Source organism: Mustela lutreola, chromosome 8 (assembly GCF_030435805.1).
Source record: "Mustela lutreola isolate mMusLut2 chromosome 8, mMusLut2.pri, whole genome shotgun sequence".
In the NCBI taxonomy this organism is placed as follows: domain Eukaryota; kingdom Metazoa; phylum Chordata; class Mammalia; order Carnivora; family Mustelidae; genus Mustela; species Mustela lutreola.
Genome location: NC_081297.1, coordinates 62,268,869 through 62,337,180, shown reverse-complemented (window position 1 = coordinate 62,337,180; position 68,312 = coordinate 62,268,869). Strand labels below are relative to the sequence as shown.

Here is a 68,312-nt window from a genome sequence, read left to right as displayed (position 1 = left end):
CCAGCTATAATACAGGCATAAGGAGATTACTAAAATGAACTGATTCTGGAATGGATAGTTGATTTTTATTGAAAACTAAAAACTTGACTTGTAGAATGAGGCAAAAGTCAGGGATGCAAGAACTACCCTGAACTCAGGTTCATTTTTGTTTGTTTTTTGGGTTTTTTTGAGGGTTAAATTCATATTATTCAAATGGGAAAGTTTCAGTGGCTTAACAGTGAAGTCTGTCTTCTGTCCCTTTGCACCAGTTTTCCTGGAGACAACCAGGTTCTTGTGGTTTGTTTTTTGTTTTAAGTAGGCTCTAGGCCCAGTGTGGAGCATGTTGTGGGACGTAAACTCACTACTCTGAGATTAAGAGTCAAGCGCTTAATGGACTCAGCCATCCAGACGTCCCAGTTCTTTCGTGTTCAGAGAAATTCACTGCATATGCAGTGGTTGGGGGGGGGGGGGCGGGGAGACCGATGAACAGGATCACTCAATTGGGAAATATGTTTCTTTACTCCTTCAGATCAGTGCAGTGCGTTTACCTCGTGAACCCAGCAATCCAGAGAGGTTGAAAGGTTTTGGTTACGCTGAGTTTGAGGACCTGGATTCTTTGCTCAGTGCCCTGAGCCTCAACGAAGAGGTAAAGAAAAGAAAAGAAGGTGGGGAGTTAGAGGGGTGGGAGCTAACCAGTCTTAACATTTATCAATATATTTTTGGTTGGGTTGCTAACTATTTCAAAGATTGTCATAATATGTACAAAGAAAAGCACAGTGTAACAGCTGACATTCAAAAATCTAGCAGGTCTCATTTTGCTTTAGCAAATTCAGTAGGCTCCAATAACTCAGGGAGGTACTCTGGTGGAAAATAATGGAAGAAACCCACCATAACCAAGTCTTTATTAAGCTCTCGTTCATTTGTTCACAGCTTTGTCTCAACTCTCATGGCTTTGGCTTTTTAAAATAATCTGACCAGGTCAAAGCAAATAGAAAAATGATATTAATCAGTTTAGTGTTAAAGGCATTATCTGGTTTTCAGAGAAGTTAATAGTGTTTTTGATAATTTTAAGAGAGTTTGGAAACATTTCTCAGTTGAATGTCATTTGTAATACATTTTCCTAGGAATCTTCCTGCAGGAAAATGATGATCAACATTTAGTACTTCTGCTTTTTAACATTGCCCATAGATGTTTTTCTGTCCAGACACACAAGAGATTAGTAGGAAGAGGATATTGAGCTATTAATACATGAGGGGGATACAGGGATTAAATCTGACTAATTAAAGTTATTTGAGTAATTTGTGCCATGCAGTGATCCTTAAGCTAGCCCAAGCAGGATATTTTAAAAAGATTTAATTACCTGTTAGTTACGGAAGTTTCTAGTGTAAGACCTGCTTTTGTGTTTTGTTTTGTTTTTTAACCTCTAGTGACTAAAAATCAAACTAATTGTATCTGGGAAGGAAAGGGGCTTTTTTTTTTTCCTCTTTTAATTCCAGAAACCCCTTAACTTTCTTGAGAAGGCAATTTCCAGGGCCATTTGTGCCAAAACTCTATGGTCAAATCTGACATTTGACGAGATTGAAATCAGTATTCCTCCTTTCTCATAATTGAGTACAACCATATAATCTGAAGTAAATTACAAAAATGAAATACATGAAAAGCTTAAAGTTGTCCCAAAGTTTTTTCTTCTCAGATCATTTTCAGGTTTTATTAACCTTACTAATTTTTAATATCAGTCTGGATAAAGGGAAGACTACCATACAGTTTTATTATTTGAAGTTTGCTGAATTGTCTATTAGGTAAATGCTGTCACGGTCCAGACTTAGGAGTTACTTTGTTTCTAGAGATTGCATCATAGTGGCATTTAATATAATTCCGGGTGTTTTCAACTAAAACTGGCTGTTATCCTTCTTCAGCTGTAGATTCTACTGTGAAATGAGGAAAAATCAGCAGTAGAATTAATTGGGTTCAAAATGTATAAATAATGATGTGGGAAGGGGAAGTCAGAGGGTGTTCTGGAGGAACTGATTTATCCAAAGGTAATAGTGAGTGGAAGAACTTGAGATAATAGAGACCATGCTTGTTGCACCTTTGCTGTGCATAGTAGGAGCTCCACAAATGTCTGTATGAATCATTGTTCTGGACCCAAATATGCCTTTTATTAGCTAGTTGCCCGGGAATTATTTTTAGTTTATTACACTTGATAAATTGCTTTTGATAGTTAGAAGGCATATTTTGTGAAATATAGCTTTATAAAAACAGTAAGATAATTGATGTGATGTTGATATAAGCCCAATTTAAATTTGTTAATTCTAAGGGATTATTTCAGTTTTCAAGTCTTTATAAAGGATTCTTTAGCCAACAAATTGGAGTGTTGGCTAGATTACAGTGTTTTTCCTTTATCTTCCTTCCCCCAGTGCTTCTGCTATGCCCAGACGTTCAAGGTCACTCATGGGATTTGTGCATAATGGGGCAAAAGGTTGGTTAATGTGGTCCTATGCTCTCAGTCTCTAGGTAACAGGAGAATTCGAGTGGACGTTGCTGATCAAGCACAGGATAAAGGTAAGAAAGCTGATAGAAATCTTACTCTTTTGTTTTGGTCCTGAGATGACAAAGCAGAGGCACTCCTTCCCAGAAAATTTTCATAGCATTGGAGAGCGGTAGGCCCTCCTGAAACAAGAGCACTAGTTCTCAACTAAGGGTGATTTTGCCCCACAGGGGGTGTTTATCAGTGTGTGGAGACATCTAGTGTTATCAGAACTGGGGAGTGCGGCTGACCCCTTCTGGGTAGAATCCTGCGGTCGATCGTAGGACATGCATAGGACAACTCCCCACAGCGAAGAATGATCTGCCCAGAATATTGATAGTATTGAAGAGGGGAAACCCTGATTGATCTGGGTGAGCATGAATACGTAATAAATAGATGAGGTGAACCTAGCAGAAGAAGAAGGGCCTGATTCATTTATCCAGTCTGTCGGGGATGGGGTCTGGGTGTGTGAGAAATACTAGGCAGAAGTTTTTGTGCGCTAACTTGTGGTTTTTAAATTTATACCTATAGACAGGGATGATCGTTCTTTTGGCCGAGATAGAAATCGGGATTCTGACAAAACGGATACAGACTGGAGGGCGCGTCCTGCCACAGACAGCTTCGATGACTACCCGCCGAGGAGAGGTGATGATAGCTTTGGAGACAGTAAGTTCATTTTTATCAAGTGAGTTTCTTCTGTGTTCTGAGGACTTTGTAATAGGATATTACTTTTATACGCACTTTTATCAAGTGAGTTTCTTCTCTGTTCTGGGGACTTTGTAATAGGATAAGTATATGAATGTAAATGACCAGATAAGTATAAAGGGAGGGAGCAGTATACCCCCCCCCAAGTTTTTTTTTTTAAGGATTTTATTTATTTATTTGACAGAGATAAGTAGGCAGAGAGGGAGGGAGGAAGCAGGCTCCCTGCTGAGCAGAGAGCCCGATGTGGGGCTTGATCCCAGGACCCTGAGACCATGACCTGAGCTGAAGGCAGAGGCTTTAATCCACTGAGCCACCCAGGCACACACACCCCCCACGCAAAATCTTATAATACCCAGAGGAATTGATAGAGGCAAAAGAATTTATTTTTAATTTATTTTTTATTGTCAGCATAACAGTATTCATTATTTTTGCACCACACCCAGTGCTCCATGCAAGGCAAAAGAATTTGATAAATTTATAATTGTTTTTTTTTTTAAGTACTCTTAAGTTTGTGGGGTTTTTTTTGGTTGTTTTTTTTTTTTAAGATTTTGTTTATTTATTTGACAGACAGAGATCACAAGCAGGCAGAGAGAAAGGAAGCAGGCTCCCTGCTGAGCAGAGAGCCCCATGTGGGGCTCTATTGCAGGACCCTGAGATCATGACCTGAGCCAAAGGCAGAGGCTTTAACTCACTGAGCCATCCAGGCACCCCAGATTTATAATTTAAAAAAAAAAAAAAAACTTGCCAGATAAAGAATAAATCAAGATTTCTCTCTCTTTTGAGAAACATTTGTTTAGGGACACCATCGTGGCTCAATCAGTTAACCTTCAACTCTTGGTTTTAGCTCAGGTCATGATCTCAGGGTCATGAGATCCAGCATCTTGCTAGGGTCCATGCTGGGCATGGAGCCTGCTTAAGATTGTCTCTCTACCTCTGTGCTCCTCCAAAAAATAATAATAAAATAAATAAAAATAGGAACAGTTGTTCACAAACCCAACTGACCTTATAAAGAAAGGAACAAAAGTTCAGCAAGATTGCTGGGTTAAGGGGCACTTGGGTGGCTCAGTGGGTTAAGCCTCTGCCTTTGGCTCAGGTCATGATCTCAGAGTCCTGGGATCAAGCCCCCATCGGGCTCTCTGCTCAGCAGGGAGCCTGCTTCCCCCTTTTGCTGCCTACCTCTCTGGCTACTTGTGATATCTCTCTCTCTCTCTCTCTCTCTGTCAAATAAATAAAAACTTTTAAAAAAAAAGAAGAAAGAAAAGGAAAAAAAAAGATTTCTGGGTCAGTGGGGCGCCTGGGTGGCTCAGTCGTTAAGCATCTGCCTTTGGCTCAGGTCATGATCCCAGGGTCCTGGGTCAAGCCCTGCATTGGGGTCCCTGCTCGGCAGGAAGCCTGCTTTTCCCTCTCCCACCCCCACTGCTTGTGTTCCCTCTCTCACTGTATATCTTTCTGTCAAATAAATAAATAAAATCTTTAAAAAAAAAAAAAAGATTGCTGGGTTAAGAGCATTGTACAAAAAGATGGGTTGCATTATTAGCCAGCCAACAGTTAAAATGGAATTTTTAAATATACCTTTTAAAATAATAGAAAATTCATTCACCTCAAAAATAATAAATGTCAGGCACCTGGGTGGTTCAGTCATTAAGCATCTGCCTTTGGCCAGAGTCCTGGGATCAAGCCACAAGTCAGGTTCCTTGCTCAGCGGGGAGCCTGCTTCTCCCTCTCTGCTCCCCCTGCTTGTGCTCTCCTGTGTTGTCTCTATTAAATAAATAAGTAATCAATCAGTCAATCAAAAAGAAGAAGAAGAATGTCTACCATGTGCCAGATAGTGTTCTAAGCTCAGGCTCAGCGGGGAGCCTGCTTCTCCCTCTCTGCTCCCCCTGCTTGTGCTCTCCTGTGTTGTCTCTGTCAAATAAATAAATAAATAAATAAATCGAGCCTGCTTCTCCCTCTCTGCTCCCCCTGCTTGTGCTCTCCTGTGTTGTCTCTGTCAAATAAATAAATAAATAAATAGATAGATAGATAGATAGATAAATAAAATCTTCAAAAAGAAGAATAATAATAAATGTCTACCATGTGCCAGATAGTGTTCTAAGCTCAGGATATAGCAGTGAACAAAACAGACAAAATTTGTACCCTCATTGGACATTGTTTATACTGGGGGAAAGAAATGGTACTCAAATAAATCAACTATAATTTAGAGAAAGGAGAAGGGAAATAGAGAATGTCCTTAGGTAAGTGTTGGGGTGAATCCACAACTTCTACATATACCACCTAAATCCAACAAAAGATAGACAAAACTTTCATGGGGAAAATCGGCAACTCTATTGAAATATGTGAAGAAAGACCACTAATGCAGTAAATAAACTTTTCCGTATAATAAAATATAGTATACACATAATGATCTGGATGAAATTCAAAACCTATAATGTTGAGGGGAAATGGCAAAATTGTGTAAAAATTTGAGAACTGTTATACAGTGTTAATATGTAAATTGTAAGAACATATGCGTAGTAATGTAACTAACCACCACCATCAGTTTGGGTGAGGGTAAAGGGAGCCCTTTATCTATATTTGTAACCTGCTACTTTTAAATTTAAAAACTGAAGTAAACATGGCAAGCTGTTGGCATCTCCCAAACCTAATAAGTACAGGTACAAAAGTCTGTTACAGTTGATTCTGTTCTTCCTTGTGTGTTAGAAATATTTTTATAAGTAAAAAGAAAAAGAACAACCTCAGTTCATAAGTATTTTAATTTTGTGAGACATTTTGTGAGGTGTGTACCAGATAAAATTGAGGAAGCAACAAGAGATAGAATTCTGTTTTTGAAGAGTCCTCCCTAACCTAAGAAGATGTCAGAGAAGGAAGAAGGAATCAAGTTTATATCTGGTTTTTCAGTCAAGATTTTGTGACCAGGCAAAGTCTTGGGGAGAACTACCTTTCATGTCAACATTTATGCAAGAGGTTCTGTTGTTAACAGGAAGAAATGACTTTTTTTTTTTTTTTTTTTTAAGATTTTATTTATTTATTTGTCAGAGAGAGAGCGAGCATAGGCAGACAGAGTGGAAGGCAGAGTCAGAGGGAGAAGCAGACTCCCTGCGGAGCAAGGAGCCCAATGTGGGACTCGATCCCAGGACGCCGGGATCATGACCTGAGCCGAAGGCAGCTGCTTAACCAACTGAGCCACCCAGGCGTCCCAAGAAGAAATGACTCTTGAAAGAGAAAGCAGTCAGACCAAGGGTCCTGTTTTGAATTAAAGAACAGGACTATTTTCTCAACCTTGAGCTTGGGTAGGGAGTCTGGGTGGCTCAGTTGCATTGGGAGTCTGCCTTCCACTCCGGTCATGATCCCAGGGTTCTAGGATCAACCCCCATGTGAGGCTTCCTGCTCAGTGGGGAGCTTGCTTCTCCCTCTCCTCCCTCTGTTGCTCTCCCTGCTTGTGCTCACACTGTCTCTCTGTCAAATAAATAAATAAAATTAAAAACAACATAAAAAGAAACCTTGAACTTGGAGCAAGCAGGATGGATAACAAAGAGTGAATGTGAATTACAAAGCTGCCAAGTTTGTAAGGCTAGGTGATGGCCCCTACGTCAGCTCTGCCAAGTTTTCAGAGACTCCTGTTCTAGGCATTAGGCCCATAAAAGATTCGGGGGGTGGGGGTAGTTAACTAAATGTTACTGTAAAAATCTCAGCAAACATTCGTATGTTTCCTGGCCAACTCTTTCAGTGAGAGCAAGCTTATTATCTAAGTAAGTGTATAGTTCATCTGCCTCTAGAAATCAGATTCGGATTTCAAAATAAACACAAGGCTGATTCTTGGTTTTTGAATTCTGTTTTAGATTCTCTCCTTTGTATAATTGTTTTGCCAACATTAGCATGTCCTTTAACTTAAAATTTAAGCTAACAGGGAATGTAGACAAAATGATAATCATTTCCGAAATTAAGTCATTGTTTTAAAGGAAGTAGTAGTAAAATTAAAATCCTTGTTTGGTCTGCATGCATAAATTATTAAACTCAAAATATTGTTAAGGTTTTTCTGTTTGTTTTAATTGATTCATGTTTGGGAATTGAGATTTTTTTTTTCATGTAAAAATAGGGATTACAGCTTTCTCAGAAAACTGGAAGATCTAGCACGTTAGCCAAAGCTAATTAGCCCCCACCTCCTTTTATAAATGCCTTACATTGTGTAGTTTGCCACCTGAGCTCTACAACAGTCTTAAACAAATTTCTGGTATTTGGGCACCTGTGATACTGTTACTCATGTATGTGTTAAAATACAGTTTTCAAGTGTCATGAACACGTACAGTCAGTCCTTTTCTTGTTCCATTTTTAATGGTTGCTTTGTACGGATGCCCCCTGATTTATTTAATCCATAGGTTGTGCACTCAACACCTTCAGTATCACAAACAACATTGCAGGGGCACCTGGATGGCTCTGTCTGTTAAGCGTCTGCTTTCGGCTTAGGTCATGATCTCAGGGTCCCGGATCAAACCCACATCGGGCTCCCTGCTCACTGGGAAGTCTGCTTCTCACTCTTCCTTTACCCTCCACTCGTGTATATGCATGTGCTCTCTCTCCCTCTCTCTCAAATAAATAAATAAAATTTTTTTAAAGAAATATTGCAGTGAGCCTCCTTATACATGTGTCTTCATAATATTCCCAGTTGTTTTCTCAGGATAAATCCCTAGAAATTGAATTGTTGGCCCAGAGAATATACGTGATTTTAAAGCTGTTAGTGTATATTTCTGGAATAATTTTCAGAGTGGTTGTGCTATTTTAGACTCCACAGCAGCAAAGGAATCGACTTATTCCCCTAAACTTTGCCAACATCAGAGGTACCTCTTATTTTTAGTCTTCACCATTTTGGTGGTGGGAAACAGCCTGTTAATAAGTTTCTCTTCCTTAGGTGATAGCCAATTAATCTGCTGTCCTGTGTCGTACATATTTTTCCCATTTTGTTTGCCTCTCAGCTTTGGGGTTTGTGTGTTTTCTTATGCTAACTTTTTAAGTGGTCTTTGATTCTTTAGAACCAACCAGAAAAGATAGATTCCACCTATCTTCTAGTGTATTTAAGTCTTTAATGCTGGAAATCCATTATGAGATATATAGAGATTTTTCTCTTTCTTAATTCCTAAAATTATTAGCTTGGCAATGTTTATTGAATGATCAGAGAATATTTTTTAAATCAAATACTAAAAAAACTTATTTCAGTTTACATTTTCCCACTTTGGATTTAAGGTTTAAAAAAAAAAATTTTTTTTTAACATTTTACATATTTATGTGTGCAGAGGGGGAGTGGCAGGCTGTGGTGGGGAAGCAGACTCCCCACTGAGCCAGGAATCTGTTGCAGGACTGGATCCCAGGACCCTGGGATCATGACCTGAGCCAAAAGCAAACACTTAATCAACTGAGCCACCCAGGCATCCCATAAAGTGATTTACTTTCATGAAAATAAGCATAGTAGTGACTGAACTCATGAAATCAAATTGACTTCATGGGCTCTCAAGCTTCTTCCTATTAATGGTGTCAAAGAAAAGGGAATGACATTACCTTGTCTTTTTTCTCTCTAGAGTATCGAGATCGTTATGATTCAGATCGATACCGCGATGGGTATCGGGATGGGTATCGTGATGGCCCACGCCGAGATATGGATCGATACGGGGGCCGGGATCGCTATGATGACCGAGGCAGCAGAGACTACGACAGAGGTCATTACAAAACACAGCCAAGTGAAATTGCTGTCTTTCAAGAACCCCTTTCTTGCCTTTGTTCCCTCCAGTGTGATGATCATAATTTGGAATATATTTACAGGCTACGATTCCAGGATAGGCAGTGGCAGAAGAGCATTTGGTAGTGGGTACCGTAGGGATGACGACTACAGAGGAGGCGGGGACCGCTATGAAGACAGATACGACAGACGAGACGATCGGTCATGGAGCTCCAGAGATGATTACTCTCGGGATGACTATAGGCGTGATGATAGAGGTAATCATTTCTTTTGCTTACTAATAGAGCAGACTACCGGAGAAACTGATTAGAAAATTATCAGTTATGTCTCAAACCCCTTAAGTGGGTTTTAGAAACAGGATGGGATTTATATGTTATAAAAGGTGTGGCAGAGCACAGCAAAAAGACCACAGGACAAAGGTGACCTAATGGAAATAGAGCAAAGTCGAGTTCTTCTAAGTTGCCTTAGCATAGAGATTTTTCAGTTAAAATTGATGGAATATACAGACGAGAAAAGGAGAACATTTGCCACATGGTCTCCTAGGCAGTGATTGGCACAGCAGGATTAAAAACTGAATGTTGGTGATTTCGGTGCCATTACTCCACAGTCCTTGTTAATTAACGGTGAGGTGTCAGCATACCTCTTCTTAAATTAAGTCCCTCGTGTTTTAACATTTATAGAAAACTATTGTGTTACAAACCTCCAAAAGTATCAATAAATGGCTGATACTTGCATCTGACTTCATTAGTATCATCCAAAAACTAAGATGTCTGACCCAGTTTTTCTCTTCAATTATTTTTAGCAGCGTGCCTAGCCTTAACATCTCAATGTTAGCCCTATGCACCAAGTATTTTTTTTTTTTTTTAATAAAACTTCAATTTATTTTTAAAGCATTGCTGTCATTGCTGTTAGCAGTTTCTCTCTTCCCATGCTGCATCCTAGAAATACTAACACTGAGCATTTACTCTGCACCAGCAGTGAGCTAAGTGCTCTCACGGGTATCACAGTCTTTTTTTAGATTTTATTTATTTATTTGAGAGGGAGAGGGAGCACAAGCAGGGGAAGGGGCAGAGGAAGAAGAAGAAACATGTTCCCCACTGAGCAGGGAGCCCTATTTGGGGCTCCATCCCAGGACCCCAGGATCATGACCCAAGCTGAAGGCGGACACTTGACTGACTGAGCCACCAAGGTGCCCCACAGATACTATACAGTCTTGAGAATTCTATCTGGTATAGATAATGTTTTTCCTTCCCACTTTACTAGAGAGAAAAGTGGAGTTCTGGGTGTGGACTTTGAGTCTCCTTGACTCGTGACCTTTTCCTCTCTCACATCATTCTTTCCTCCCTCAGTAACTGCACACCTCATCTCTCTTTTCCAGTGATCCTGCCCTGCGCCTCCTCTGTGATCTGCCCCCTCAGCTCCAGAGTCACTGCCACTGTTTTATTCAGACCTCATTGCTATACCCACATTACTGGCAAATTTCCCTGACTCATTCTGTCTTCACACTAGCACAGATTGTCTTTTGAGAACAAGAGCTAATTAGATTATTTTGCTCCTATTCTCCACGGCCTGAAAGATAGCCATTTGTCTGTGCCCCCGACATACAGGGGTCTTCACTCTTCTGCCTACAGTTTACGTCTTTAGTGCTACCTACCATTAGGTGCTTGCTAAGTTTTCTAGACTTTAAGGAGTTCCCATTTTGAAGCCTTCACAAGCTTCTCCAAACAGCCCCAGTCTAAGAACTTCCAGGGGGCATAAATCTGTTCTGTAGAGCTTAGCATACTGTGTTCTTTTTTTTTTTATTCTGATCCTCCCATTAAATTGTGCTCCTTGCAGGCAGGAACTAAAAACTACCCAACTGTCATATATCTGGCCTTAGCGCAGTATTTGTAATGTAGGTGCTCGTCATTTTTTGAGTAGCTAAAACAAACAGAAATTATCTGAGGAAGAAAAAAAGACGTTATGTGTACTATAGTGGGAGGAACATAGAGTTGGTTTGACAATACAGATTTCATCCTTTGGTCTTCCAAATATTAGGTGTATGGCTTAAATGAGTTACTCTTTCTTTTTTTTTTTTTTTTTTTTTTTTTATTATTTATTTATTTATTTATTTGACAGAGAGAAATCACAAGTAGATGGAGAGGCAGGCAGAGAAAGAGGGAAGCAGGCTCCCTGCTGAGCAGAGAGCCCGATACGGGACTCGATCCCAGGACCCTGAGATCATGACCTGAGCCGAAGGCAGCGGCTTAACCCACTGAGCCACCCAGGCGCCCCTGAGTTACTCTTTCTGATCCCCAGTTTTACCCTACAAAAGCGGAGTTAATGGGCCCTTCGCAAACTTACACATATTAAAAGTGGATCTCCGGGGTGGGGGTGGGTCCTGATTGGCTCAGTTGACAGAGCATGCAGCTCTTGATCTCAGGGTTCTGGGTTCGAGCCCCTCATAGGATATAGAGATTACTTAAATCCTTTTTTTAAAAAAGCTGTATCGGGACGCCTGGGTGGCTCAGTTGGTTAAGCAGCTGCCTTTGGCTCAGGTCATGATCCCAGCGTCCTGGGATCGAGTCCCACATCAGGCTGCTTGCTCAGCAGGGAGCCTGCTTCTCCCTCTGCCTCTGCCTGCCATTCCGTCTACCTGTGCTCGCTCTCCCCCCTCCCCGATAAATAAATAAAATATTTAAAAAAAAATAAAAAATAAAAAAGCTGTATCTCAGAAGTTTTATATAAATTGCCAGCTTAAAACCCTTACTGAGGGGCACCTGGCTGGCTCGGTGGTTTAAGCCTCTGCCTTTGGCTTAGGTCATGATCTCAGGATGGTGGGATCAAGCCCCCACATCGGACTCTGCTCAGCAGGGAGCCTTCTTCCCCCACCTCCTCTATCTGCCTCTCTGCCTGCTTGTGATCTCTGTCTGTCAAATAAATAAATACAATCTTTAAAAAAAAAAAAAAAAAAAAAAAAACCTTACCGAAATTTAAATTTTGGGGTGCATGGGTGGCTCAGTTAAGGATCTGTCTTTGGTTCAGATCATGATCCTGGGGTCCTGGGATTGAACCCCTTTGCAGGCTCCCTGCTTGGTGGGGAGCCCACTTCTCCCTCTCTGTCTGTTAATCCCCCTGCTTTTGCTCTCTGGCTCTCTCTCCCTGTCAAGTCAATGAATAAAATCTTTAACATACCTGTATTTTAAAAATATAAATCTTACGGTGCTTGGGTGGCTCAGTGGGTTAAGCCTCTGCCTTCAGCTCAGGTCATGATCTCAGGATCCTGGGTTCGAACCCCACATCGGGCTCTCTGCTCAGCAGGAAGCCCGTTTCCCCCTCTCCCTCTGCCTACCTCTCTGCCTACTTCTGCTTGCCCTGTATGTCAAATAAATAAAATGTTTTTTTAAATAAATAAAAAAATAAAAATTGTAAATCTTGCTAAAAGATCCTCTTTTTGCAGATACATGTATGTGTTCCATAGTACAAGTATAAAGACCTGCATGGAAGTGATAAGCCCCAGATTTGAGCATAGTGGTTATGAAAGGATAGAACACAGCTAGGCATGTCATGAGGGGAAAGATCCTCAGGAGCCTTCTGTGTGGATTTTAGGATGTTTTATTACTTAAGCCAGGTGGATGGTTGGGACATGTAGGTTTTATCTTGTTTATCTTTTGTATGTCTGAATTATTTAGGATAAACACTGATTTTGAGAAATACGATTCCGTTGAAACACTAAGGTTTATCTTGATTCTGACAGCTTGGATCCAAGAGGAAATCAGATTCCTTTAGCGTTTACATCAGCTGTTCAGTGCTTTGTGAATCACTGTCAGATTCACATTCTACACAGAGACAAGTGTGTAGGAACTAGTCTTCCCCATGATACTGTCATGAGCCCTTCTTAGCCTCCAGAAGTAGTCCATCTTCCAGACCACATTTTGACCAAGATACTTTCAGAAGCTTATCATAATTGGACATTCTTGCAGGTAGTACTAGTTGTGGTGACTCACCGTGTGTGTAATACAAGTGTTTACCTTTCCCAGTCTCCCCTTCAGTGTCGTGCTGCCTCATGGGTATGGTAGTGGAGAGACTGACTGTTCTTGGCTGTGTTGGCTAGGCCAGTACTGCGAATCCCATGCGGCATTTTCTTAGACCCGTGTCTGGGCATCTGGCTTTGAGCCATCAACTTCTGGTGATTTTGAAAAACTGTTACTTAGAGTTTTATTTAACTTAGGTCCCCCTCAAAGACCCAAACTGAATCTAAAGCCTCGGAGTACACCTAAGGAAGATGATTCCTCTGCTAGCACCTCCCAGTCCAGTCGAGCGGCCTCTATCTTTGGAGGGGCAAAGCCTGTTGACACAGCTGCTAGAGAGCGAGAAGTAGAAGAGCGGCTGCAGAAGGAGCAGGAGAAGCTGCAGCGCCAGCTGGATGAGCCAAAACTAGACCGTCGGCCCCGGGAGAGGTGAGGTTCTCCTCGATTATGGCTTTCCTGCCTGGGGGTGGAGTGGCTCCTCCTGGTGGGCCGGGCAGCGCATCCTTAGGGCACCCTTGGGAAATTCATGCAGGTGTTGCTGGTTGTCACTTACTAGCAGTTAGTGTACATGGGCTGGGCCGCTAGGGGCGCTGCAGTATATGGACAGTCACACCTGATGAGTTCGTTGCCTGGCCTTAGCAGTTTTTAAAAGGGCTTAAACGGCCTTAACTTATGGCAGGTAAAAATTGGTAGTGATTTAATATAGGAGTGTGAAAATTATGGCTTGTTCCTTTTTTATAAATATAGTTTATCTGACTCAGTAAGAAAAAAATTGCCAAATCTGGCTTTAGTGTATGGAGTAAAATCCCACCATGGTGAGGTTAGTGGATGTGCCTCCTGCCCAGGTTACTGGGGTAGAGTAGAGAGAAAATGTTTTCACTCGTGTTACACATCAACTGTAAGATATTTTTCATTTAATTTTACTTGGGTGTATGTTAAAGGAGTCATTACTGAAGTGTTTGTTATTAAAAGGTGGAATTGGATCCAGTAGGGTAGAAACCTCTTGTAATAATACTCTGAAAAGTGGCCTAGTTTTGAGTGGCTTGTAGAGTTGGGTTACCAGTCAGGGTAAGGCTGTAGGTTATATAGGAGAATATTCTTTTTTTTTTTTTTTTTTTTTAAAGATTTTATTTATTTATTTGATAGAGAGAAATCACAAGTAGATGGAGAGGCAGGCAGAGAGAGAGAGAGGGAAGCAGGCTCCCTGCTGAGCAGAGAGCCCGATGCGGGCCTCGATCCCAGGACCCTGAGATCATGACCCGAGCCGAAGGCAGCGGCCTAACCCACCGAGCCACCCAGGCGCCCTAGGAGAATATTCTTAACCGTGGTTGGTCCTTGAAGTGTTTAGAGCCAAAGTATCTTAATGTCGGCAGCTTTCAGATGGTTTGAGAAAGAGAGACAGGATGTGCACACCAACCCCACCCATAAACACAGCGTGGTAGAACATTAGTTATAGTTATTGAGGAGTCAGCATGGGTCCAGGGTGGCGTTGATTGAGCTGGACATAAGTTGTTTTCTATTTTTTAAATCTTTGTACAGACACCCAAGCTGGCGAAGTGAAGAGACTCAGGAACGAGAACGGTCCAGGACAGGAAGTGAGTCATCGCAGACTGGGACCTCGGCCACATCTGGCAGAAGTAAGTCAGACCAGGGTGGGTATCGTGTTATTGTCCCTTTCCATAAACGAGCCGTAACCAAATTACGCAGAGACTTTAGGGTTTTAAATTGAGTCATGGAAGCTTTATTTGGATTAGCATAGATTGATCAGAATGTCACGTGTCCTGGTCTGAAAAATCTGACATGAGCACCAGAAGAGACTTAGGTGATCTGTTTAATAATCTTCCACTGAAGAGTATACTTGACTATTAGGTTTGTCCCTTTCTTTTATGTCATGATGTTCCAGAGTTTTCTTTAGAACGGTCACCGTCACATAGCACTCTCACCAGCCCTTTTGGATGTCAACATATGACCAGAGCAATGTCTCAAGCGATGATCTTCTGCTCTTGATCCTTCCTTCCTTCCTTCCTTGAATTTATCATTTGTCACAAACATGTTTAGTGTTTTTGGGAACCAAGTGATTAAATCATAACACCTCCCTTCCCTTATTGTGAACCAGTGTTTTTTAAGTTCTTAATTCCCACCTCTAAATTGATTTGTACTTAAGCATTTCACTTTTTTTTTTTTTTTTTAAGATTTTACTTATTTATTTGACAGAGATCACAAGTAGGCAGACAGGCCGCAGAGAGAGAGAGGGAAGTAAGCAGGCTCCCTGCTGAGCAGGGACCCCGATGCAGGGATCGATCCCAGGACCCTGAGATCATGACCTGAGCCGAAGGCAGAGGCTTAACCCACTGAGCCACCCAGGCGCCCCTGTACTTGAACATTTCAAAGCATGACTCTGGGCTGAGAGGATTTAAAAATTCATCCAGGTGTTTTAGAAGGTTTCTGGAAATTATTCATACTGGGGTAGCCTTTTAGTAACAGGATGGTGATGCCTCTGTTTGTAGCCAGGTGAGAGTGTGATGGTTGGGTTGATTATGTACTTGAGGAGGCTGCACAAAGAACTGGGCAAGTTTTGAGGAGACACTTGGTGCCCTTAAAAAAGAAGTATGTTCTGGGTTTTTTTGTAAATGTGTATCTGTGTGCATGTGTTTGTGTTGAGCCTCCAAATTGAAGTTTGATCAGTGGTTCCTGGTTGGAGGTTCATCAGAGGTCCTCTTCCACAGAGGATACATACTCTCCAAGTACAGACATTTTAATGGTGCGCTGAAAACGTGGAAAGACTGTAATCCTAAAATAGAGTACTCATTCCTAGGAGAGGTCAGGTGGCTCTCCTTGGAGAGCCATGATTTTTCCTCTTTTTCTTGAATCAGTAAAAAATGTTACTTTTCTCAACGTGACATTTAGTAACCACCGATTTGGGGATAATTTCATCTGTTGGGCCCCAGATACAGGTCTGTATTTAAGAATAATGGTGAAAAGAGGTCAGCTTAGGTGTGAACCATTTTCCATTCTCTTGAGATCCTGAATAGATGTTGTTTAATAGCTTTTCCTAATAAGGCAGCCTTCCTATTCTGACTTCACAGATGCACGAAGGAGAGAGAGTGAAAAGTCTCTAGAAAATGAAGCACCCAGTAAAGAGGAAGACTGTCACTCTCCAACTTCCAAGCCTCCCAAATCTGAACAGCCTCTGAAGGTAATGCCAGCCCCTCCGCCAAAGGAGAATGCTTGGGTGAAGCGAAGTTCCAACCCTCCTGCTCGATCGCAGAGCTCAGACACAGAGCAGCCATCCCCTACCAGGTGAGTCAGTTTGGGAGCAGAACAGTTGCTTAGCTGTAGAATCTTAAACATGGTGATGTCATAATGGAAAGGGCCCTAGCTGTTGGCCTTACAGCATCTTTTTAAGTTATGCTATCTTTGCTCTTAGTTCAGAATCATTGGTGTGCTGGAGGAGGCTCATTGAAGCCATTATTCAGTTTTCTAGAGTTCTGATAACTGGTTGACATCTACTCGAAATCTGCAGATCAGTAATCAGGAGTTGCTGCTGCCACAGTTCGCAGCATGGCTTTGGGGGTCCATTTACTTCCCTAAGTATTAGGATTCTTCTTTGTAAAATAGTAATACTCCCCTTGCATGCATGGTGATCCTACAGGACATCATCGTACTTCGTGAGTGTTCACATAATTGCTTTCATTGTTGTCTTTCCTGTATTTTAATGTTCCACAATGTTAAGTATGTATTTTGGGTTCTCTGTAAAGTTTACTATTTGGAGAATGATTATACATTTCTTTTCTGTTCCTTCCCTAAGACTGACGAATATAATTACATGTTTTCCTTCTAGTGGTGGGGGGAAAGTAGTTCCAGCTCAACCACCTGAGGAAGGACCAGCAAGGAGAGGTAAGACCAACAGGAAGTCAGTGTTTCACGTAGCTAGAGGCCTCAAAAAAGGCCTGTAGGGGTCTCATGAAATGCAGAACTCTAGTGTAATTTTGCACCTGTTTTTGGGTTTAAGATTCTTAGACTATCTGCTCTTTCTTACCAGTAGAGGGCAGGAGTGGTCTCTTTGGAGAAGGGCATGGTGCCCTGCCCTTTCCTGGTAGAACATTTCTTTGAAAGGGGAAAAAAAGAATCGGAAGGAAATTAACATGCTCCGTCCAGATTAGAAATGTCACCATCTCTAAGGCCAAGGTCACTACACAGCATCACAGTTCTTCATTTCCACTTTGCTGTTAATGATGGCATAACCCTACTGTGGAACTTTTTAGTGGGTCTTATTTGGGGGCGGGGGAACGTGGGAAGAAGGTTTTGGGAAGAAAGTCTGGGTTGGGGTGAGGCTGAATTTCCCTCGGTACAAACGGGCATGCTTTTCTGCAGCTGAAGGGATACCTAGGGCAAAGAGAGTGGTTACTTGTTTTTCATTTATTTTTGTGTCTCCACTTAAGCAGATGAAAACAAAGTAGATGGGGTGAGTGTCCCAAAAGGCCAAAGTGGGAACTCCAGCCGTGGCCCAGGAGACGGAGGGAACAAGGACCACTGGAAGGAGTCAGATAGGTATGAGTGTTCTCTCATCATTTGTAATCTTTCATCTAATGCTAGGTACATGTGTCTTTGTAGTTAAGTTATTCTTGGTCCTCCAAGTGTTGCCAGATCTCCTGCTATAAACAAAGGAAAGTCAACCAATATGGACAGTTAAAGTTCTAAGAATCTAGAAACGAAAGTCCAGATAACAAGGACTGCTGACTGGAGGTACCTATTCAGTGCCTCCCGGCTACCTGTGGGAGTTGGGACAGTCCTCTCCTAAAGTTGTGGTTTTACCCTTACGCCTCTGCAGGAAAGATGGCAAAAAGGATCAAGACTCCCGATCTGCACCTGAGCCAAAGAAACCTGAAGAAAATCCAGCTTCCGTAAGTGTTGGGTGCTTGCTCATGTCTGCCCTTGAACTCTATGTTCGGGGCTCCCAGGGAGTGGTGAGGAGTCAGGCACTGCTGTTTGTTCAAGATAGCAAATGCACCTGACTGTTACCGTTTTCTCCCTTTCGTGCCTCTCATCCCCTCTCAGAGATGAAAGGTAGTGGAGGGACTTCAGTAAGAGTACATGGGCCTCTGAGCCACTCACCCTAGCTACTCTACAGTGGGAGATGCTGAGTGAGTGAGTGAATGAGTGAGTGTGGCCTGGGCTGTCCCCTCCATTTTGCCCAAGTAGCTGTATGCTCTTTCTTGGGTTTTGATGTGAGAATTCAAGGCCTTGGTGATTTTTTTCCCTCTTATCTATTCCAGAAGTTCAGTTCTGCAAGCAAGTATGCTGCTCTCTCTGTTGATGGCGAAGATGAGAACGAGGGAGACGATTACACCGAATAGACCTCTGCATCCTGTGCTTTCTCCTAGTCTCTCCACCCTGGAACATTCGAGAGCAAATCAAACCTCTATCCAGACAAGACAATAAAACTCACCATCTCCTGGAGACCTTTCTTAACTTTTTTTTAAAAAAACAAAAAACAAAATGAAATGAAATTCTTTTGCATGCTGCTGCAGCCTTTAAAGTATTGAACTAACTGGAGAATCGCCAATGTAGCCAGAGAGAAAGAGACGTACAGCTTTTCATGGGAAGGTTGTGCGTTTTTGCGACACATGCAGTTGCCTGTGTGATTAGTACCTGGGGGCTTCCATTTAGCAGAATGGCAGTGACAGCGATGCAGTTTCTGGAACCTGGTTGAGCAGTAGGGCAGGCTTAAGGAAGAGTGTGAGATTTCTACCTTTTCATTCTTATGATCCTGTTGTGGCATATATGAATTCTCAAACATTATCTGAATAAATTTTCCATCCTTGGAAAGGTAGGTTTAGTCTCTGAAGTTCTAGTCTCTAGGAGGCTGCCTGCCCCTCCTCTTTCTTAATTCGGAGTTCCTGGGGCTACCTGGGGGGATTCCTTCATTTTTACCCCCCAGGGGGGTAGTTGGGAGTGAGTCTCTGGACCACTAAAGAACAGGACTGCTTGGTGACCAAAATACGCAGGAAAGTGGTAGTTTGAAAAGAGGCTATGGGAAAGGGACTAATTATTTTGCACCAATGATTGGGGGGAAATGGCATGACCTCCAGTGAACACTGGAGCAGGAAGCATTTCAGGATCATGGGAATTCCCAAGTCTTTACTGTGTCCTGGTTTTGCCCTTTCTGGAAGTTCACATATATCCACAGTCTGTTGAAATCTTGAAGCTTTGAAAATGTAGGCTCTCCTCCTGGTCTCCTATCCTCATGCTACTCTTCGCTGTTAGCTCCCCCAAAGCAGCTTCTGCTTGAACCACACACCTGACCTGGGCTTTCTCTGTCCACCCCAGGGAGCAGAAGCAAATAAGGAATCACAGGCTCTTCTCCAGCAAATCTTGGCTCTTTCGTGTCTTTTGGACTCTCACTCCTTTTCCTCCATTCCTGCTTCGATTTCTTTGACTCCTGTTACACCTCAGAAAACTGGAATTAATGGTCTTGGGTGGTGAGTGAGGGTGGAAAATAGGGACACTGTGAGCTGTTCTTACAACCTTGATGGGGGGCTTTTGGTTTTCTTAAGTTTTCCTTCTCCACTGAAATTCCATACCAGTGTTTGGATTTATAATGTGGCCTCAACCAATGTGTGGTTTTTGGTGGTTTTGAGGGGGTTTTTTGTTTTCTTTTCTTAAGCTTCCCTTGAAAGAACTAATAATGGGAGAGAACTGTTTAACAAGGTCCTGGTTTCTGTTGTACCACAAGAGCTTAACTTCCCTCCTTTTATGCGCACCTTTGTACTGTCAGCCCAGGGGACGGTGTCCTTACGGGTAATACTGAGACCGGCAGAGAAATGACACCTTGGTCTCCTATTCGCGAGCCCTTCTCCCATCAGTCCTAGGTTAGACCCTGCCCTTCCCAGCAGACGTGTCAGTGGAGTGCTGCAGCAGTGAGCTAATGAGTCCTTTACCCCGTGGACATAAAAAGACTGACCAAGTGAAGTAACTTTAAATAATTGGCTTGGATTGGCCAGTAGCCAGGAAGTGGATTTTAGAGAAATACCCAAGGCTGAAAGGGGTTGGTGTTCTGTTGTTGTTGTTGGGTTTTTTGTTTCAATACCATTGAAAAGGTAGGTTTTGCCCTCTTTGGGTCTACTCCTTCCAAATGGTTGTATCCAAAAAAGCTGTTTTTTCCCACTCCCCTCCTGCCCCCGTTTCCATAGAAACGGGTTCTGTCCCGCTCCTTAATACATGTAAAATTTGTACAAAATATCTTCTATGAAAATGATTTGTAATCTGTAGACTTAATACCTGGGAGATCTCTTGAGATGTAAAATCCCATCCTTTGGGTTGTGGGCTTTTTTTTTTGTTTTGTTTTCTCCAAATAAATCTGATCTTTAAAGTTCACCTTAATGCTGAAATTCTTTTAACCATATACCTGTGCCTTTCTGTTGCCTCCCCACCCCCATCTCTCTGGTCCTGTCTGCATGAGTCTGTTCTGTGCAAGAACAGAGGGCGGGGTTACCAAGGGAAGCTAGGTTTATTGAGGCCCAAGAACTGGGAATTTGCACCCACTCCCCTCCAGCTTTTTTGTCTGGTGTTAACATTTAATACTTGATATCTGCTCCGCCCTTCAGCAGCCTGGAGAGGTTCTGCCTCTGCTTTCCAGGCTACTCAGCACGGGAATGGAATGACCTTGACAAGCTGTGCTGGGTTATAACTGAGACCCCTTTTCTCTTAATTTCTTTTATTTTTCTTTAATCAGGTTTTTTACTGTTCACAGCAAGTTGCCTGTTTGGGGGCGTGGGTTACCTATTTTTTGCGGGTTTTTTGTTTTTGTGTTTTTTTGTTTTTTTCTTAGAAGTGAGGGAAGGGACAGAGTTGGAAAAGAAAATCTTAAGCAGACTGTATGCCCAGTGCAGAGCCTGATGTGGGGCTTGATCTCACAACCCTAAGGTTCCTGACCTGAGCTGAAATCAAGAGTCAGGCGTTTAAATTTGACTGAGCCACCCAGGCACCCCTTTTCTCTGTCATAGACTTCGTGGGAATTTTCCAAATGGCTAGAGACAGATTGTTGGATTGCAAGGCAGGAACAAGGACGGTGGCTGAGAATCCTTAAGGTCAAAGGGGGTGGAACAAAACCCTGGAAACCTCCGGAAACAATTTGGAGGAAGATGGGGAGGCTGTGCAGACAGGAGCCCAGCTACCCAAGTGGCTTTTGCAGTAGCTGCTCTTGGGGTTCCTGCCGGTACACTGAACTCTTCAAACGTGGAGGACTAGGGGCCCTGTGCTGACTGCAAGTCTTCCACGTGGGTTTAGGTGAGAACAATATTCCCAGGCCACCTCGGAACCCACCTCCACCACTGGCATCAGTCTGCCGCTTTCTCCAAGCTTTCATTTCAAGCTCCTCTCCACAGTGCCAGGAAAATGATGGAAAGAATAAAAATGGAAAAAGCTAACTTAGAGCTTCACACTGGTTGGGCACATGAAGGGTAGAGAAGGCACACCCTGTACTGTGTCCCAAGAGGGCACTCGAAATCCAAGGGAAAGGTAGGTGCTGGGATGGCCCCGTCCCCAGGATGTGCGGACACTCTCAGAAGCCCAGCAGCAGAAACGGATCCCAGAACTGGTGTGTCCTGTTATCCTGCTATGAACCTTGAGTGACCAGAAGGGATCAGGAATGGCATCCTGTTTTATAAGGGTCACTTCCAAGCAGCTTGGATCCTCTGTAAGTACACATAGCGGAGATTCTCCCAAACAATCACACACTAGGCTCTGGGACCCTGGCAGTGAGGTCCCAGCCAGGCCCGAAGGCATCACCTCAGGCACAAAGCAAGCTCACAGCATCTGGTTTCTCAGAAAGTGGGAGAGGAGCTACACATCTGCTCCTGGGAAGCATTATTTCTCAAATAAAACCTCGTTTCTTGGCAACCATTATAGCCCCCAGGGCCACGAGTGAAGGGGGGACTGATTTCCCTCACCCTCCCGCCTCACCAAAGAGGAGTTTGGAAGAGGCGAGCTGTGCTGCTCCACGCCCAGCTTCAGCAACATCCCGGTTGGACAATACGCCCTCTGTCCTCTGCCAGCAGATCCGCCTCTGGTCTCAGCTCTGCCCCTTCCCCTGCTCTTCCTGGTTCCCAGCACCCAAACCCTCCACCAAAGGACAGCCCATGCCCCTCAAGGCCCTCCGATGTTCCCCCACCCAGAGGATCTGAGCACACACTATCACAGGCATGGGACCTCCCCAGAGCTCGGAAGAGGGGGTTCAGCCTTCAGTCCCCAGATGGGCTGCCCTCTGCATAGTCAAGGTAAGAAAACCTGCATGGAGGAAAGGGTCAGGGGGTGTTCCTGAAACTCTGTTCCACCTTTACTAACACCATCCTTTCTGCTCCCTTTCCCCTCCCTTCAGAGGCTCCCACCACTCGCCACTCTGGAGTGGTAGTCAGGATGTCTGGCTGGCTCCATATGCCACCCACGTTAATTTCACTCCCACCAAGCCACCTCCTATATATACTTTTTCACTTTCAACCTTCCTCATCATCTTCCCTCTGGCAGGCCCCTAACCACCTGTTTCCCGGGTCCCTCAAGTCTGAGCTGGAAGTTCAGCTACCCATCTTGTAACTCCCAATTCCTTGGAACCTTAGAAGTTCCTCTCAGGGGCAACACCACCAGCAGGATCGTGAGGCTCAGCCCTGCCCCCAGCTCGGGGATCCAATCAAGGGCCTATTTTCTAAGTCCCAGTCTCTCCCTTGGTAACTTTAAAGATTAGAACCTGGGGTGCCCGGCTGGCTCAGTCAGAAGAGCGTGGGACTCTTGATCTACAGGTCTTGAGTTCAAGACCCACACTGGGAGTAAAGTTAACTTAAATAAAGAAGCTTAAAAAATAAATAAAGCTTAGAACCTACCCCTTCAGCAGGCATCCCAGTCACCTAGCCAATGTCCCCTACTGAACTCTGGGAGGGACAAGATTTTAAAAGAGATGGCTATAAAGGGGCCCCTGGGTGGCTCAGTCGGTTGTGTCTGACTCTTGATCTCAGCTCAGGTCTTTTTTTTTTTTTTTAAAGATTTTATTTATTTATTTGACAGAGAGAGATTACAAGTAGACAGAGAGGCAGGCAGAGAGAGAGGAGGAAGCAGGCTCCCTGCTGAGCAGAGAGCCCGATGCGGGACTCGATCCCAGGACCCTGAGATCATGACCTGAGCCGAAGGCAGTGGCTTAACCCACTGAGCCACCCAGGCGCCCCTCAGCTCAGGTCTTGATCTCAGGGTCATGAGTCCAAGCCCCTCACTGGGCTCCACACTAGACATGGAGTCTACTTTAAAAAAAAAAATTTTTTTAAGATTTTATTTATTTATTTGACAGAGATCACAAGTAGGCACGGAGGCAGGCAGAGAGTGAGGAAGGGAAGCAGGCTCCCCGCTGAGCCGAGAGCCCAAAGCAGGGCTCAATCCCAAAACCCTGGGATCATGACCCAAGCCAAAGGCAGAGGCTTTAACCCACTGAGCCACTCAGGTGCCCCTAAAAATTTTTTTTAATTTAAAAACAAAAGAGTTAGCTATAGACTCCAAAGAAATGAGCAAATTTTCCTGTGTTATCTTGATTACATAATCAAATCTTCCCAAAATACACAGAATGACCCTTACCCCTGCCCCCTCTTCACTAGCCTCTGATAACTGTTGCTCTCTTTGGGGGTTCCCCAAACTCTGGCCTCCCCCCTCCTCCCAGTGCCTCCCCCTCTTCCCCTCCCACACAATTCCAAACCCTCTGCCCCTCACCCCGCCCTCCCTCCAGTGGTTCCTGCTGCTCTAACCTCTTAGCAGACTGCCTACTAGACATGAAACCAGCCACAAGCAGTAAGATCCAGGCTCCCCAGTCCCAGCCACACCCACCCCTTCCAAATGCCAGTCTCTGAGGGACCCACTTTGTCACCATGTCTCTCCCAAGCTGCCAGACTGGAATCAGAACCAGACTTCTCAGCCTTTGCCAAAGGCAAGAGGAGCACAGAGATGACCCAGTTGAGAGCTGAGACAGGGAGGGACAAAGGGCCTTGGAGCTGGTGGTACTGGCTGCCTTCAGCGGGCATTGGACATTGAGCCCTGGGCACTGGCTTCTCAGAATCCACCCCCCCCACCACCACCACCACACACACACACCAGTTTGCATCATGGAAAATCCAGTGGGAGGGTGAGGAAGGGCAGGAGGGAGGGTGAGGAAGTGCTCAATACTAGAAAACACTGATGAATCTGAGAATGCGAATCTATTCGGAGTTTCTAGAAAAACATCCCTTCCCTCTACCTTCCCCCCAAGGCTGACACAACTCAAATCACCCCAGGGCCCATTCGTTTCTATCCAGTACCAGATCCAGACACTGCATAAGGGAATGGCAGACCACAGACTGAACTTCTATTTCCACTGGAACACCTGGGACTTAAGTTAAATAGGAGGAAGACTTTCTTGTTCTAGGCTCAGAGAGTGGGCATCACCATCCAGGTCCAGCTCCAAGGCAGAGTGATGGATGAGCCGACTGGAGCTGCTTAGGGGGTGGGAGCTTGAACTTGACGTGGAGGTCCTCGGCTGTGAATCCTTAGGGGAGAAGAGGTGGCCAGGATGTCTCCCCGGTGGCAGAGGACTAGGGAAGGGTGTCCAGCGTCTTGGGACACCAGGAACAGCAGGCATCTTGATCTGAGTCTGGCTCCCCGTGGCACGGGCCCCACCAGACCAGGCCGAGGGTGGGTCCTGACTTAGGGGTCAGGCTCAATCCCAAATACTCTCCTGTGGAGGGGACGACTGAGAGAGGCCGCGACAGCTCTCTGTAGCGTTTCTAATGCCTTCTGGACCTATGGCCACTTTTTCTTCTGTGTCTGTCTGGCTCCTGCGTTCTGTTTTGATTTTTGCTGTGTCCTGCCGGGGTCGTCTGTCTCGGGCTCGGAGCCTTCCCCGTCCGTGTGTCCTCCGTGTCCGCCTCCTCCCGCTCTCCCCATCCCGGTCTCTTCCTGTCTCCGTGCGCCCCTGTGCCAGCCTCCGCGTCCCTCCTCGCCCTGCGCCCTGGGAGCGCGGGCCCGCAGAAGGCGGGGAGGACGAGAGGGAGCAGGAGACGGCCGAGGGGCGGGGAGCGGGGGAACGTGGGGATTGGAGCCGGCAGGAGGGAGGAGAGCAGCGCGGGAGGGAGCGAGGGCGGGCGCGGGGCGCGGCGGGAGCGGGAGGGAGCCCGGGCGAGCGCGGCGCCCGCTCCCGCCTCCTCCGCCTCCTCGGCGTCCGCTCCGCGCGGGCCGGGCGGGATGGGCTGGCCCGGGGGCTCCCCCTGCTGCTGCCCCGCCCCGGCGCGCCCCCGCCCCGCCGGGCGCCCCCCGCAGGTGAGTGGCCGCACGGCGCGGGGCGGGAGGGCGGCGGCCGGTGCGTCACGGCGGCCGGGCGGGGCCGGTCGCCAGGGGACGCGGGACGGGGCGGGCCGGGGGCTCGGGGACCCGGGGGCCCGGGGAGGCCGCGCCGGAGGTTGGGGCTGGGGGCCGGGGGCCGGGGGCCGGGGGCCAGGGGCCGGGGAGCGGGCGGGCGGGCGGGCCGCGGCGCGCCCAGCGGCGGGAAGCCCAGCAGGGGACCAGGGGGCGGGGCGCGGCCCCCGGTCGCACTGCTGTCCCGCCCTCGCGCGTCCTGGGCGCCCCGACCGCCACGGGGCGCACGTTGCCCCCACATGCGGGCCGGGGACCTGGGCGGGAACGGGAGGCTGCGCGCCGGCCTGGCCCGAGAGAATGTATGCGAGGCTTTTCCTTTTCTAGTTCACTTCTGGGGAGACTGAGGCTGGTTCGATTTTTCAGCCCCACTCCTCAGCCCCCCTTTCTGCTTCTCCCCTCAATTCTACAGATCCCTCCGGGCGCACTCATATATCCCGCCTCTCCTTCCCGGGGCCTCACCCCTCCTCCGCGGCTGGGCTCCCAGCCTCTCATCCAACCACAGCTATTTCCAGGAAGGGGGAGTGTGGGTGGAGGGGTTTCTCCAAACAAACCCAAGGCTTCGAGTGAGAGGGGGCCAGGCTGGGGGAGAGACTAACAGGCTCCGAATGTTCCAGGCAGGAGGAGGAGGGCGAGGGTCCTAGGGGGTCTGGCCATGTCTTCCAGCCCTGCCCCTGTGAGCTCCTTTTCTCTCAACTCTGGCATTCCCCATTTCCATCTCACTTCGGAGGCGCCCCATGGAGTGGGGAGAGACTCAAAGCCATGCTTCCCTGGCCAACCCACACAGGGGTTAGTGAGTCCCCCAGAGGGAACTACCGTGTGAGGGGACCTTACAGCTCCTCTGGGGACAGCAGGTACATAAGGAAGAATGCTGAAGGGGTATCCTGGTCAAGGTACGTGCAACAAGAGCAGAGAAAGGCCACCCCAACCTACCCACCCACCACAATGCTCCTCCTCTCCTGCAGCTTGGCTGCCAACTGGACCGGGCCAGACCCAGTTGCCAACACTGGCCAGGGGCCTGGAATGTCCTGGGACCCAGCCAGGGTTGATGGGATGGGAGTGGGTCGCAGAGCCAGTGCCCCTCTCCAGTTACAAGCTAGGGGCCCAAGCCTGACCAGAGATATCTCCCTGCCCAAGGTACTCTGGGGACAGACTTCCTGACCTGAAAGGAGAATTAGGGCTTCAAAGGCGAAGCTTCAGCCCAGGCCCATGCCAGGCAGGTCCAAAGTGTCCCGAGTGGGCTCTCATAGGGGAGCTCATCTCAGAGATGGCAGGATTAGACCAGTCCCTCCGGCATGAAGGAGGGAGAGGCAAGTCTGAGGACCTGGTGGGAGAAGCCTGAGCTCTGGTACATTCAGTAAATACCATGCAAATGAGGAGAGGCATATTTGCACATTCTTTCAAGTGACAGCTCCAACCAGTCAAAGGGCTGCTGTCCAAGACTTGGGGCTGAGGACCCCCTGGCCCTTAACCCCATATATTTTTGGAAGATTCTATCCCTCCCGTCCCCCCCACACACACACTTCCAAGGCCCCAGTCCACCTCCTTCCCTTGACTCCTGGGACAGGAAGTTGGCCATACTCCCAGGAGGGAGGCAGGAGGCCCTCAGAGGGAGGTGGAGTATGTGTTGGGAGGGGGAAGCCTCCTGTCAGTCCTTAGGCCCTGGGACAGCTGCTGAGGAAGGAGAGCAGAGCTAGGAGAGCCATGAAGGTAATACTCAGCCTGGGGTGTTGGAGGGGTGCAGTGCAGATAGGGCCCAGCCCTAGGACCTGGGTGGAGGGCCTACATAGCAGGACTGGGAAGAGGGGCTAGGGATCTGGGAAGTCTGGCAGGAAGAAGCTAAGTAATGGGGGTTCGAGGAAGTGGGGTGGGGTGCGGGGGAGGGAGGGAGGACTGTCAGGAGCAGAGCTGCTGCGGTGCTCTCAGGAGAGAGCCTCCAGCACCTTGGGCTGGAGCAGGAAAATGGAGCACTCCTGTGGGTAGAACACTCTTTTGGCTGGAATTAGGCCTTCCAGTGTGTATGGAAGGGATGGAGGAGGTAGTATGTGTTCTCCTTTTCCTATTTCACAACCAGTGAAACTGAGGCGGGAAGCTGGCCCTCAGTTTATTTTCCCTGCCCCTCAAGATGCACTCCTGATTCTGGCCTAGCTGGAGTAGTGATTCCTAGCTCCCTCTTCCTCCCCACCAGAGGTCCCCTGAGAGCCTGAGAGCTCAGGCTGGGAGGCTGGCCTGGTCAGGGACACAGTGTTCCCCACTGGCCCTTGAGCCCTGCCCTAAGACCTAAATCCTCACACACAGCCCCCCCCCAACCCCGCCCCATCGGGGACTGGATCTCGGGATCCTTGCTGATCCCTGGATAGGGTGGATCCCAGGACAGGGGCAGCTCCAGAGCCAGGGGACTGGGGGCAAAAGATCCTGGACTGACACTCCCAGCAGGGTAGATCCTGGGAATCTGATCTCCTGGCCTCCCCCACATCCTCCCCCCCCCCCCACTTCCTGGAGCAGCGACCTGCCCCTTTCCCGCCTGCACTCCCCTCCACTTCCAGGGCCGGGCTTCTCCTCACACCAGCCAGACAGCCTACCCTCCACCCAGGGGAAGCAGCTGCCTCCGCCAGGCCACTTCCAGGAAGCCCCGGGCCGGGCCCCAGCATTGTTCAGGTCCGCAGTCAGCACCCCAGCCAGCCGGACATCATGAAGTCCAGCGGCCCCGTGGAGAGGCTGCTCAGAGCCCTGGGGAGGAGGGACAGCAGCCGGGCCAGCAACAGGGTAGGAGTGCCCGCTGGCTGGGCAGAGGAGGGGCAGGGGAGGAGGTATGGGCAGTGGGGGAGGGGACCAGGACTCAGGCCGGACCCCCCACCACCACCACCCTGCATGCCCTCACCACACTGCCTCTTTGGAGCCGACCAGGCTGTGGTGTGAGCAGCAGAAGTCTGGATTAGGGCAGAATCTGGTGTCTGCTTTGGCTCCTTCAGCTTCCCTGCCCTAATTGATGGCGACCCTGGGGATCCTCACCTCTATACCTGCACTCGGGTATACAGACTTCATGGTAGCACTTTTCCAGGTCCCACCCAGAGCCCCAGAGCAAGGCTAAGAGATCAGGCCCCTTCCCTGAGCTAAGAAGTTTGGGGGAAATGGAGGGGCAGTGGCAAACAGAGGGTGGTGGCAGCTTTAGACACTGGGGCTTTGCTTTCCCCTGATATCGTCTGTGTGCACTGTTAGTGCCAGAATGCACCCAGCTTTCCTAATGGGTCTGACTAGGTTGGTCCAGACAGTTCAGTTGGGGTTTAATCCAGCTGCTTTGGAACAGCCAAGAGACCAAAAGTGCTGCCTGGGTCCCCAGGATGGGGAACCTGGAGGCCTGTCATTCCATTTCCCCATATTTTCTCAGCCTTACCTCCAAAAGCAGCAGCTCAGGGCAACATGAGACTATTATGGGGGTGGGGGGGACTTGAACTCCTTATGGAGGAGAAACATGGGTAAAAGGGAGAAGACACGTACAGTCCCCAGACAGAGGGTGAGTGAGGTGAACCCACAGTGGGAGAGATGGGACTTCAGGGCCATGAGAGGGCATCCCTGCCTCACTGCACTCCAGGTAGGGAGGGGGTCTAACAGGGCATCTAGTCCATCCCTTCTTATATTCCATGCTGGAATCCCACTTGAACCTCCACAAATGACGGGGTGCTCCCTACATCCAAAAGTAGCAAGGCAGCTAAATGTCTCCCTCAGTGTGCCGCCTCTGTCTGCCTGTCCCTCCAGCATCACCACCCCCTCCTTACACAATTGCTGCCTGCCGCCTCAATGCACACTGAGTAAACATGTTGTTCTGACAGTAGGGGGAGGAGGGCATGTCAGCTGTCTGGAGTGTGGGGACAGCGGGAGCCAGGGGAGTAGGACTGGCTGAGGCCACTCCTGCCAGGTCAGTCTGGGTGTCACGTGACTGACATCCTACATTCGTGTCGGACTCCCCTCCTGCTCACTCTCCACGGGGACCATCATCTGGGGAGGGTATATGGGAGGAGAAACAGGGAACCTTTGTACAGCAAAGTTAGCACCCCCAACCAGGAGAAAAGCTCCAGCACTTCGGGAGGCAGTGACCACAAGGGTCTCACACACCAGGGCCACATGAGGGGCCTGAGTGATCAGGAGGTGACCCGGCTGGGCTGATGCAAGGGGCTAGATCCCACACACCATCAAAGACAGGCCCCACAGTGGCCTGGAAACAGGTGTGGCCAAGTGCGTCTTAGGAGTGTGGGAGCTTTATCAGGACGGAGAGAGCAAGAAACCAGTGCCATGCTAAGACCCTGGTTCAGTCTCAGAGGTGGGGCCACTGAGAACTGATCTGATACCTCTGCCCATGTGTCCCTCCACTCCCAGCCCAGGAAAGCTGAGCCACACAGCTTCCGAGAGAAGGTCTTCCGGAAGAAGCCACCAGTCTGTGCAGTGTGTAAGGTGACCATCGATGGGACTGGCGTCTCCTGCAGAGGTGAGGTGCCCTGTCCTGTGACTGAGACCCTCCACCCAGCACCACTTTGGGCACAACCGCAGCAGGCAAACTCACGGAAATCATAATGAGCCTGCTGCCCCTGGACCGGGCAACACAGGAGCCAGGAGGCAGTTGCCTCCCCTCCAAACAGGACTTGCTCCCCATGACAGACAACCAACTACCCCAGAACCCAGGAGACCCACTGCTCCCCACCACTTCCCCACTGTGACCTGTTATGTGGACTTCCCTCCCTCCCTGGCCTGGGTAGTACTACCCACTGCCGTATGCCTCCCTTGAACTGCCCCTGCCCCTACCCCCACTCCATCTCAACACATTTGTGGAAGTCCCAAGATCTGGTCCTAGGGCCTGGGGAGATGGGGGGAGGGGTGCCCCCAAAAGGCCCTTGCTAACCTCTCTCTTCTCTGCACCATCCCTCTCTAGTTTGCAAGGTGGCAACACATAGAAAATGTGAAGCAAAGGTGGGTGCTTGACTGGGAAAGGGGGACTGGAATCCCTCGCTCTGAAACAGGCTTCTCTGGCCACACTGACATCAACCCTCCACCCAGCTCATCACTGGGGAACCTCTGCTGGGGTGGGAGAGGGTGTTGTACTGGGCCCTTTAAGAACCACCCTACTCCACCCCCTGGAGGGCTGGCCCAGGCCGGTGGACAGGAGACAGCGTTTGTCTTGGTGCTGTGCCCAGGCTGCAGCTGGCGAGAGGATGGGGGTGGGGAAGAGGAGGAGAATGAGGAGGAGGAAGGGTGGGGTGGGTGGGTGGGTGAGCAGGATTTCAAAGACTTGAGCAGCCGGATGGGCTGTGCCTTCCCTCTGGGGAAGGGTCCTCAGGATGCCTGGGTGGGTCTCGTCCTAGGCCCTGGAAAAGGCTGAGCAGAAAGTACAAGATAGCACCACTGTCCACTGGGGACCTGAGACAGCCCCATCTCTGCAGAAGTTCCCTGGTCCTCGTCCTGCAGTGTGGGGGGTCCCAGGGCTTGGAGTTGGTCTGGGGGAGCTGTGTGCCCAGGGGCGGGGTCTCCCGGTGAAAGAGGCCAGTGTCCGCTCCTAGCCATGGCCTGCCTCCACGGCTCTATATATAACCCTTGCCCGCAGCTGGATGAATGGGGGTCTGTGTGGGAAGGGGGCTGGGAGCCAAGAGCAACAAATGGGGGGCCCAGGGGTGGGAGACCAAGAGGCCAGAGGGGAGGCTCTCTTAAACAGAGGAACCTCAGCTGGAGTGTGCGCCCATCTGTGGAAAGCCCCTCCACCTTGCTGAGGCCGAGGGTAGCCCCGTCCTCGAGCCCAGGAGAGCCCACCGCACCAGGAGCTCAGTGCCTCACTCGGTCCCCTTCCAGGTGACTTCGTCCTGTCAGGCCCTGCCCCCTGCGGAGCTGGTGAGTGCGCTCTGAGATGAAGTGAGGGAGGCATGGAACCTGGCTGAGGTGTCCCAAGGTCTGGTGGCCACAGACCGGGGGCCCCCAGGGGGTTAACTCGAATGGACTACTGTGGGTGGAGAGGGAAAAAATGAGACCTCTGCTCTTCTTGCTGGGCCTGCTGGGGGTTAGGACTCCTGTCCCCTCGCCCAGTAGAGCCTCCACAGGGACGCAGGCGGGCCCTCTCCGCCAGCCCCAGGCTGGTCCCTGCCCCCGCCCTAACCCCTCCCTTCGCTTTCTCCATCTCCCTCCAGCGGAGAAACACGGCCCCTGTGAGGCGCATAGAGCACCTGGTGAGTGATGCTGGAGGAGGGGACGGAAGCAGGTAGCTCTGGGAGTACGGACCTAAGTTTCGTCTGGGGACTCTGGAGCGGGGAGCCTAGACCGGGGAAGGGGGGGGACACCCGAACTTGTGCACCGTCTCCTCTCATCCACCAGGGATCCACCAAGTCTCTGAACCACTCAAAGCAGCGCAGCACTCTGCCCAGGTAAGTGAGGGTGCCGGGGTGGTCCCCCATCTCCGCCCTGCGCAGCGTCCCCCAGAGAAGCTCTCCGGGGCAGCCCCCGCCCGCAAGCGGCCCCACCGACCCTGGGAACCCCCGAGGCCTCGCCCTCCGCTCCCATCGGGAGCCCCACCCCCGAGCCTGACGCAGCCTTCGCCCCCTCCTAGGAGCTTCAGCCTGGACCCGCTTATGGAGCGCCGCTGGGACTTGGACCTCACTTACGTGACGGAGCGGATCCTGGCCGCCGCCTTCCCCGCGCGGCCCGACGAACAGCGACACCGGGGCCACTTGCGCGAGCTGGCTCACGTGCTGCAATCCAAGCACCGCGACAAGTACCTGGTGAGGGGCGGGGCCTTCCACAGTCGGCCAGTGATAGGGCTGGGAGATCCAGAAGGGCGGAGCTGCACCGGACGCCAATCTCGCAGAGGCGCGGCCCCAGGGGGGCGAGGCACCGGGGCGAGGCCGCGGGAGCCGATCGGGAACACCCCCTCTGGGCTGTCAAGGCTAAACCGGGCTCTAGGGACCGCGATCTCCTCGTTTAGAAGAAAGACTTTGCTTTAGGGTTACGGCAGGGGACTGTGCCTCGCTCCTTGAGGTCACCTCTGTCTAAAGCTCCCCTTTACTTTCAGCTCTTCAACCTTTCAGAGAAAAGACATGACCTGACCCGCCTAAACCCCAAGGTAGGAGAGGGGATTAAAGCCATTCAACTGATCGAGCCCCACCCTTGAAGCCCCCAGTCTCCTCCTCACTAATAGTAGCGACTAGCATCTACTTCGCTCTTAAGCACTTTCCCAGGTGACTTATTACTTGAGACACTCCAAAGCATGGTGCAGCAGGCATCAGCCCATTGTACTTGTAAGAAAATTGTCGAGGCTGTCTTGGACAACCAACAGTACCTTGACCTTGGCCTCAAGCGACCCCTACCCCTGGTCCTTTTTCCATCCCCACCCATCTCTTTTTGCCTGTGGCCCCCATCATCAGTTGTACCCCCACACATCCCAGGTCCAGGACTTCGGTTGGCCTGAGCTACATGCACCCCCGCTGGACAAGCTGTGTTCCATCTGCAAAGCCATGGAGACGTGGCTCAGTGCTGACCCACAGCATGTGGTCGTACTGTACTGCAAGGTGGGCTGGGACCTCAGGTTCAAAGGGCTGGGGGGCTCTCAGCCTGGGGCCCCAGCTTGCCCAACATTCCTCCCTCTCTGTCCTCAGGGGAGCAAGGGCAAGCTCGGGGTCATCGTCTCTGCCTACATGCACTACAGCAAGATCTCTGCAGGGTGAGGCTCCCTGGCCCCTTACTCCCCAGTGACCCTTCCTCCAGTGGGCCTTGATGAGCCTGTCTCCCTTGAAGCCCACCTCTGTGTGTTCAGAGAGCCATTTACTATCAACTTGGCCTTTCCACCTCCTTTTTCTCACTTGTACTTCACCAGGGTTCCCAGTGGAGGGTTGGCATCAGATTCCTGGGGCCGATGGAACAAAGTGGCACAAACTAAGTGACTTAAAACCACAGAAATTAGTTGCCTCGGTCCTGGAGTCTAGGAGTCTAAAATGAGGTGTCAACAGGGCTGCACTCCCACTGAGACTCTGCGTAGAACCCTTCCTTGCCTCTTTCTAGCTTTTGGTGGTGACCAGCCATCCTTGGTGTTCCTTGGCTTGCTGCTGTGTCACTCCAGCTCTGCCTGGGTCATCACACGGCTTTCTTCCTGTGTGTGTGTCTGTCTGTCTCTTCTCTTCTTCTAAGGGCACCATAGTGGATTAAGGGCTCATCCCTACTCCAGTATAACATCTTAACTAATTCCATCTGCAACGACCCTATTTCCAAATAAGGTCACATTCTGAGGTACATATGTTTTGGGGAGTCAAAATTCAACCCATAACATGGTTTTATTGCCCCATTTTATAGAGGAGGAAACTAAAAACTCAGGGAACACTTGCCTGAGGTCCAACAACTAGTCAAGTGACTATCTGTGGGGTTTCTTGCCCTCTTCGCCATGGCTCTGGGCTTCCTCTAGACTCGGGGGATCACCCATTTCCACCCTCCCCTGGGGCTTAGGGTTGGGAGGCCTGGATGGATACCTGCCCCTGATCCCCCACACTGCCCCTGTGGTCCCCAGGGCAGACCAGGTACTGGCCACGCTCACCATGAGGAAGTTCTGCGAGGACAAGGTAGCGGCAGAGCTACAGCCCTCCCAGCGCCGGTGAGCAGCCTGGGTGGGGATGGGCCGCAGGAGCTGCTCCCTTTGTGGCCCCAGGGCCCAGATCCTCTCGTTCATACAGCATACCCTAAGGGAGCACCTTCTGTGTGCCGGGCACTATAGCAAGTGCTGATAATTCAGAACGAAGGAGGTCCCTGCTCTCACAGAGCCTGTGATAAAGAGAGGCTTGCAGGACAGTCAGAGCCCATCTCTGTCACGGGAAGCAGAGATCTGGGGGAAAAGGGCATTCTAGGCAAAGGGGCCAGCAACTACAAGCCTTGGAGACAACAAGAGGGATTGAGGTTAGACGCAAGGAAGAACTTTCTGGTGAGCCGGAAGATGGGAAGGCAGTGCTAAGAAGGGCAGGCCTTCTAAGGGTGAGGGGGGTGTGCGTAGTAGAAATGATACAAAGGGATCCCCCCGAGGGAGGGGCTTATGTTCTCACTGACACATTCCCTATCAGATACATCAGCTACTTCAGCGGCCTCCTGTCTGGCTCCATCAGGATGAACAGCAGCCCTCTCTTCCTGCACTACGTGCTCGTGCCTGTGCTGCCAGCCTTTGAACCTGGCACTGGTGAGTCTGCCTAGGATGTGCTTGACAGGGAGGACCGTCCCCCATCCCCTCCCCTCAGCAGCCCCCACATGCCTTCTCCTTTCTGCGCCTCCAGGCTTCCAGCCCTTCCTCAAGATCTACCAGTCCATGCAGCTGGTCTACACCTCTGGAATCTAGTGAGTGCCCTGTTCCCAGGCCCCTGCTCCTGGCTTCCTGTTCCTCCAGCCTCCCCAAGCCCCCACCCCTCACCACCCCCAGCTCCTGCCACTGCATCCAGAAACGTATGCCCTCATGGAGTCCATTTTACAGAAGGAAAGGCTGATGCTCAGCTAAAGGTCAAGGTCTATCACTCAGGGCTCAGACTCCAGTCTCCCAGCTTCCTCCTGGCCCTCATACTCCCCACCCCTGGCCCAGCCCAAGTGCCCCAGATTTCAGCCTCTGCCTTGTCCTCTCTTCCTCAGCCACATCACAGGCCCTGGGCCTCAGCAGCTTTGCATCAGCCTGGAGCCAGCCCTCCTCCTCAAAGGCGATGTTATGGTGAGGGGGGCCATGGGGAGGGCGTTACAAGGGGTGATGTTGTATCCCGCCAGGTGCATAGTCTATGGCGAATCATCCGTTCAAGGCAAACTGCAGGGCAGAAAGTTAGTCAGGGGTCGGGGGGTGGTTATCGCCTTGGGTTGAGATGGGGCAGAGCTGTGACCACACAGTCCCCAGGGTGGAAGCACAGAAGAGACATAAGTGGCCAGGAGGGCCTGACCCTCAGTCTCCATTCCTGCATCCAGGTGACCTGCTATCACAAGGGTGGCCGGGGGACAGACCGGACCCTGGTGTTCCGAGCCCAGTTCCACACGTGCACCATCCACGGGCCACGACTCACTTTCCCCAAGGACCAGCTAGATGAGGCCTGGGCTGGTGAGTTGGAGACAGATGTGGGGCTGGAGCCCAGGTGAAGGCAGGCAGGGGGCCTAGCTCCTCACCGTCCATTCCCCGCAGATGAGAGGTTCCCCTTCCAAGCCTCAGTGGAGTTTGTCTTCTCCTCCAGCCCTGAAAAGATCAAAGGTAAGAGCCAAACCTTGGGGCGGGGCTAAAGATTGGGTCCGTGCTCCCCAACACCTGGGTGGACCTCCCATAGGCAACACTCCACGGAATGAGCCTTCGGTCTCTGTTGACTACAACACCGCGGAGCCCGCTGTGCGCTGGGATTCCTACGAGAACTTCAACCAGCACCACGAGGACAGTGTGGACGGTGCGTGGGGCAGGCCCAGGGGTGGTGGAAGGTGTAAGTTTGGGGGCACACTCCTTCTTCCCTGGCAGATTCCCCCTCCCAAGAGACACCCTGGAGCACTAGTCTCCTGCACGGTCCCCTCTCATTCACTTGCTCTCTTGCTCTCTGTCTCTCCATCTCCCCACTTGCCCTCCCTCCCCGGTCCTCTCCCCACTCAGGCTCCCCAACCCACACCCGAGGACCCCTGGATGGCAGTCCTTACGCCCAGGTGCAGCGGGCCCCCCGCCAGACCCCGCCAGCGCCCTCTCCGGAGCCACCTCCACCCCCCATGCTCTCTGTCAGCAGTGACTCTGGCCATTCGTCCACGCTGACCACGGAGCCCGCAGCCGAGTCACCTGGCCGGCCGCCCCCAACAGCTGCTGAGCGGCAGGAGCTGGACCGCCTCCTGGGTGGCTGCGGCGTGGCCAGTGGGGGCCGGGGAGCTGGGCGAGAGACAGCCATCCTAGACGACGAAGAGCAGCCCCCCACGGGTGCAGGCCCGCCCCTTGGGATGTATTCAGGCCACAGGCCTGGCCTCAGCCGCCACTGCTCCTGCCGCCAAGGCTACCAGGAGCCCTGTGGGGTCCCCAATGGGGGCTACTACCGGCCGGAGGGCACCCTGGACAGGCGGCGGCTGGCCTACGGGGGCTACGAGGGGCACCCCCAGGGCTACACCGAGGCCTCCGTGGAGAAGAGGCGCCTCTGCCGATCACTGTCTGAGGGGCCATATCCCTACCCTCCCGAGCTGGGGAAACCAGCCACCGGGGACTTCGGCTACCGGGCCCCGGGCTATCGGGAGGTGGTGATCCTGGAGGACGCCGGGTTGCCTGCACTGTGTTCGTGCCCTGCCTGTGAGGAGAAGCTGGCGCTGCCCACTGCAGCCCTATACGGGCTGCGGCTGGAGAGGGAGGCCGGAGAGGGGTGGGCAGGCGAGGCCGGCAAGCCTCGCTTGCACCCGGTACGGACGGGGCACCCGCTGCCCCTGCTGGTGCCTGCCTACGGCCATCACCATGCCCCGATGCCCGACTACAGCTGCCTGAAACCCCCCAAGGCGGCTGAGGACGGGCATGAGGGCTGCTCCTATGCCATGTGCCCTGAGAACAGGTATGGGCACCCAGGGTACCCTGCCCTGGTGACCTACAGCTATGGAGGAGCGGTTCCCAGTTACTGCCCAGCATACGGCCGGGTGCCCCACAGCTGTGGCTCTCCAGCTGAGGGCAGAGGGTACCCCAGTTCTGGCGCCCACTCTCCACGGGCTGGCTCCATATCCCCAGGCAGCCCGCCCTACCCACAGTCCAGGAAGCTGAGTTACGAGATTCCTGCGGAGGAGGGAGGGGACAGGTACCCCATGCCTGGGCACCTGGCCCCAGCAGGCCCCTTGGCATCTGCAGGTGAGGGTGCTGGGGTGGGGAGTGCCAAGGGAAGAGGAGGGTTCTGGAAGATGGTGGGGAAGGTACAGGGTGAGAGAGAGCTAAGCCGGACAGAAGGGACTTCTGACTCACAGCCCTTTTTCTCACCTTTCCCACAGAGTCCCCTGAGCCAGGCTCTTGGAGGGAGGGCCCAAGCGGGCACAGCACCCTACCTCGGTCTCCCCGTGACGCTCCGTGCAGTGCCTCTTCTGAGCTGTCTGCGCCTTCCACACCCCTGCACACCAGCAGCCCAGTCCAGGGCAAGGAAAGGTACGAGCAGAGGCTGGGGCTGTCCAGGCTCCAAGGCAGCTGGCAAACTGGGGCTGGGGGCAGCTCCCACAGGGGCTCTGGAGCCCTAGTTACCTACTGACCACCCGTCTACCCTCCCAAACTGCAGCACCCGACGGCAGGACACCACGTCGTCCCCCACCTTGGTGCCCACTCAGAGACTAAGTCCTGGCGAGGCCTTGCCATCTGTTCCCCAGGGAGGCGCTGAAAAGGCTCCCGAGCTGCCAGGAAGAAGCGGGCTAGAGCTTCCGGTGCCTAGCCCCTTCTCCCCAACCTCCCCGCCCAGCTCACCCAGTGACTGGCCTCAGGAGAAGAGCCCTGGGAGCCGCTCCGATGGTGCCAGTCCGAGGGGCCCCGTGCCCACCACGCTGCCTGGCCTCCGCCATGCCCCCTGGCAGGGACTTCGAGATCCCCCAGATAGTCCGGATGGGTCCCCCCTCACTCCTGTGCCTACCCAGATGCCCTGGCTCATGGCCAGTTCAGAGCCATCTCAGAGCTCACCCACGCCTGCCTTCCCCCTGGCTGCCTCCTATGACATCAATGGCCCCACCCAGCCCCCACTTCCCGAGAAGCGCCACTTGCTGGGACCTGGGCAACAGCCAGGACCCTGGAGCTCAGAGCAGGCATCACCACCAGCCAGAGGCACCAGTCACCATGTCACCTTTGCACCTCTGCTCTCGGATAATGTCCCCCAGCCCCCAGGTATGGAGGCCTTGAGGAGGGTGGGACCCCCTTGTGAGAACCTGTCTCCCAAGGAGAGGCATGGCATGGGCACTGGGAAGCACTGGGGGCCAAGCTCGGTCCCTCCCTGTCCTAGAGCCTCCTATGCAAGAGAGCCAGAGCAACGTCAAGTTCGTCCAGGATACATCCAAGTTCTGGTACAAGCCACACCTGTCCCGTGACCAAGGTGAGAAGCCAGCTTGCCCCTCCCCTCCCACCCGCCTCCCCCGGCTGCATCTTGGCTTAAGAACCCATCCTTCCAGTTGACACCCTTGGTGCCTCCTCCCTGTCTCATCAGGTTTACCTGGGCTGTCTCTCTCACTAGCAGGTGGTTCTGGGCTTTGGGCCCAAGGAGGTTGACTCAACACTGTCAGTGCCCTTTTAACTTGAAAGTTCCATCCCAGGTGCGCCAAACCACCACAGCCATCAGGGCGAGAGGTCTAGGGAGCTTGGGTAGCAGAGGTAGACAGGGCTCCGTGGGGCTCAATCACCACTGTGAAAATTTTTCCCACATCCTCCCAGCCATTGCTCTACTGAAAGACAAGGATCCTGGGGCCTTCCTGATCAGAGACAGTCATTCATTCCAAGGAGCCTATGGATTGGCACTCAAAGTGGCCACACCGCCACCCAGCGCCCAGCCCTGGAAAGGTACAGAATGCCCAAACCTGAGGGAGCAAGGGAGTGATGTGGAGGGAGGTACCAGAGGCAAGACAAGGTGGGGTGGGCCATGACCCTTCTCTGTGGGGAGAGGCAGAACAGGACCTCCCTCCAGTTCTGGAAAGAATCCCAGCAGGGGAGAAAGCTGAGACCCAAAATCTGCTAAAGCCTTCCTTCCTCTGCCCTCCCCTCAGGGGACCCCTTGGAACAGCTGGTCCGCCATTTTCTCATTGAAACTGGGCCCAAAGGGGTGAAGATCAAGGGCTGTCCCAGTGAGCCCTACTTTGGTGAGCAGCATGGACCAAGAAGTTTCCAGTGGGTCGGTTTTGGGAGGACCAAAGGGTCTCAGGAGGGTGAAGGGAGAGCTGGGGATCTTTGGGGACACTGCAGGACTCCTCTCACCTCTCCCTGCAGGCAGCCTGTCCGCCCTGGTGTCCCAGCACTCCATCTCCCCGCTGTCCCTGCCCTGTTGCCTGCGCATTCCCAGCAAAGGTGGGTGTCTCGTGGTCAGTCCTCCCACTTCCCCTCACCTGCTGCAGCCCAAGGCAGTACCCTCCAGGCCCTGGCTCCCAGCCTGCCTTCCGGTGGGACCAGCAAAGAGTTTTCCAGTCCCTGGGGAATGTGGCTCCCTGTTGACCTTCCCTGTTGGCCCTCATTTCCCTCAGATCCTCTAGAGGAGACCCCAGAGGCCCCAGTGCCCGCCAACATGAGCACAGCCGCAGACCTCCTCCGTCAGGGTGCTGGTAGGGATCTCCCCTCCCTTCTTCCCTCTCCCTGGGCACCTAGTGGGGCACTACAGATGCAGGCAGGAGGTGCTGAAAGGCCTGGAGGTGGGCGGGTCCTTCTATTTGTAGTGAGGGTAGAAGGGGGTCTTCAGACTAAGACCCCAAAGTCATGAACTTGAAAATCTTGGTGGGGGTTGGGGATGGCCTTGTTAGAATGCAGATTCCTGGGCCTCTGTCCAGCATTCCTGACTGTAGATCTGGGGAATTGTAGAATCTGCCTTTTTAACAGGTGACCTGTGATTCTAACAACTTTTGAGCAGCACTGATGGGGGAAAGGGCGAGAGCCAGGGGTGTGGAGGGATAGGGGAAGACAGATATGGGTGCTGGTGAAGCCAGTGCTTCCCTCCAGCCCTCTCCTGTCTCCTAGCCTGCAGTGTGCTCTACCTGACCTCAGTGGAGACGGAGTCACTGACGGGCCCCCAGGCAGTGGCCCGGGCCAGCTCAGCAGCTCTGAGCTGCAGCCCCCGGGCCACCCCAGCAATCGTCCACTTCAAGGTCTCGGCCCAGGGCATTACACTGACAGACAACCAAAGGAAGTGAGTATGTGCGCTGAACCCCCAGGGACCCCGGAGACCCGTTTCTGGCTGTTGTTGACTTTCCCCATGATCCTCCTTGAAGGCTCTTCTTTCGCCGCCATTACCCAGTGAACAGCATCACCTTCTCCAGCACAGATCCTCAGGACCGGAGGTGAGCACAGCCCCATATTCCCGTCAGGCCCCCCAGACCGGGCAGCCCCCAGCCCCAGCCCTCCTTCGGTAGCTACACCCCAGGTGCATTTCTTCATGGTTCTTCTCTTTCTTCAGATGGGCCAACCCTGACGGGACAACCTCCAAGTAAGCCTCCACAAGTACCACCCCTTCCCTCCCTGGGACTGAGGCGCACCCTTCCTCCCCAACCCTGGCTTTGCTGTCTTTTGTGGAAGGGATGCTGAGCCCCCTCCCCACCCTGCTTTGTATCCCTAGGATCTTTGGTTTCGTGGCCAAGAAGCCGGGAAGCCCCTGGGAGAATGTGTGTCACCTCTTTGCAGAGCTTGACCCAGATCAGCCTGCAGGTGCCATTGTCACCTTCATCACCAAAGTCCTACTGGGCCAGAGAAAGTGAAGGCAGGCCACAAGCTCAGAGCCCACCTCAACACCGCACGCCTCTCAGCACCCCACAGTCCTCACTTCCCCTGGCCCGGGCGCAGGAGACCCAGGAGCCAGCCACCAGCCCCCATAGGAAGGGGTAATGGGCCTCAGCCTGGGACACTGCTCTCCTTCCCTGCCCCAGCCTGCTAAGCCAACTGGATAGGCCTGTGAGATGACTTTGCATGTGAGCAGATGGCAGAGATGGGCGTGTGAAGGGTGAGGAGGCAGCAGTTGGAACCCTGGAGGGGATCTCTGGACAGCCCCGCCTGCAGGAGAACATCAGCCTGGAGGGTGAACCGGGCCTGCCAGCTCTGCCCAGTGGCAGGTCCCAGCCTGGCAGGGAGAGGCGTAAGAGGTGAGGAGAGCAAGGCACTCCCTCCTCTGCCTCCCCCCACCGAGCAGAGAGATCAGAGTGGGATCACATGAATAGGGGGAAAAAAAAAGAGTCTATTTTTGTCTAATAAAGAATTTCTATAACATTATTTTGGAGTTGGAGTTGAACCTCGTTCACGGGAAGGTCAAGGCCTCATGTCTCCCAAGGGCATACCTGTGCTTCTTGGGGGGCATCCCAGGCCCACAGCCAGGCCCACGAAGCGCACATAGTCCCTATCCCTGGCCTCATACTAATCCACGTCTCCAGTGAGCAAGCTGCTCAGTTGCCCGCACCTCTGGCACTGTCCCTGCCCTGTGGAGTGGCAAGGACTCCCCTGTCCAGGCCGTGCTGATAAATACAGAAACTCCATCTTTATTGGCTGTATAAACATCTCTGGGCTGTACATATATCTCATACATTGTAGTGGAGGGCTGAAAGAGGGGACCCCAGCAATACAGCAGCTCACCCCCTTTCACCAAGGCCCACCCACTCTGTGCAAACCAAGGTCAACAGCTCCTGCTCCCTCTTCCTCCCAGAAGTCACTGTATAGGAAGGGGGTCAGGGGTCAAGGCAGTAGGAGACAGGAGGGCTCAGTAGGGGAGGACACATGTAAGTGCTAGAATCAAACACTGAAGCAAAACAGGCAACTGGCACAGGCAGCAAGCTGGGACCCGGGGTGGGGGGTTGTGCAGGGAAGGGGAGTGAGGGGCCAAGCTGCCCTCTGGGCTCACAACCACAGCTCTGGGGTCTTGCCCTCACCACGGCAAGAGAGATCCCCTTTGGAGTCTCTGCCGAAAGCCTGGGGAACTGGGGACAAGGAGGCCGCAGGTATCCCAAGGATGGCAAGGGGGGTACAGGAGCCAAGACCCCAGCCCCCCTCACCGAGTAGCCCCTCTCATTCCACTGAACACATGACAGACTCCCACCTAGGTGCGTACAGCTGGGGGAGGCCAGAGACTCAGATTCTCAGTGGGCAGGCGAGCAGGCGGTGAGGGAGAAAGAGGCTCTCAGGGGAAAGAACAGAGACCCTGGAATAGTACTCCTGGGACAACAGTCAGTGGAAGGAGAGACAAGGCCCAAGAGAGCCCCCCTAGCCCAGCCAGGGGGGATAACAGCAGCAACTGGTCCACACAATGAGGGCAGGGAACAAAAAAAGAGAAGATGCAAGGAGAAATACTGTGGTTAAATAGGGGAGCGGGCAGTCTCTACTCCACCCTCAGAAGAGCCTCGTGCCCACACAGCAGCGGAGACAGGTGCCCACTCCTCTCCACTCACACGGCCAGGGGGCAAAGGGGGGTCCACCAGCCAGAGCAAGTGGCATGCACCAACAGAGCAACACCACTCTTTGGGCCTGCTCCTTTCCAACCAGGGACTTGGGCCCAGGACTGACTGATGATCAGGGTGTTATCAGGTCAGGGACGTGGGCACAGAGGGGCTTGGCAGGGGCCTGATCTGTGAGAGGTGGAGGGACTACACACTCCCTGGGGCCTGCTGGATAAACAAATCCTGGAAGGTAGGAACTGGGCACCTGGTTCTGCAAAGGGCAAGGAAAAGGAGACGGGGCAGGTCTAGGGGAAAAGCCCCTAGCCACTCAAGGGATGCAGATCCACTTTGACTTTCTCCCCACAGCTCAGCATTCCTATGGTGGGGAAGAAGCCACCAGAAGGTACGACAGCATCCTTCTTTCCGATGATCTTGCCATTCCGAGTGAAGAAAACCTGGGGGTGGGGGCACAGAGAGGAGTGGAGCAGGCTGGCTCTGGCCTCCTCTGATGATACAGGCTTGAAACCCAAGCGCTCGAAGCTCCCAACTCCCAGAACCACCAGAGGGGACAGACTCAGGTGACGCGGGAAGTGACCGCAAGAGGGCGTCTGGAAACCAGCTCCCCACCATAGTCTGCCTGCATCCAGCATCTCAGAACACGCCCATCACGAGGCTTTCCCTCTTCCTGCCTCTGGCTCCCCTCCTATTCCCCACTACCCCAGCCCCTGCCCAGGCCCAGGAACCCCAGTTTAAGCCCACACTCTCCCCACTTACCACCACCTTCCTGCCCTCATGCTCTTGCTCAATCTCTTCCCCATCTTCTTCCTCTTCTTCTTCCTCCTCTTCCTCTTCTCCCTCCTGGTGCAGGTACATGACATTCCGGACGTTCCGGACGGCTCGGGCAGTAGGGGACAGGATCACTGTGTCACAACTGTCATCACTGTCACCTAGGAGGCCAGGAAAACTGAGCTCCTGTGGTGCTGCCCCCACCGTCTGCCCGATCAGCCTGGCTGGCCACCCCTACCCCACTCACCCTCGCTGTCCAGAATGTAGTCCCGGGGGAACATGATTCCGCAGCCCATAATGTCCCCTTTATAACAGCGTGGCCCAAATGGGTCGCCCACACCACTGCCATGGAAGATCTTCCCGTCATCTGCCGGGGAGGAGGGGAGACGATAAGGCCCACACTTGAAGGAGGGGCTGACACTTCCCCTCACCCAACCAAAGAGGCCTGTATTTTGAGCAGAATCCTTGCTCACCTCCCTCTCTGGCCCTGAGGAAGAGAGGGAGTCAAGATGAAACAAAAATGGAGAGACAGAAGTAGGAAGAGGCCCCAGATTTTTTTTAAAAAGTGATACAATGTCTGTCCACTAAAGTAGCTTAGGGGCTGACTTGCTCAGGGAGGTGGCAAGAGAGGCGCGAGGGGCCGAGAAGGGGATGAAGGTGACAAGAGGAGCTCACGGCAACTCCTTTCTAAAGAAAGCCCTAAACAGAGTCAAGCCAACTGAAAAAAAAAAGTGCAGAATCTGCAAGAAGGGCGCAGAGGGAGCCAACTCAGAGGCCTGGAATGTCCAGTTCGGGCCCAGATCCCCCCGCCCCTGTTCGGCTCCCCTCGTTTTTCAGGCTGGAAGGAAAAACACAGACGAGGAGAAAGCACTACCAGCCTGGGAAGGGGAAATGATACGGCAGCAGAGAAAGGCTCTCCAGCCAGATGCTAGAGGGGAGACCCATCTGCAGGGGGGACAGGGGGGTTCAGGAAAATGGATGTCCCTGTACCTGTATATGCCCCACAGCCCTGATGGCCTCAGGACAGCCCCAGCTCACCTGCATGATAAGCCACAGAGCCTCTGCTCCAGCCAGGGTGTCTGTTCTTGGGATAATCCTGCACCAAGAAGGAAAAAGAAAACCTATGGTAGCATGCATGGAAAAAGGACAGGAGAGGGCATCTGAACTTTCAGTCTTCTCAGACAGATGGCTGCTCATACCCCTGCAGCCTCCCACAGCCTTCAGGCACTGGGAAAGCAGGACAAGCAGGGAAGGTGACCAGGAGACCTGGCTTTCACAGCCGGCGCTGCAGGCTGTGCCTAGCCCCACCTTCAGGCTCAGTGTGCATGGTACAGTCACGACCATCTCTTGGGTTGTGACGGAGGAGGGGGAAGGGTCTGTACCCTCCCACAGTGAACACATATAACCATACTCTGTCCATGCCTGCCCAATGCCTCTCCCCGATTTCCCCAAGAGTCTCCAGGTCCCATCCCAATAGGCCCAGGCCTGAGTAGCAATACAGGTAAAAAGCCAGCATGAGTGCCCACCTTCCGGGCCAGCCCCAAGGCGATGTAGCATTTCTCTCCAGGGTCCACGATCTCCACCTCAAAGTAGTGGCTACGGGTGCTCAGTGGGTGCCGGGCCTGGGCCAGCCCCACGTCAACGATGCTCTTGCCCTTGCCCAAGTACTCCAGCAGCTGCGGGGGAAGAGCCAAGGGCAGTGGGTGGTGCGGAGGGCAGATGGACACCCGCCCTAGAAACCTGGTCCCAAGGCACTCGAGACCAGCTTCCTGGGTCTGACAAAACCTCTGGCTGAAAGGGAAAGGCCCCTAGCAGCGCACCGTGGGCCCCTACGTTCTAGGCAGGCATGAGAGAACAGGTTGGACTGGCGGGCAGCAAATGTGGCAGCATGGGCAGAAGGGGTGAGCCCTACACACACCTGCCGCCTGAGCCGCAGTCTCTCCTTGCTCTGGAAGAGAAGTGGGCAGAAGCCCAGCAACCCGGAAGGCTGAGCTCCAGGGAGCACATGGCGGAGGGTGGGGGGCAGGGGAGTTCTCCGGGCTGTGGCATCACTTCCCTGAATCATCCTGCTGGATGAGGCCTCCCCAAGGGCCCTGGGCGCAGAGAGGAGGAGGAGGAGGAGCCCTGAAGACCAGGCTGAGCAGACCCCTGGAGGGGCCTAATGGCGAGGACAGGGAGGGTGCGAGTGCCTGCTCTAGATGTCTGAAGAAAGGGAGATGAGCTCAGAAACCGATTCTGCCTGGGATGGGACTACCATAATTCCTCAAGGTCCGTTTTACTCGCCTTTGGACAGCTGGGTCAGGCAGCTGGGTCAGGGAGGTGCCGAGGGAAGCCAGAGAACCCAGAATGACCAGCTCTACTCCTTTACTTAACATGAGGGCAGGCCAAACACATGAAGGCAAGCTTTCCTGCTTGCAGGCCCTCATAGCTCTTGCAGAGGGCTGGGGTATGTGGGGCTGTGGGGAGAGGGGAGGTGACTGATGGACTCTTGGGGCTCTTCAGTTCCACAGTGGTCCTGCCTGGGCATGATGGGGCGGCAACCCCCAAGCTGGGAGGATTTATTTATCAGTTGTCATGGTAATGGTGAGGTTATGACTCAACCCCATCCCCTCTTTCCCCACCCTCATCATCACCTGGGAGTCCTTAATCCCTTTTTAATTAGCCAAACTGCCCCTCAAGACTTTATTCTATCCTCCCGCCCCTCCAGCCCCAAAGAAAACACTGCCTGGGGACCTCCTCCACTTTCCCTGGCAAGCCTTTGGACGCTGGCCTCTCACCCCCCTGAGAACTCATGCCTGAACAGGAAAGGAATGAGGCTCGCCTGCACCAGCATGGAAGCCTGCATGTGTCTCCAGCACAGGCAGGGCCTGCAATCCGCACCACTGCTTCAGAGAGGAACTGGAGGAACTGGGCCCCCTTCTTGGGCTGGGATCCCCAAAGCTCAGCCACCTCAAGTCCATCCTCTCTTCCTGCTCCAAAAGAGAATGGAGGCAGGGGAAAAGCCAGGGCTGCCTGGGACATCCACACCCAGGCCTTTCAATGTCCTCCGGCCACCACCCTGCGTGTTTCAGGTTACACTGGCTCTTTCATAGTCACACCCCTAGCCCAGGTCTCTTCTGTTAGTTCCCACTGCTTTCTTTCCTCAGAATGGGGGTCCCTGACAGGCCATCTTCTGATTTACTCACTATTCCACACTGCTGGAATTCCCCACTTGGCCCTCTGTGCTGTCTGCCCAGCCGGACTCCTCCTCCAGCTCCCTGCAGGCCTGAGGGGTGGCGTCTTCGCAGGCTCCCAGCCCGCCCAGTGTGCGCAGCCCCCAACCCACCCTCTCCGGCCAGCATTGCAGAGCTGGGTGGGGGACCCCACAGCTGCCCTTGACCCATTTCGTCCAACTGGCCTCTGCATAGGAAACACAGTGTTCTTCGCAGAGAGAGCCAAGAGACAGATGCTCCAGATCCCGATCCTTGGGAAAAACCCGCCCAACCATTCCCTCAGCCTCAGCCCTGAGGAGACTGCAGACTGTGGTCTTGGGCCGCACACAGCATGGGGCCACTTTCTCCAGCTAAAAGGTCAGGAGGACCAAATACATGACCCAGGACTCTGCAACCCACTCCGCAGCCGGCCCACCACTCAGACATGATGACTGATGGCTGGGAGGCTAGGTCCCCGCAATGCTGCCCTCCACAAGTGAGGCACAGCCGCCCCGCAGGCTGTAAGTCCCCCAACTCCCCTGCTGCTCTCTCATGGGATCTGCTCCTGTCTGGTGAAGGCCCCCCGAGCCCTCACAGTGAGTCCCCCCAGAGCGCTCCCAGCACCTACAGGGGCAGTTGGGCACTGTGGCCTCATGGTCAGATCCTAGCTCAAGTTCACTCCCCCTTCCTGAGACCAGGGCTGAGAGCAGATGGGAGCTTTACCCCTGAGCTGCCAGACTCTCGATACTGGTCCCTCAGCCTGTGCCTTGGAAGCCTCTCCGTTAGAAAGAGAATCACATGGACCCAGGTTCCAATCTTAACTCCAGTTACTTACTAGCCACTAACTTCGAGCAAGTGATTTCCGCTGCTTTAGGCCTCAGTTTCTTCAACAGTGACATAGGGATACTACCACCTGCGTTTCCAAAATAAATGAAGGGTGTCAAGTGCCCAGCACAGAGCCCTCACCCAGCAGGGGCTCAGTAGCTGTTTCTACCTTTCCCGAAATCAGGAAATGGGGCTTGGACCTGAACATTCCAACACGTCAGTGCTCCCTAAACATTAACAGCCACACCAGAGCTACAACAGACTAGACCTGCCAATCACAGAAGGAAACGATCCATCTTAGCCCTTACTTCCAACTACAGTGGCCCTCTAGGCTCCCAGAACTGGTCACTTCCCCCCCTAGGAGAGCTGAGCCCCAGATGACTCTATCCCAATCCACCAGCTGTCTCCTCTTAGTGTTTCTCCTTCAACAATGCCAGACCAACAGGAATGCACCCCTACATCTTTGGTGGGGGCAGGGTCACGCACTCCTTGGGGCTCTCAACCCCCCCTGACTCTTGCACCTCCTCCTCACACCCCCAAAGCCTGGGGAGGCCAAACAGGTGGACTCGAGGGCACAGGGCTGAGGCTACAGCACCCGGGGCAGAGAGTCTCCTGTGCTCCAACCCCCCACTGAGTACCAGCAGTGCACCTTCCCAGTCTCTTCTCTCCTGCTGGTATCCGCCCTCCTCCTCTGGCAGCCCTTCTCCTCTTGCCAGCAGAGACCCTAATCCCTCTTGACAGGAGCAAGGGAGGGCTCAGTGCCCTGAGGGCCTAGAAGCAGCTGAAATAGGAACCCAGAATATGCTCCCCACCGGCCAGCTCAGGCCCCAACATGGTCTCCTCCTGGGTTGGTTGGGGGAGGACCCCAGAGGGTGGGGCCTCCTTCACCCCTCTTTGTATACCAGAGGTGTTGTCCCGTCACTAAGGAGTTGCCAGAGGAGCTAGGAGCAGGAAACAAAGACAGAATGAGTCTAATCCCCCAGCTTTACCTACTGCCCCCCACCCTCCCACACATGACTTCACTTTGCAAGGCCTGCGGGCAGGGATGAGGTGAGGGGCAACACCCCCATCCCTGAGCAAACATGGCAGCAACTCTTCAACACCCTCAGTGCTCTGCAAAGTGGGGGGGAACTCCTTGGGAGGGGAAACTGAGGCCCCAGGATGCAGGGGGAAGAATTCCACCCAAGAAAGAGCCAGGTTAGTCTGGATATGACAACGGTTGAAGCTAGGTAGTGGGGAGATAGGTGCTCACTGTGCTGTTGCTTCAACTTTTCTGTATGTTGGAAATCGTTCATAATGTAACATTAGAGCCAAAAAAAATGGGGGTCAAGAATTTGCTCTTCTTTGTGGGAAGAACCGCTGAGAAGGGAAGACAGAGGATAACTGAGACTCCGAATTGAGAGAGAGGCCTAGGAGGCAAAGGGTCCCATGGCAGCCAGGTAAGTTCCTCTAGAAGGACGGGGGCGAATGGGAGCTAGTCAGGAGACTCACAGGGCAAGTGGGAAGTTAAGCCCAGAATTCCGGATTCATCTTATGAGAGGGGCCAGGAGGAGAGACGATGGGCTACAGGAGAGCACTAGGGAGAAAGGCACAGCATGTATCCAGCAGTGGACAGGACCAGGGCAAGGGATCCAAGAATGAGTGTCTGGGCTTAGTTTCGTGGCTAATTCACTGTTTGACATTTGAACCAGTCTCTTCGCTTCTGAGTGGGGCTGTCTTTTCATCAGCCACACAACAAAAAGAGCTGTGGGAACATGAGGGCTGTCATGATGACAAGGATGACTACAGGAGGGAACTCCAAGCACTTGGGTCTGGGCACCGGGGACGCTGCAGGCCATGCGTGTCAGGGAATGGTCTCCAGCTCTGCACTGAGAAGCCCTGGTCTGGATGGCATCAGAGCCTCTCTCAAACCTTTATGGTTCTAAAGGCACTCGACTGGAAACTTCACCAAAGACAGGCTCCAACCCACAGCAAGAGGTCTGAGGCTCCAGGGAAGGGCTCCCCACAGAGGGGACGGAAAACAGGAAGAGCAAATAGGAGAAACAGCTGAGCTAGACATCTTTAAAAATGGGAGGCACAGGCATGGCCCTACTGACCTCTCCCAGGCTCCTCCAGGAAACAAAACTCTAAGGGCTGGATCAGAACGACACTGGATGGTCAGAAGGGACAAGAGGGTGCAGGGCAAGAGATAAGTGGGGACGGAAGAAACTGGGTAAGTCACCCTCATTTGAAAGATGACAAGAGGGGGTGCCTGGGTGGCTCAGTGGATTAAAGCCTATGCCTTTGGCTCAGGTCATGATCCCAGCATCCTGGGATTGAGCCCCACACTGGGCTCTCTGCTCAGCAGGGAGCTTTCATCCCCCCTCCCGACCCCGACCGCTACCTGCCTCTCTGCCTACTTGTGATCTCTATCTGATAAATAAATAAAATCTTAAAAAAAAAAAAAGAAAGAAAGAAAAAAAGAAAGAAAGAAAGAAAGATAGATGGCAAGAGGAGGAGAGAGGCAGATATCCGTCAAGAGGCTCATGCCCTAGTCTGCCCCAGGGGAGCAGGTGCTCAGGGAACCGAGTGCCCACCCTGCTGGCAGTCCTAGCCTAGGGTGAGGGTCTGAGACAAGAGCCAGACTTCACAGCTCATGTCTAAGAAAGAAAAAATTCTCCAAAGTGTGACCTGAGGGCACTGGGGGAGGGCAGAGAGGAAGGAAGGCTATTTATAAATGTCTACAGGATTCTACATCAATTAGAAAAGATTGCCTGGGAGGAGCTGGGGGCAGAGTGGGGACAGGTCCAGGCAGGGAAAGGATGCCAGGAAAACACTCTTGAGGAGAGGTCAGGGATGAGAGCTGGAACATCACCCTGGCTCAGTCCCAAATTCAACTCTGTAGATGTTGTCAAAATGATAGTGGATAGTGGAAGGGGGAAAAGATACGAAAGAGATGAGGGTCAAGGAGTGGGGATCTGAAGTCCCTGGCTTGCAGCCAGCACCATCCTCAGAACCCAACGCCAGAGGGGGTGTGGAGTATCAGAAGCAACAGGAGGGCAAACATGCTGCCATTTTCCTTAAGTCTGACTCACCTTGAACTCCAGGATGGGGGGAGCCTTGCTCATAATCCACTCCCGCCCCCCACTGTTTCTGTTTTGCTACCAAAGGTTGAACTGAAAACAGCCTTGGTTCGGGTGAGAAGGCCAGAGGGTGGAGAAAAAGGTTGAGCCAGGAGCCAAGAGGGCAGCAGGGGGACAATTCGAAGTGGGAGGCCCAAGCAGCCCACTGGAGATCAGGGCAAGACCCCTGACTCAGCAGCCATTCACTCCCAACCCAGCATGAGGCAGAGAGGGTAAAGGTGAAGAATTTCCCTCTCCCAAGGTTCAAATATTCCCCAAGAAAGTTTCAAATCCAGGGAGAGACCAGACCAGGTACACTGGGAAGATGTCTAAAAAAGCAAGCTTTGCGAAGTCCAGGACGCTCACGGAATTTTCATCTGCCTCTGTTCTTGTCCTCTATTAAAATGTAGCGGGGGGGGGGGGGGGGGGGCGGGGGGCGCCTGGGTGGCTCAGTGGGTTAAGCCGCTGCCTTCGGCTCAGGTCATGATCTCGGGGTCCTGGGATCGAGTCCCGCATCGGGCTCTCTGCTCAGCAGGGAGCCTGTTCCCTCTCTCTCTCTCTGCCTGCCTCTCCGTCTACTTGTGATTTCTCTGTCAAATAAATAAATAAAATCTTTAAAAAAAAAAAATGTAGCGGGGGACACCTAGCTGGCTCAGTCATTAAGCGTCTGCCTTCAACTCAGGTCATGATCCCAGGGTCCTGGATTGAGCCCCACATCGGGCTCTCTGCTCAGCGGAGAGCCTGCTTCTCCCTCTCCCACTCCCCTTACTTGTGTTCCTCTCTCACTGTGTCTCTGTCAAATAGATTAAAAAAATATTTTTTTTAAATGTAGGGAGAAGACGGAAGACTCTGATAGTCACGCTTACTACAAAAAGATCTCAGAACCTTCCCCCACGGGACTGGGACTTGTGACAGTGAATGGAGAGTTTGGACCCGCTGAACTGGGATGCGGTGAAATGGGGATACAGGCATCCCACTTGCAAGTGAGCCCCAGCCTTTCAAAGGCAGGTGTATAGGGCAGCAGAGGGCACCGGGTGCAGAAGGAACCAAAGAAGGCAAAGTAGAACCTAGTGCCGTGCCGAGAGTAGAGCAACTAACCTGAGCTCTCCGGGCCGGGTAAGGGAAGAAGGACAATCAGCACTAAGGGGAACATGGATCTGGATTCAAAGAATCATGTCAAGGTCCCAAATTTCCATCTCCCAAAACCCTACAAAAGACACTGTCTTCACTCCCCATTCTAAGTAATTCAGACCCGCTTATGCGGCCTAGGGAGGTTCGGCCCAGCCCTCCCCGCGACCACCCCCATCCCACCGCCTGTCACTCACAGTTCCGCAGACTCGGACATCATGCAGCCGGCCCCACTCATCCTCATAACTGTCCACCATCATGACACTGTCGTCTTCGCGGCCCAGCTCAGCGTTGAGGTGCAGGCGCACCTCCTCACCCAGAGAGTGCATGCCCACCGCCGGGAACAGTCCGTCTGGGGACATGGGCATGATGGTGGAGCCCACCTGCAGCGGAGGGAGGGAGGGCCGGAGGGAGGGAGCTGCCACCTGGCATCCTGTTCCTCAGTGCACCTAATTCTCACCAGGGTACTTCTGAGATGATGCAACAAATAATTATCACACACACTGACAGACAGAAAAAAAGAGGTACAGAGAAGTTTAAAAAGTGACTAAGGATTCCTGGACAAGCAAGGCATCCACAGCGCTAGACGGCAAACACAAGTCTCTTGACCTTGGGCATGTGAGTGTGTTCTGGAGCAGGAAAGAGCAGAGGCAGAGACACTAAGGAAGGACGTCATCGTGGCCAAGGCCTGAGAAAGCCATCCTCCCAGGGTGGGAGAGGGAGTTGGGTAGGAGAAGAAAGAGAGCTGGGGGGTCCCTCTCTTCTACTTGCTCTTCCCCATCCCTTCAGCACTACTAGGCTCTCTCTGAAGAGGGAAGGAAAGATGTGAAACAAGAAAAAAAACACAAAAAGGACATATCCTCAAAAGCATTCAAGTCAAAGCTCCGAAGAGGACCTCCAGCTTATGCGTCAAAGCCATAACCTCTCCCTCTCTTTTTTTGCTCAAAACCTTCCCCCACATCACCCAATCCTGCTTCCCCTACCCCATTTCGGTCCACCTGCCCCTCTGCATCTCTCATCTAGGCTAATGTCCCAGCTTCTCTGGGCCGGGGAAGTGGCTTCTCCCAGGTGCAGACTTCGGGGGAAGCTGAGGATGGCCTGAAGGAGGTGGGAACTAAGCCAAGAGGTCCCTGGGCAAGCCCCAGCTGGGCAATTTTCATTCCCACAATTTCTTGGATGGCTTCAAGCCACTTAAATCCCACCCAGGATTTCCCACTCACCCGTTTCCCGTTTTTGGTGAAAAAGATCTGGGCAGTCTGCACATCAAAGGACACAGGCTCAATGCCACAGCCAATCCGGTCCCCAGAGTTGCACTTTGACCCAAACTGCCGGCCTTTGGCTCGGCCATTGTATAGCCTGTGGATGGAGCAGCACAGACACAGGACCTGACTCCCAACTTCTTCAGAGCACCAGACCCTGGGGCCCCTCTTGCTGCTCCCAGTCATTCTGTGATGCACCTACCTGTGTCCACGCATGAGCTCCACCCTCCCCTCTAAGTCCGCAAACCTCCAAGGCTCGCTATCAGGCCACCTTTCTGTCCTGATCAGAAAAGTCCATGAAAATACCCCAAGATAGGTGAAGGAAAGGCAGCAGTCACCCAAGGTAGTCCTTTGTTATCTAAGGTCCCCAAACCCATGGGAAAGGGGTAAGATTCCACAGACGGTAACTCACTTGCCGTCATCAGCATGGTAGGCTACAGAGTCAGGCAACCAGCCAGGCTGATGATCCAGGCTGTAGTATTGTGGGACAAGCCCCACAGCTATGGTGCCCCGGACCCCGCTGTCCACAATCGATACCTGGGGAAAGGAGAACAGGACAGTCAGCAAGCACCAGAAATGGGATGAGTTGCTGGGGGCTTGGGGAAGAGCAGTCAGACATCAAAAACTCAAAGAGGCTCAGAGAGGCCAAAAACATGTGAATCAGAGAAAAGTCAGGGCACTCAGAGGAGCACTGGGGAGACTAGGGGCCTACTTTATCAGGATTACTTAGAAAATCATTTCCAAATTATGGAAACAAGACAGGAGATGGAGCAGAGGCTGGGCTCAGGTTAGCAGGTGGGAAAGGCCATGGGTCAGAGTCTGGGGTATGTGTAAACGTCTACCTAGCTGAGGGGCAGGAGAACAGAGGGACAGGGTGACAGGACTAGGGCACCTCTCAGCTGAGACACCACACTATCCTGTGCCCTTTCCTCAGCCAAGGAGACAGCCCCGATGGAAAATTAAAAGGATCAGATCAAGAATCTAGTAAAAGAGCCCCCTAGAGCTTAAGAAGCTCTCCCCCTGCTCTGCCCACCCACTGCCTTGATCACCTCAAAATAATTGCTGTCCTTGGTCAGAGGTCGAGAAGCCACATAGCAGCCAACTTCACCGGAGTTTCCATGGTAACTGAGGGAAGAATGAGGGGGGAGTTCCATGAGCAGCCTAGCCCAAGAGCTGGGGGGAGGGCCTCAGCATCTCCACCCCCAACCCCCCACCACAAGGGCCAACACAGAGGACTCCATCAGGCCACACTTCAGGACATCTGCACAGACACCATAATGAAATACTTGAGGTCACCCACCCCTCCCGCTGCCTCCAGCCAGGGTCCAGCCCACACCAGACCAACACAAGCCTGGCTCCTTCATTTCCAGGGGGAAAAGAATGCAGAGCCTCCCCTAGTTGCCTAGTAGGGGGGTCTCACAACCCTGTCTAACCTCAGTCCCTCATACTACAGCTTCGGCCCTTTTCCTCTGGCTCTGTCCTCAATGGAGCTGAAGAAAGTCTGGTCTCTATCCTCTGTACCAAAGCCCTTTGTAGATTGGAAGATGGGTATTCGGTCCCCACTCCTCAGCTTTCTTGTCTCCAGGCTAAAAAGCACTACTTCCTTCCCCCCACTCAGGGACAGCTTTGTGAGAAAATTAGGCTCAGAAGGAGTCAGGGAAGGGGATCAAGCCAGAAAAGAGAGAGAAAACAAATACAAACAAAAGGGTTGGACGGTGGCAGGCAGGATGCACTAGGGAACGGTCCTTTCCAAAACAGGAAATCCACTGCCTCTGACATGGCTACTCTCCTCCAAACCTAACCCCTGAGACCCAGGCTGTGGAGACACAGACACCCCACACTGGAGTCCTCTCAACGAGGCGCTGGGGCAACTCAAGGCACTATCTCTGACATTTCCTATCTCTGACATAATTCCTTCCAACGTGGACCAGGACAGAGTGACCCAGAATCAGGCAGGCTGTAGGCGCACATGCTGCTCCACTCAGAAAGGCCTTCGGGGTCAAAGGCCACCCAGTGTAGACAGTCCTTGCTTCCAAAAAAGCCCTTTTTCATCTCTAAGATCTGGCAGAGCAAGGAAAATGTGAAAGCACACCCCACCCCCGCCACCTCACCTCAAAGTGTCTCCATCTACAAGAATGTGCTTGAACCTCTCCTGGTATCGGAAAGCCCGGACCTCCCGAATCTCCCGGATCCTCCGGCGCCAATTCAGAAACCGGTAGTGCAGGTTGAGGTCATCCATCTTGTTCATGAGAACAAACCTGCCACAGGGAAAAGGGGACTGAGAAGGAAGCAGAGCCCTGAGCAAAGCAGCTCAGCCTGTTTGACGCAGAACGTGGACAGGGCACTGGACTCGAAGCCATCCTTTCATTCGGCAAACATGTACTGACTCCTGCTATATGCACCAAAAACAGGTGGCATTCCTGTTCTCACTGCACTTCCACTCTAGTTGGGAGGCATGACAGATGAGACACACACCCGACAGTGTTGGCCAGTGGAAGAAACAACAGAGTGGGGTGACACAGAATAATGGGGTAAAGTCTAAAGACTACTTTGGATACAATGGACAGAGGAGGCCTCTCTGAGGTGACATTTGATTTGAGAAGAGGCCAGGCATGTGACAAGCCCAAGGAAGAGTACTTCAGGTAGAGGGGACAGCCAGGACACAGGTCCTGGGCTGGAAGGGAGCAGGCATGGTAGAGGAACAAAAAGGCCAGGGTGGCTGGTGTGTAGGGAACATGTGGGAGAATGTTCAAGAAGAGGATGGGAAGAAGGCTGGAGCCAGAGAGAAGCCCTACAAGGCCCTGCAGACCATGTTAAGGAGTCTGGATTTCCTTCCAAGTGGGATGGGAAACCTCTGGAGGGTTTTAAGCAAGAAAATGATAGGATTTTAAGGCTTATCAGATCTTAAAGATCATTCCTGCTGTTGTCTGGAGAATCATAACAGAATCAAGAGCAGAAGTGGAGAACAGGGCGCCTGGGTGGCTCGGTGGGTTGGGCCACTGCCTTCGGCTCAGGTCATGATCTCAGGGGCCTGGGATCGAGTCCCGCATCGGGCTCTCTGCTCAGTGGGGAGCCTGCTTCCTCCCCTCTCTCTCTGCCTGCCTCTTTGCCTACTTGTGATCTCTCTCTGTCAAATGGATAAATAAAATCTTAAAAAAAAAAAAAAAAAGTGGAGAACAATTAAGCAGGAGACTGTTCCAGCAGCTCCAATGAGACATGGTATCCATTAGGATGGTAGCAGTGAAGATGAAGAGAAGCAGAATGACCTGGGTATTGAAATCACCACAATGCTAATGAATGAATGGATGGATGGATGATGGATGGATAGGTTTTTTCCTGGAAGCGAAAAGTGAGAAAAACAGGAGGTTATTTTCTCTTCCTGTCACCCAGCACTGGGACAGGGGTTCCATCAAGGCCGGACAGTGCCTTGCATACAGTAGATGCTTAAATAAGCCTCAGTTGGGCTGAATTTCAATCCTTCAATCCTAAAGCGCCCCCTCCTGCAGTAGCTGCAAGCCACCACGTGGCCCTGAAGGGTAGGCACCAGCGGGGCTGCCCTCCTCGCACGCAACCAGGGCTCCACCCCAGACAGATACTGGCCCCCAGACCTGGGGACGTCTGCTCGCCCAGAACCGCACAGCCTCGGCACCCACGAGTGGCAGCCGCACCGGGTACCTCCTCCAGCTTGGGCACCGCCTGGTCGCTCAGACGAGACCCGGGGGCGGGGGGTCCGGCTCGTCCCCACGACTACGCGCAGGATCCCCTGGCCCGGTACCGAGGAGGGTCCCGAGGCAGGAAGCCCCGTGACCCGGGCTCACGCCACGCCCCTGACCCCGAAGCCCCCGCCCAGGACCCCCGCCTCCTGCCTCAAGCTCCGGGGAGAGACCCGAGGCCTCCGGGACCCCGCCCCCGATCCCCGCCTACCGGGGCCGCCGCGTCCTCCTCATCCATAGGCCTCTCAGCTCCGCACCCTAGCTCTTCGGCCGCCGCCACCACACACATCCGGGTCCCCGCCCTTCCTACGCTCCCCCGAGGCCCGCCCCTCCCCTCCCACCCCGGCCAATCTTCAGCGGCCCAGGATGACGGACATCTGCAAGAGCCAATCGGAGGACGCAGGCAGAGTCGGGCGCGGCCCGGTGAACTGGGTACCTAGCGCAGGGTAGGGGCTGGTAAAGCCGAGTGTCGGCGGGTGGGAGGCGGCGACGTGGCGGCGCGGAGGTCGCGCCCGGCGCCCTGGGCGCCGACTGGGCAGCCAAGGGGCGGCTCCCGCGCTAGGCGGGGAGAAGGTCGCTGCGCACCTACGGCGACTGCCAATCTTGCCCGAGCGCTCCTTCTGTGCGAGACGTGCCGCAGAGGAAGGCTTCGTAGCAATGTCCTTTTAATCCTCTCCGCAACCTTCTGAAATGAATCTTGTTATTATCTCCCTTTTGCAAATGAAGATCCTGAGGCTGGCCTCCATAGCTCGTGCACCTAACAGTTCCCGCATGCTTTATATTCACCGGAGCTGTGCTGTTACCGTGTGCTCTCTATTCGCCGGAGCTCTGGGTCATGTCATCTTCCGCTCGTTCTGGGAAGGACAGTCCATTCCAGGAAGAGAGAACTTTGGATGCGTAAAGCTCAATGGCACGAAACGTCACGCTGTTCCGGACTAGAGGCTCTTAGTGTGACCTAAGTAAAGTTAGGCGGGAGTCATTACGTGAAGGGTGGAAGGATACTTATATTTATTGAGCACCTACTAAAGAGTGTTTGGAGCTGCCCAGATCGCCTCCCATCACCAGATCTCTCTTCCAGATTGGAGGGTTTTCCCCCCTCTGCATTCTCAAACCATGTCATTTGGGCCTCATCGCTAGCACTTTTTTTCTACCCTTTATTATTTAACTGTCACCTCTGTATATAGATCGGTCTCTGACAGACTGTGGTATCCTTCAGAGCCTGGGCTTTATCCCATTCTTATAAATAGTTATTGTTACAAATGTTGGATGGGATGGAAGCCATCATCATCTTGTATACCAAACAGCAGCCACTTGGCCACTTGGCATGATGGAAATCGATGAGGGAAGTAAATGCAGATCGGAAATTGGGAAATCTGGATGAGAGCTTCAGTTCAGTCTGTGCCTGAGGTCAGGCCTTGGTGTTCTTACCCATAAACAAAAATTTTGAAGCATGTGATCTCTTAGCTCCTTTCCAACCCCTGGACTGCAAAAATCGAGTTACTTTTCCCAACTCATCTCTGGCTCCTGTTTCCTTCATTGCTTCTCTTTGACCTCCTCTTCCTAAGCTATGACAATAGCCCCCAGCCTCAGCCCCACTCCTCCCAAAGGCAGCCAAAGAGCAACAGGCCAGGGCTGCTTCCAGAGTCACAGCCATCCCACACAAGGTCTCCTGGCTCCTTCCAGGAACTCGCTAGCTAGTTTGGGCCTGAAATGGAAAGATGTCAGAAGAAGGTGTTTTCAGAGTGTTACTGATGGTGATTCCACCTGAGATTTTCTGATCAGGTCCCAGGTGTGGGGCTGGCCCTTTCAGCGAATCCTCCATCTGTTGGCATTCTCAGGATTTAATCGATAATTTGTGCTTGGTATCTAAACGCATTTGATCAAACAACTTTATTGAGATATAATCGACATACAATAAACCCGACATATTTAAGGTGTACAATTTTGTAAGTTATGTATATACCCATGAAAATATCACCACAGTCAAGACAGTGAATATCCCGTCACTTCCAAAAGTGTCTTTGCGCTCTTTTTGTAATTCTTCCCTCTCACTCTCTCATCCCCAGGAAACAACTAATCTGCTTTTGGTCACTAGTTGAGTTTGCATTTTCTAAAATTCTACATAAATGAAATCACGGGGTATATGCTCTTGTGGGGGAGGAGTGTCTGGCTCCTTTTATTCCGCATAATTACCTTAAGATTCATCCATTGTTTTATTGCTGAGTAGTATGCTCCTCTGTGGTTATACCACAGACTGCTTATGATTCACCTGTTGACAGATGGACATTTGGTGGTTTCCAATTTAGGGCTGTTATAAATAAAGCTGCTATGAACGTGTGTGCCAAATCTGTCTGGACGTACTTTTCATCTTCTCTTGGGAAACCCTTAGGAAGGAATGGCTGTGCCACGTGGTGGATGTATGCTTCACTTTTTGAGAAATTGCCAAACTGTTTTCCAAAATGCTTGTATCATTTTAAATTCCTATCAGCGGCGTATGAATGTTCCATTTGTTCCCCAACCTTTCCAACGCTGGTGTTGTCATTCTTTTTCATTGTGGCCATTCTAGTAGGTATGTAGTGGTATTTCGTTGTGATTTTCATTCGCATTTCCATAATAACTAATGATACTGAAAATCTTTTCAGATGCATACTTGTCATCCATATGTCTTCCGTGGGGAATCTTATTATGTCTCCTTTTTGTAGGTGAAGATCCTGAGGCTAATCCATAACTAATCCTAATAAGTCCACAATCAAGAGAGTGGCCATATCTGTGCAAGTCATTTGTCCGGTTTTAAAAATCGAGTGGCTTCGGGCGCCTGGGTGGCTCAGTGGGTTGAGCTGCTGCCTTCGGCTCGGGTCATGATCTCAGGGTCCTGGGATCGAGTCCCGCGTCGGGCTCTCTGCTCAGCAGGGAGCCTGCTTCCTCCTCTCTCTCTCTGCCTGCCTCTCTGCCTACTTGTGATTTCTCTCTGTCAAATAAATAAATAAAATCTTAAAAAAAAAAAAAAAAAATCGAGTGGCTTCACTTAATCCTGCATTTTGAAAGTTCTTTATATATTTTGAATTCAAATCCTTCATCAAATATGTGATGTACATTTCTTCTAGTCTGTGTCTTGTCTTCTCATCCTTTAACAGTGTTCTTCCAGGAGCAGAAGTTCATAATCATGAAGATGTACAAATTTTCAAAGTTTTTAATTTATGAATCATGCTTTTGGTGTTCCATTTAAGAAATGTTTGCCTAACCCGAGGTCACAAAATGTTCTGTTTTTTCTTCTAGAAGTTTCATGGTTTTAGATTTTGCATTAAGTCAATAAACCATTAATACTTTTTTTTAAATTTTGAAACAGTTTATACTTGTGCATGGAATTCCACATGTTAATGTTAACATCTTATATAACCATAGTATAATTACTGAAAACCAGGATATTAATGTTGGTATAACACTATTAAGTGATTTACAGACCTCATTCAGACATCACCTGTTGTTCCACTAATATCCTTTTCCTTGTACAACATCCAATCTGGGATCCGACATTACATTCCCTTGTCATGTCTCCTTAGTCTCCTCAATCTGAGACAGTTATTCAGTCTTTCCCAAAGAGTACAGTTGACCCTTGAGTGGCATAGGTTTGAACTGTGCAGATCTACTTATGTGTGGGTTTTTCCTGATAAATATGATACATCTGCATATAACTTTAAATTCCCCCAAAACTTAACTGCTAATAACCCACTGTTGACCAGAAGGCTTACTAATGACATAAGCATAACAGAACATAAACATAAACAGTCAGTTAACACATATTTTGCATATTATACAAATATGTTGTATTCTTACAGCAAAGTAAGCTGGAGGAAAGAATGTTACTAAGAAAATCATAAGGAAGAGAAAATACATTCATAGTGCTATCCTGTATTTATCGAAAAAAAAATCTGCTTATATGTGGACCAGTGCTGTTCAAACCCATGTTGCTCAAGGGTCAACTATATTTGATGGTGATGTAATAGATTTAATTGCTACCCCCCTTAACTTACTCTGGTTGTTTAATATTAAATTCTAGGCTTTCAGGCCAAAATTTTAGGGAGGAAAAAGAAATATTTACTATGACCAATGTTTTGTTACAACCTAGGATACTTTCTTCAACAGCTTTGCCAGAGACAGGTTATAAAGAGGGCACAGCTGGCCTACCAAAAAGGGCAGGAACCCAGACTTCAATCAGCCCCAGGTTGCTTTTGGAAAGAGCCCAGACTTAAGCTGAGGGTATTCTCATAGCTCAAGAAGAAGAAAAAGAGAAGGTCTAGTCTTTTCGTGACTTACCAGGGATATTTTACATATGATCTTATTAATTCTTTCCTAACTTCTTTCCTTTTTCAGTCTGTGCTGTATATCATAATAATACATTTCTTGTGTTTATTCCCACCCTACCCCCAACATAAGGCTACCTTCTTTTTAGTTGCCTTAAAACAACCTCTCTCTAGCTCTAGAAGTTACATGTGGTTTGACTATTTAGATAATTTAGCAAAGAAGTCTGTGTTTAACTTATCCAAAGTCTTCATGTTTTTCTGCATCATGAAAGTTTTTAGGTTGAAGTGAAAAGAGCATTGAACTCGGAATCCAGTGGATCCCACCATCTAGCTATGTGGCCTTTGGCAAGGTATTTAACATCTCTAAATAGGTCTTCTTATTTGCAAAGTGGAGATGATAATGGAACATTGTGAGAATCATGCAAAATATAAGTAAGCATTCAGTGAACTTGAGTTGTCTGAATATCTCTGCCTCCTCTTCAGACTGAACAGCTCTCATCTATTTGGTTAGCTCTCACAGGCTAGTATCCTTGCCCTGCTGAAACATTGCTGAAAGATCAGGATCTTTTCCCATCCAATGAGGCCTCTCAAAGCCCAGAGTTCAGATGTGAAAGTGATTTTTGAACCAGGGTAGGATCATTCATTCATTAAATGCTGAGTACATTAGTGTGGGCCAGGAACTTTATGCGTTATAGGAAAACAAAGACAAAAACACTGAGTACCTACCCAGTATGTCACATGAATTTCCCCTAACACACTTACAACAATTCTGTAAAGTAGGTTTTACAACCTGCATTTTGCATTTTGCAGAGGAACAGAAATAGAGGATGTGCACTTGGCATCAGGTAAATACAAATCAAAACCACAATGAGATACCACCTCACACCAGTCAGAATGGCTAAAATTAACAAGTCAGGAAATGACAGATGCTGGCGAGGATGCGGAGAAAGGGGAAACCTCCTACACTGTTGGTGGGAATGCAAGCTGGTGCAACCACTCTGGAAAACAGCATGGAGGTTCCTCAAAAAGTTGAAAATAGAACTACTCCGTGACCCAGCAATTGCACTACTGGGCATTTACCCTAAAGATACAAACGTAGTGATCCAAAGGGGCACGTGCACCCAAAGGTTTATAGCAGCAATGTCTACAATAGCTGAACTATGGAAAGAACCTAGATGTCCATCAACAGATGAATGGATAAAGAAGATGTGGTATATATACACAATGGAATACTATGCAGCCATCAAAAGAAATGAAATCTTGCCATTTGCGACGATGTGGATGGAACTAGAGGGTATCATGCTTAGTGAAATAAGTCAATCGGAGAAAGACAACTATCATATGATCTCCCTGATATGAGGAAGTGGAGATGCAACATGGGGGGTTTGGGGAATAAGAAAAGAATAAATGAAACAAGATGGGATCAGGAGGGAGATAAACCATAAGTGACTCTTAATCTCACAAGACAAACTGAGGGTTGTTGGGTAGGGGGGTCGGGGGAAGGTGGTGGGGTTATGGACACTGGGGAGGGTGTGTGCTATGGTGAGTGCTGTGAAGTGTGTAAACCTGGTGATTCACAGACCTGTACTCCTGGGGATAAAAATACATTATATGTTTATTTTAAAAATTTTTTTAATTTTTAATTTAATTTTAAAAAAGAGAAAGAAATAGAAGATGTGGGCACTTTCCTAAAGGCATTCATAAGCCAATCAGAAGAAGATAAGATATGGTATATGAAAAGCTGCTAGAAATACAAGATAAACTATAAGAGATGTTGAGAGGAGATACAAGATGAACAGTCATGTAACTGGTAAAGACAGGTGCTATTCCCACTGCCTAGAAGCCTTCCCCTCAGTCCTTCCCTGTGAAATTTCTACTCCTTCAAGAGTCAATCAAAGCATCACCTCCCCTGTGAAGGCTTCTCTCTGATTCTCCCAGACAAACTTAGGTTCTTCTCCCTTTGTGCCACTTAGTCCTTGGTCCCTCCTATCTTTATGTGGTGACATTGTTGATTTGCTTTTCTGTTTTCCCCAGAGACTGTGGGCTTCTTGGGATCAGGGTGAACAGACTCAATTTCATCCAGAGCTTGATAATAAAAAATTAGAAAACATAAGGTTGGAGAAGAAGGGAAAAGTTAGGAGTGTGATTATGAATAAAACCTCAGGAGTAGGGTGCCTGGGAGGCTCAGTCGGTTGAGCATCTGCCTTCAGCTCCAGTCATGACCCTAGGGTCCTGGGATCAAGTCTGGAGTCAGGATCCCCACTCAGCTGGGAGCTTGCTTCTCCCTCCACCTGCCACCTGCTGGTGCTCTCGCGCTCTCTCTCTCTCTCACTCACACTCTGTCAAGTAAATAAAATCTTCATTTAAAAAAATTGCTCAGGGGCACCTGGGTGGCTCAGTGGGTTAAAGCCTCTGCCTTTGGCTCAGGTCATGGTCTCAGGGTCCTAGGATCGAGCCCCACATCAGGCTCTCTGCTCAGCAGGGAGCCTGCTTCCCTCTCTCTCTGCCTTTCTGCCTGCTTGTGATCTCTCTCTCTGTCAAATAAATAAATTAAATATATTTTTTAAAATGCTCAGAAGTATGAATTTAAAGAGCATATTTGGTCAAGGGGTGGGTGGTTCTTGTAAGGTAATAATAAGGGCTATAGAACAAGTGGATTAAGAACCAAGGATTTGGACTTGATTCTGGATTTTTTAGAGAGTCATTGAATGTTTCTAAGCAGAGGAATTATATGCTCTATTTTTCATTTTAGAGAGAATAGTCTGAAAAAAAAAAAAAAAAAAAAGAATAGTCTGGGTACCGAGTAGGTAGTGTGTAAAAACAGGGCAATCCAAAAGAAGCTATTGGCTTGGTCCAAGTGAAAGACAATGAGAACCCCAAACCATCAGGATGCCCATAGAAATGGAAACACTTTCAGACCAGGTTGGGGGTGGGGTGGTGCGTGGGCGGTTCAATCAGTTAAGCATTTGACTCTTGATAGCTCAGGTCTTGATCCTAGGGTCATAAGTTCAAGCCCCACACTGGGCCATGCTGGGCACGGACCTACATTAAAAAAAAAAAAAAAAAAAAAAAGACCAGATGGGAGAACCAACTGGAATATCAACAGATATATCCAGGTAATTTCAAAAGAAAAAAGTGTGGAGGATGACTGGGAAATTGGGAAAGTATTGAGACCATTGGCAAAATAGGAAAGCTGAGGAATGGTTTGTGGGAGGACAGAATAAGAATGGTTTAGATGGGGCGCCCAAATTGGGCTCTCTGCTCAGCAGGGAGCCTGCTTCCTCCTCTCTCTCTCTGTCAAATAAATAAATAAAATCTTTTAAAAAAACAAATAAAGAGGCCTTTGGGATATGGATTTGCCCAGTAGATGGTTCTAAGCAAAGACCTCCAGCCAACACTGCTGAAGGCAAGTAGGAGGCCAGAAACAAGGCAGGTCACAGAGGGTTCAAGTGAGATCTGAGTTCAAACCCCTGCTCCAACACTTCTCTCTTTGAAGACTTGGTGTTTTCCTATAGGAAGAACAATGGGAATAATAAACTGTAAACTTACTGTAAGCATTAAATGTAAAGTACTAGTACAGTTCTCAACATATAGAAAACATTAGATAACATAAGCTACTATTAGCATTATTATCATTAATTATTATCATTATCATTGTCAGTAGCTCATATGGACATCCTCTGTAGACTGTGATCTCCTTGGAAGTAGGGGCCATCTTACTTCTTTTTTTTTTTTTTTCAAGATTTTATTTATTTATTCGACAGAGATCACAAGTAGGCAGAGAGACGGGCAGAGAGAGAGAGGGGAGGAAGCAGGCTCCCGGCTGAGCAGAGAGACCGATGTGGGGCTCGATCCCAGGACCCTGAGACCATGACCCGAGCTGAAGACAGAGGCTTTAACACATTGAGTCACCCAGGTGCCCCATCTTACTTATTTCTGTATCCTTAGCTCAGGGTATAGGACATACAAAACTTTTGTTTGTTTGTTTGGGAACTGAGATTAGGGGTGCCTGGGTAGCTCAGTCAGTTAAGTGTCTGCCTTTGCCTCAGGTCATGATCCCAGGGTTCCGGGATCCAGTCCTGTATCAGGATCCCTTCTCAGCGGGGTGTCTGCTTCTCTCTCTGCCCCTCCCCCTGACTTATGCTCTCTCTTCCTCCCTCTACCTCTCTTTCTCTCTCTCTTTCTGACAAATAAATAAAATCTTTAAAAAAGAAACTGAGATTAAACCATTGCTATGATATGTATTTTTAATAAGCCCCTTATTTTGCAATAATTTTAGATTTATTGCAAAGTTGCAAAGATAATATGGAGAGTTCCCCAATACCTCTCACCCAGTTCCTCCCACTGATATTATTTTATGTGTCTATAGTATATTTGTCAAAACTAAGAAACCAACATTGGTATATCGCTATAAACTAAATTCTAGATTTTATTTGGATTTTTAAAAAATATTTTATTTTTAAGTAATCTCTACACTTAACATGGGCCTTGAACTCATGACCCCAAGATCAAGAGTCGCAGGCTCTACCAATTGAGCCAGCCAGGCACTCACTGCCCCCTGACTTTTGAAAAACTTATTTGGGTTTTTTTAAATTTTTAAAAAAAATATTTTATTTATTTATTTGACAGGTAGAGATCATAAGTAGGCAGAGAGGTAGGCAGAGAGAGGAGGAAGTAGGTTCCCCGCTGAGCAGAGAGCCCGATGTGGGGCTCGATCCCAAGACCCTGAGATCATGACCTGAGCCAAAGGCAGAGGATTTAACCACTGAGCCACTCAAGTGCCCCAACTTATTTGGATTTGATCATTTTTCCACTGATGTCCTCTTTCTGTTCTGAGATTCAATCCAGGGTACCACATTGCTTTTATTGTCATCTCTCCCCAGTCTCCCCTGGTCTGAGGCAGTTTCTCAGTCTTTCTTTGTTTTTCATAACCTTGACAGTCTTGAGGAAAACAGGCAAGGTATCCTCTAAACTGTCCTGCAATCTGGATTTGTCTGATATTCTTCTCATAGTTGGATTGGGGTATGGATTTGTGGGGAAAAAATTCACGGAGGTGAAGTGTTTCCCATGTCATCATATCAGGGGACACGTGAATACCCATTTGACAACTCTGGTGAGGTTAACCTTGATCACATGGTTAAGGTAGAGTTTGCTAGATGTCTTCCCTATGAAGTTACTATTTTTCCTTCCCGTAGTGTATTCTTTTGACCCCATCTCCCTCTTTTCTTGGAAAAACAACACTCTGTATTCTATTCTTTAGAAGCATGGTCACCAAGTCTAGCCCAAGGTGGGAGAGGTATTAAGTTCTTGCCTTCTGGAGAGCAGAGTATCTACATACATTGGAAATCTCCTGGAAGGAAAATTTATCCTCTTGTCCCCATTTGTTTGTTTTTTTGTTTGTTTGTTTATTCAACCACTTATTTATATCAGTGTTATGGACTGAACTGTATTCCTCAGAAGAAGAAATGTTGAAGTCCTAACTCCCAGTACTTCCGAGTATGATCTTATTTGGAAATAAGCTCTTCGCAGATTTAACCAGGTTCAGATCATTAGGACAGATCCCAATCCAATATGACTGGTATTTTTGTAAAAAGGGGAAATTTGGACAGATACACACAGAGGGAAGCCAACATGAAGATGCCCATGTAATGCCAGAAGCAGAGATTAGCCTGATGCATCTGCGAGCCAGGGGTTGCCAAGAATAGATGGTTACCACTAGAAGCTAGGAAAAGGCAAGAAAGGGTTCTACCCAGAGTCTCAGAAAGAACATGGCCCTGCTAGCACTTTGACTTTGGACTTCTAGCCTCCAGAACCACGAAGCCATAAATTTCTGTTGTTTTGAAACACATAATCAATGGTACTTTGTTGTAGCAGCCTTAGCAAATGAATATGATCCATATGCACTTGTATATTGATTTTCTACCTTATTTAATCCAAAATTATATTATTTAATGGTTGCATAAAATTTTTTTCAGCTTTGACCTTTGAGAGTCCTTTCAGGTTGGTTCTTACATCTCTTTAATATGTTCCCATCTTTTTGGTTTTTTGAGCACTTCCTTACTTTCTTATACTAAGGTGTTCTAGTTCATCTTGTATTTCCTGTACCAGACCTAGAACCAGCTATTTCTCAAAAGAGTTTTGCTTCCTTTTGTTGGAGAATGGTAGTTAGAAACCAAGATCTGGGTGCTAGTTGTGCTCACTGCTATTGGAGTGCCATTGCTTCTAGGCCCACTCAGAGAACGGAGTTAGATAATACATACACTAAACCCTGTAGATACACATATCTAGAGTTGCTTCTGTATTCACCCATCTGTATATATATTAAGTGAAATATGAGTTCATACTGGGTCTCTGATTTCTAACCAAACATCACAGGATACATTCCAGCCTGTCCCTCTTACTTATCTGTGACTTCTCCCACCAACAGTGAGAAATCTGGTTTCCTCAGGTGCCTAGGTAGCTTAGTGAGCTAAAGCCTCTGCCTTCAGCTCAGGTCATGATCCCAGGGTCCTGAGATTGAGCGCCGCATCGGGCTCTCTTCTCACTGGGGAGCCTGCTTCTCCCTCTCTCTCTCTGCCTGCCTCTCTGCCTACTTGTGATCTCTCCCTGTCAAATAAATAAATAAAATCTTAAAAAAAAAAAAGGAAATCTGACTTCCCAATATCCATAACTTACTTGTTCAACCCAAGTATACATGAAAGCAGTTTCAAAAATTTGTAATCTAGGGCGCCTGGGTGGCTCAGTTGGTTGGACGACTGCCTTCGGCTCAGGTCATGATCCTGGAGTCCCGGGATCGAGTCCCACATCAGGCTCCCAGCTCCATGGGGAGTCTGCTTCTCCCTCTGACCTTCTCCTCGCTCATGTTCTCTCTCACTGTCTCTCTCTCAAATAAATAAATAAAATCTTTAAAAAAAAAAAATTTGTAATCTATAAGCCCATGAGAAACTTTATCAACTAGAGCACAGTGTTCATGTAGATTATGCTGTACATTTTTCTTTATCCTTAAAGTTCTCCAGCAAAACCCTGAGGTTTTTTAAAGATATTACTTATTTACTTGAGAGAGAACACAAGAGCAAGAGAGAGAGAAAACACAGAGGGAGAGGAGGAGAGAGAAGCAGTGAGCAGAGAGCCCAATGAGGATCTGAGGACCCCAGGATCATGACTTGAGCCAAAGGCAGATGCTTAAACAACTGAGCCATCCAGGTGCCCCAAAACACTTTCTAAAGTTACTTAGGTCAGCAACTTTTTGCCCCACCCCCTTTATTGTATTTATGTCATAGAACTATAATACAGTTAGATTTATTTGCAACAGTCTACATTCTACCCCAGAATACCATAGCATCCCTGTTTTTTTTTTTTAAGTGCTTATGAAGTATGTGTTGGATGGACAGATATAAATCTTAAGCTCTCTGAGAGCATAATTTCTCCCTATTTGTGTCCATATAACCTATTTACATCCACATAAATAGATGCTCTGTGAATCTACTGAATATACTTTTATTCATTCAATTGCAAAGAAGTAAATCTCAGATCCCCAGTTGCTGCTCCTTGTCTACTAACGATTCCCAGTTCCCAAACTGGCTGGCTGAC

At 50.3% G+C, this 68,312-nt stretch overlaps 3 protein-coding genes across 11 annotated transcripts in view; 2 read left to right on the top strand and 1 right to left on the bottom strand.

Moving 5' to 3' along the window:
- The window catches only part of EIF4B (eukaryotic translation initiation factor 4B), a 30,986-nt gene extending 12,537 nt beyond the window's left edge, over window positions 1-18,449 (top strand). The window contains exons 4-15 of one of the 4 annotated variants that reach the window (XM_059185247.1): window positions 509-625; window positions 2,487-2,541; window positions 3,038-3,172; window positions 8,782-8,919; window positions 9,023-9,196; window positions 13,150-13,378; window positions 14,489-14,601; window positions 16,036-16,249; window positions 16,791-16,846; window positions 17,395-17,500; window positions 17,781-17,853; window positions 18,226-18,449. In XM_059185247.1, coding sequence (XP_059041230.1) covers window positions 509-625; window positions 2,487-2,541; window positions 3,038-3,172; window positions 8,782-8,919; window positions 9,023-9,196; window positions 13,150-13,378; window positions 14,489-14,601; window positions 16,036-16,249; window positions 16,791-16,846; window positions 17,395-17,500; window positions 17,781-17,853; window positions 18,226-18,306 — 1,491 coding nt within the window. In that variant the 3' untranslated portion in view covers window positions 18,307-18,449. Of the gene's footprint in view, window positions 1-508; window positions 626-2,486; window positions 2,542-3,037; window positions 3,173-8,781; window positions 8,920-9,022; window positions 9,197-13,149; window positions 13,379-14,488; window positions 14,602-16,035; window positions 16,250-16,790; window positions 16,847-17,391; window positions 17,501-17,780; window positions 17,854-18,225 lie in introns of all 4 variants that reach the window. The other 3 variants (XM_059185246.1, XM_059185249.1, XM_059185248.1) reach the window with 3 other exon arrangements.
- Window positions 18,450-25,097: 6,648 nt separating this feature from the next.
- On the top strand, window positions 25,098-41,264 carry TNS2 (tensin 2). Of its 4 annotated transcripts, none has more exons than XM_059185242.1 (29): window positions 25,098-25,273; window positions 29,741-29,849; window positions 30,291-30,328; window positions 31,202-31,240; window positions 31,534-31,572; window positions 31,718-31,767; window positions 31,950-32,121; window positions 32,412-32,462; window positions 32,785-32,907; window positions 32,995-33,059; window positions 33,897-33,980; window positions 34,441-34,553; window positions 34,648-34,708; window positions 34,994-35,069; window positions 35,315-35,444; window positions 35,526-35,591; window positions 35,665-35,778; window positions 35,976-37,187; window positions 37,325-37,475; window positions 37,603-38,195; window positions 38,311-38,400; window positions 38,736-38,861; window positions 39,065-39,157; window positions 39,285-39,362; window positions 39,536-39,613; window positions 40,023-40,191; window positions 40,274-40,342; window positions 40,459-40,488; window positions 40,618-41,264. In XM_059185242.1, the coding sequence occupies exons 1-29, from the start codon at window positions 25,199-25,201 to the stop codon at window positions 40,754-40,756; spliced, it is 4,233 nt and encodes a 1,410-aa protein (XP_059041225.1). In that variant the 5' UTR covers window positions 25,098-25,198; the 3' UTR covers window positions 40,757-41,264. The 4 variants fall into 4 exon arrangements, with proteins under 4 accessions (XP_059041225.1, XP_059041226.1, XP_059041224.1 ...); XM_059185243.1 differs by lacking the exon at window positions 25,098-25,273 and adding an exon at window positions 26,968-27,076; XM_059185241.1 differs by lacking the exon at window positions 25,098-25,273 and adding an exon at window positions 27,900-28,132.
- A 240-nt stretch (window positions 41,265-41,504) lies between these two features.
- SPRYD3 (SPRY domain containing 3) lies at window positions 41,505-56,758 on the bottom strand. 3 transcript variants are annotated; one of them, XM_059185250.1, is made up of 11 exons: window positions 56,633-56,758; window positions 54,820-54,966; window positions 53,758-53,833; window positions 53,121-53,245; window positions 52,670-52,805; window positions 51,647-51,832; window positions 44,731-44,880; window positions 44,243-44,300; window positions 43,452-43,571; window positions 43,193-43,365; window positions 41,505-42,873 (listed from the first exon to the last, which is right to left on the bottom strand). In XM_059185250.1, the coding sequence occupies exons 1-11, from the start codon at window positions 56,653-56,655 to the stop codon at window positions 42,739-42,741; spliced, it is 1,329 nt and encodes a 442-aa protein (XP_059041233.1). In that variant the 5' UTR covers window positions 56,656-56,758; the 3' UTR covers window positions 41,505-42,738. The 3 variants fall into 3 exon arrangements, with proteins under 3 accessions (XP_059041233.1, XP_059041234.1, XP_059041235.1); XM_059185251.1 differs by lacking the exon at window positions 44,731-44,880; XM_059185252.1 differs by lacking the exon at window positions 51,647-51,832.
- Window positions 56,759-68,312: the final 11,554 nt, after the last annotated feature.

What these genes read in the sequence shown, in the direction of transcription:
- TNS2 (XM_059185242.1), top strand. Translation starts at nt 25,199, where the DNA reads ATGGGCTGGCCCGGGGGCTCCCCCTGCTGCTGCCCCGCCCCGGCGCGC. An exon ending in GCTAGATGAGGCCTGGGCTG is followed by an intron (nt 35,445 to 35,525) that starts GTGAGTTGGAGA and finishes CATTCCCCGCAG; the next exon opens with ATGAGAGGTTCCCCTTCCAA. An exon ending in ACAGATCCTCAGGACCGGAG is followed by an intron (nt 40,343 to 40,458) that starts GTGAGCACAGCC and finishes CTCTTTCTTCAG; the next exon opens with ATGGGCCAACCCTGACGGGA.
- SPRYD3 (XM_059185250.1), bottom strand. Translation starts at nt 56,655, where the DNA reads ATGAGGAGGACGCGGCGGCCCCG. An exon ending in GTAGATGGAGACACTTTGAG is followed by an intron (nt 53,834 to 54,819) that starts GTGAGGTGGCGG and finishes TTCTTCCCTCAG; the next exon opens with TTACCATGGAAACTCCGGTG. An exon ending in CTCTGTGGCTTATCATGCAG is followed by an intron (nt 43,572 to 44,242) that starts GTGAGCTGGGGC and finishes CCTCCCCGGCAG; the next exon opens with ATGACGGGAAGATCTTCCAT.